At 44.9% G+C, this 72,089-nt stretch overlaps 2 protein-coding genes across 2 annotated transcripts; both read right to left on the bottom strand.

Moving 5' to 3' along the window:
* Window positions 1-12,726: 12,726 nt before the first annotated feature.
* lurap1l (leucine rich adaptor protein 1 like) lies at window positions 12,727-16,580 on the bottom strand. Its single transcript, XM_076035456.1, has 2 exons — window positions 16,226-16,580; window positions 12,727-14,120 (listed from the first exon to the last, which is right to left on the bottom strand). Exons 1-2 carry the CDS (start codon window positions 16,457-16,459, stop codon window positions 13,731-13,733), a joined length of 624 nt encoding a protein of 207 aa, XP_075891571.1. The 5' UTR covers window positions 16,460-16,580; the 3' UTR covers window positions 12,727-13,730.
* A 1,498-nt stretch (window positions 16,581-18,078) lies between these two features.
* LOC142894202 (5,6-dihydroxyindole-2-carboxylic acid oxidase-like) lies at window positions 18,079-20,806 on the bottom strand. The gene is made up of 7 exons (XM_076035454.1): window positions 20,452-20,806; window positions 19,729-20,051; window positions 19,137-19,341; window positions 18,872-19,039; window positions 18,569-18,748; window positions 18,342-18,488; window positions 18,079-18,263 (listed from the first exon to the last, which is right to left on the bottom strand). Exons 1-7 carry the CDS (start codon window positions 20,804-20,806, stop codon window positions 18,079-18,081), a joined length of 1,563 nt encoding a protein of 520 aa, XP_075891569.1.
* Between the last annotated feature and the right edge of the window lie 51,283 nt (window positions 20,807-72,089).

Below are 72,089 nucleotides of genomic sequence, written 5' to 3'. Positions count from 1 at the left end.
AAAGGCTGCTCCGAACTATTCTGTGTTCTTCAGTCAGCGGTGAGCGACGTGAGCAAAACGCAACACGTGACAACACAGGTGCTGACAGCCTTGGTGTCGTTTCAGCCTGGAGTCATTAGCTGCTCTGTGACGTCCATCATCTCCTAACAAACCAGCTGACAATGCAATTAGAAGAGAAATAAGCACATCACCAGAATGTTTAATAATGTATATATATATATATATATACATTTTTTTTTTTAATTCTAAATTCAATTGCATGGCTTTGGATGATAAACATTGGAACGTAAGGAATCTGATTTTGTGGAACAAATCCAAACCTGAAGAGGGCCCCTGCCAAAAGCGTTCCTGGTTATTTAAAAAAAAAGAAGAAAAAAAAAAGTTGTCCACGCCTCCTGTGTGTAGTCTATATTTGTTTAGGCCTCTCTGGTGTGTTGCCTCCAGGACAGAAAAAACAACAAGACATATAACTATCCCGCTTTTTTCGGATGGGAACAATTATATTTTTTGCAGTAAACAGCCAAAGATGCATACAAACACATACTTTCCCGTCTCTCCAGAACCACAAATTACGCCAGAGTCATACTTAGCCAGCGGCAGGCTGGATGCTGTCATGATTTACAGTGGGGGGGGGACTTTCTCATGTCAGAGCAGAGTGCAGCCGCTCTCACGCCGTCGGGCAGGTTCACGTGCGGAAGTTGAAACCTGAACTCTGGGGTGACATCACCCCGGCACCGGATGTCCGAACTCACCTTGTGTTTTCGCAAAGTGCAGGATTGAGCCGGGCAACGTTGTTTACACAGGCCACGTTGCATAGAGTAAACACTAACATTAGGTGTTTGGTGTGGTATCTTTAAGCGTAGTCGTTATATGTTAGCAACACAAACAGTCTCAGACTCAGCGCGAACCAAAGGCCCAGCACCGCACGGGACGCGGACAAATGACGGCCTTCCCCGCTCAGTAAACTACAGCCAGGAGGACACACGCCTTGTGTGTTTCTCCTGGGCATGTTTGCATTTCAGCGTCAGTCTCAGCTTACATCACCAGGGCCTGATATGCCAGGGAGTGTGTATTCACGCCTTTATGAGTTGAGAGCAAAGAAATGCAGTGACACAGCCGCTGGGAAATGTTTGCAGAGCTGAGGGTGGGAGTGCCTTTTGTTTGCCCATGTGAGGTGCACATGGTGTCTGACCACCGGGAGGACGTGTCCTCGGGTCGTTGAACCAGGAGTATCGTTCTCCTTGTCCTCATGCACATACCTGATTTACCTGGGCATAGCTAGGCTGCACAATCCTGATTCTCAAACAACTGAGCGACCATTTTCTGGTCTCGGATTATAATCTAATATGCCCACTGTCAGGATGGGGGATATACTTTGACATTTAGAGTCATTCCTATTCTATTCATGCTAAGTGTGGAAAACATTAAAAAAAAACACGCACACACATTCCCAACACCAAAAAGCATGTGAATAAGTAAACAAACCTCAATACTCATTCAACAATGTGCACACATTCACATAAATGGTTTTCATACTGTTGCTCTCAAACATCATAGATGTTTGCCAACTGAAAGGACCAACACAGTACAAGGCACTTTTGGGGGGGGGTAAATTTACTAGATTTCCAATGTAAAACTGTGAGTAAAGGCCCTAGAGCATGGTGGTGTAATACCACAGTTTGGTCACTATGTTGCCTCAAAATCAATAGAATTATGGGTAAAGCCTACAATCGCAGTTGAGCCAACTGCAAGCAGAGAGAGCTACAGGAAATGCTTATGTTTGCATCTCACCTTCATGTCCCTGAAAAGCTATCAGCACGATGATTCCATCTGCATCCGTAAGAAACATATTTTAAGCAAGAGGACGCCTTCATTAATGCGCACTCGCTAAAAAAAAAATGCATGTATATTCATAAAACAACAACTGATCCACTAACAAGCCTAAACTAACTGTTGAATTTGTTTTTTCAGCAGTCCTCTGAGTGCAAAAACATTTACTTCCAGTCATTTTAACTAGTCCATAAGTTGGTTGAGTTAAAAAAAAGAAAAAGAAAAAAAAAGAAAAAAACAACCTTAAAAAAAACCAAAACAAAAGGGAGCGATCTAGAAACAAAGAAAACCTCTTCAAATGGTTGCAGCTCGTGTCGCACCCTGAAGGACTCTATTTTTACTCCCAGGTGTTACCATTCCTTGGTACAATGACAGTCCTTGAAGTTTAGTGCCGACTAAAAGGTGTTGTGGTCTGTCAGCCAATGGAGCAGCCTGTCACTACTTTCAAGACCAATGTCACAATACGTTCAACGAATAATCACAAGTAGTAAAACCATCATAATTCAGTGTCCCTTCCAAGTGCCCTTAATCTTCATTCACTGAGCGGTCTTACCTGCCGTTGCGCAGATTTACAACCCTGCTTGAAGCGAAGGCCCACGATATCTGTTTTTCGTGCTAATTTTTTTCTGCCCTGTTTTTTTTTTTTTTTTTTGAAATCCTGCGAGAAAACAGTAGACAGGTGACTCTACGGCATGGATGTGCTCTACGCTGGTGACACATGTCACCACATAGCCAGTCTGAATGCACTTCAAATGCATCATTTTGCATCCATGGAGCCATGATGCCATATTTATCCAATTGATCCCGGAGAAACATTGCGATGTGGAGAATATCTGAGTGGTCTTTCCTTCCAAACAACCGCAAAGTCCTCAGGTGCCTACGTAAAGTTGATAAACTGATTGTAATGCCATCTATGTCACTTAAAGACAGGACTATTTCCCAGTGTCTTAAACCCATGGCAAAATAGAATTTGATTAAACTGAACAAGCTGGCCATGTTTGCTTTCATTATATCTAGCTCTCAATGAAGGAATGGATGGGATTGTTTCCGATGCTCTCTAAACTCAGGAAAATAGGACGGAAAAAAAATTGCACGAAAAACAGGGCGGAAAGAAATAGCAGGAAAAACAGAAATAATTACACTGAAAAACAGATTGTTTTTATTTGCCAAGTGAATGCAATACGCTTCCGTAATTGTAGAATGTATGAACTTATAATTTATGAACTCGCCGTGTTTTTCTCAGTTCATTGACAGCAACATGCGGGTGACCACATACAGCCTAGTGGTGTTCTTATAATACATCCATGTGGCGGACACGCGATTAACAGGCATGTAATCAAGCACTGTGAATTCGACAACACAACACAAATAAGCTATGTGTGTGTGGTGCGTGTATATATACATCATGTATATATATATATATATATATATACATATATATATATATATATATATATATATATATATATATATATATATATATATATATATATATATATATACATATATATATATATATACACACGTGAGAGTACAATTGTGTCTTTCTGGGTCACGCCAGTGGTATGAATGGGGTTAAATCTAACTCTCACATACCAAGCACAGCCAAAAATACCACTTTGTGGTTGTTCCACATTTGGGAATGATCCGTATCGACTGACATCTCTTTTTGCTGCTGTTTTATATTGATTTAAGGGCAGGATGGAAAAACCATCAGCCAGTGATGAAAAGCCATTTGGCCCAGCGGGGCTGAACCCATTTTCCATTATTGCCCATCTGCTCTGCTAAGCTGAAACAAAGTGTAACATTAAATGACGCATCAGAAAAACCCTTTTTGTCCCAAACCATTTGCCTTTTGGCTGTGACGCACACCATTGTGGTTTTGTTTCATGCCAGAATGCCTCCAATATTCAGAGGCTGACTTTTTTTTTTTTTTTTTTTTTTAGCATATTATATAAACATTATTAATATATATTAACAGTTTTGTTTGTTGGGTTTGCGTCTAACAAATGTAATACTAAAGGTCTCATTTAAAAACTTCTTTTGAATCAGACAGCAAAGAACCTCCACTTGTTTTTTTTTTAAACCCTGCATTCCATAGATTGTTTGAGACAATGTGTTTTCTAGTTTAACCAACAGCAGCAATAAATTTCGTGCTGGTGTGGTAAAAACACATGAGCGCTGCAACAGCACTTAAGGTGCATCTTGTCCCCTCCCAGCTCGCCGGCTCCTCTGCTTGATTTATAAGCTTTCCCTGTGCATGCAGGCCTCAGCAGTGTTTTCTTTTCTTCTTAAAAAAAAAAACAACTCACCCAGAATCAGATCGTCCACAAATGATTATTTGGCCGGGACTGCACTACAAGCATCAAATAGGTGTAACCTACAGTTGTAGTCAAAGACAGAACATTTTCTTTTTTTTATCAGTGCAGCTGCCATGAAGTCTTGTAAATGTGAAGCAGCAGCTACAGGTGGCCTCAACACGAGACCAACTGTGTGGCCCTCCTGTGGCAACGTTAGTGGCAATGAAAAATAAGCATGGCGGTCAGAAAAGCTCCTAGCACATTAATAAAAAAAAAGATTATTGAAAAAGTGCTGTATGCGTCTCTAAGGAATACTAACTATGAATGAATGAAGTGAATACATATTGACCTTAAGTGATTTTAGAGTCACATACATTATACATACATAGTTCCATTTTGCATTTTTTGCATTTCTTCACTGACACATTGCTAAATTCCAGGATGTTAGCGACAGTAGCTGGTACATGTTCAAATGTCAGCTCCCAAATGAATCACCTTCTAGCTTCCCCTCTTTGGTATGTTTCCTTCTTGCCAACAATCTTTCCATGGATACAGCCTTTCTTTAAAACAACAAATACCCCGCAGGCATTCATGAGGTAAAAGTTAATCTACCCTTGAAACAAGAAGCAGATTCATTTTCACTCACCACCACCCACATACCAAAAAAAAAAAAAAACCCTGCAAGTAAGCAAAGTGTGCACACAAGTGTGAGCATCCGTCACGTCAATCACACCTGAGCTGCAGGGTGTTCCAGGGTGAAATTACCATCAGGCCGGTATGAACCTGTTATTTGCAGGCTGCAGAGCTGATTTATGCTCTCCTGATGTGTTGTCACACTGGCTCAGTTTCTTGCAGGCAAATCAAGCGACAGAGACACACATTCGTCATCGCTCACTACAGCAGAAACACATTCATTTTGACTTAATTGCCACTTTCCACGGCAGACTCTCTGGCTTAATGGCCTCCACGTCAAAAGCAGGCGCCAGCACAGCGAGTGTTCTTGCAGATAAAGTTGTGCAGGCAGCATGGTTCTGTCAAGTATGGATGGTTTATTCTTCAGTATTTAGACAATTAGCAACATCTTTTCAAATGATTCCATGTCACGATTAGCCGAGACAAAAAAATCAAACACAAGACAAATATAATACCAGTTTGCATCGTTTTCACTGGTACCGCTGTTGTCAAAATGCTTCTTTATTTATACTGGTTGATAGTTGAGGTTTCATTTGACCATACCAGTCGTTATCACTAAATATTCAAGACTAGATGCACAATAGGAAATGAATTAAAATCCATACAATGCATTCACATAATATTTCTCAAAAACTTTAATCGCAAAAATTAGGTTTATTGCTATCAATTGAAAGTCCAATGCTATTGGAAAATATGCTTAAATATAAGTTGTATAAGCATTATGAAGAAATATATTTTTGTATTATTGACATTTAATATATTGTCACCTGCCACCTTAGTGGGTAAAATCTTTAGTTGCTGATCGCCAGATATTGTGGCAGCAACTCAATGCATGTAGTCAGGTAGATGGGGAGAGGACAACTTTGTTGAGTTCAAAGTTAGCATCAGAATGGGGGAAAGAAGGGGACTGAAGTGACTCTGAACGTAGTGAACATTTGCTGATGAGACTTCGGGTCTGAGTGTCTCGCAAGCTGCTGATCCACTGGGAATTTCCCCACAGCAACCGCCTTGAGGGTTCACAGGGAATGCTGCGAAAATGAGAAAATTATTCAGTGAGCGGCAACTGTGCAGAGGAAAATGCCTCGTTGATGTCAGGGGTCAGAGGTCAGGGTTCAGAATGGACAGACTGGTGGGAGACCAAAGAAAGGCACTTTGTGTGTGTGTGTGTGTGTGTGTGTGTGTATGCACGTCCAACAGCCACTTTATTAGGTACCTGAGGCGTACCTAATGAAGTGTTGAACGGAACAACAAAGAGCCGTGTCCGTTAGTTAAACACTTAATCCCAGGCCACAGCTCAACTGTAAGCAAACACAGACTTTTACAGTCTCCATAATCCAGGCCCACTTTGGCAAATATTTACAGTGACAAGAACTATCATAGCTTGGTGAAACGTCAGCGTCCCTTCTGCAACAAAGGAAGCTTTTCACAAAAGCCTGGCAGCCCTGCCTAACTCCGCCCACTGTGTGCAGAGGTGGGCTGCGGTGGAATCCCTGCTATGACGGCGCGCACGCCAAGACTTAGACATTCTTCAAAATAGAAGCTGTGGCTTCTAAAAGTCTGTTGGGCCATGACACACACACACACACACACACACACACACACACACACACACACACACACACACACACACATATGCAGTTGTAAATTGTTAAGGAAATGTTCCTGAGAGTCATTTGCCCCAAAATTCACAGCGATCAGATTGACAGAGACAGACTTGGAGGCCGGCTCATCTATCCACCAGGGCACATTCATTTTTTTTTTTAACCCTCACAGCAATCTGCACTGCCGTCTGTCTTTAGTCTCTTTTGCATGTACGACATCCTCACACGCCTCTGCACAACACCCAGGAGGGGAAAGAAAAGTAGGGGGTGGGGGTGGGGCAGAGCATTTAACCATGTGACGACACGAGCAGACAAGCTGTCAGAGAGTCTCGCACCATCGATTCCAGTCATGATCTGCACAGAGGCAATCATCAACCCAGAGCGCCAGCGGCCTGAGCGCTGTCAGCTCAGTCGTCCGTCTTCGCAGCTGCTGGTGTCACCTTGCTCGCTGCGTGTCCAGTTTTTAGCCGCATGCAACCTACTTCATTAAAAAGGAGAAGAAGAAAGAAGAGGGCCATGCGGCTTCACACCCCGCTCATGGCTGCTGCAGCATTCTGCCCAGTGCTATCAGTGACAGCCCGCCGTGAGGCTTTAATCCTACGGCGGCACAAAGAGCCGACTGTTTGGAGTCGGGATCCCAGGACTCGGAGGAGACAGGTGGCTGCCCCCGCAGGGAATCCATGGAAGCTGGGGAGAGGGCCTGGGGGGGGGGGGGAGCTGACGACCACAGTAATCAGAGACAAGTCTGGACAAAGGCTGGCGTTATTTCAGCGGTGTGGGTTACCAACTGTTGGACGTCTGGGTTAAATGGTTTGTCGGGGAGGAAAACAGCCAACAAAGAGGGAGGAACACAAGTAGAGCTGGGATTATTATGACATCAGCTGCTTTCAAATGATCCATTCGCACTACTTTTTAACCAACTCATTGATTTTTTTATTTAATATTCTTGAATATTCATGGACATAAGAAAATGAATTACTCTCCTGGGAAAAACAAAATATTCTGCATTGTCTATTTACGTTTAATTTATTTCATTTATACATTTCAACAAGCATCATATCAATCACACAATATCTGAATTCACTTGATTTAAAGGAAGAATGGTAGGCATAAATGTAAGAAGGGTAGCAAAATAAGCAAAGGTTTATTATTATAATTATTGTTTTGTTTAATGTATAATGCATATATAATTTAAAAAAAAAGACTGAAATAAACTCACTGAACTAAAACTAAACTGTACTAAACTAAACTAAGACATTCTCTAAATATGTATTTTAAAATAATTCTGATTCGGAATTTTATCGATCTACTGTATATCCAATTTTTTTTAAACAACTTCCTTGACTTTCCAAATTCAACATAGTTTTGATTCATCATGTGCTCTTTTACTGGGCGCATAAATGATATTACATATAACATTAAAATGAACCTTGAACATGTATTTGTTGAAGAGAGTGCAGTCAAAATAGAATATGCTTCCCAAATCCACTGCAGTAAAAGCCATCCGACCGTCCTTTCAACTTTACAACCTCACACTAAATCTTCCTTTCTTCTGCTAGTTAACCTTCCACTTGATGAGACTCGACGCTACTAAAACATTCCAGTAATTGCAGTGCCACAATTGGACAGTATCCAATCTGCACTTACGAAGGCACGATTGGAGGTCCTCACCTCGTAAACGTTATCCTCTGGTTCCTGTTCTACCAGTTCTTGAGTGAAGAGAGGATTTTAAGAAGCAGCGTTTCAACTTTGGAGGGACTGTGGCACTCTGCTTCACCTGTGCAATGGCAATAGGGGCATTTATTGTGGCAACTGAAAGGGGGACAAAAATCTAGTCACAATGTTTCACCTTGGGGCTGAAAGGATAGATTAGAACTGCTCTGTCTTGTTGTCAACAAACTGATTGTCACCATCAGGCAGGAATGTGTCCCTGATGAGCTGTGAAGAGCGACAAGTCGATTATCATGACTGGCACGCACAAAGAAGTGGTAATCAAGATTAATAACCAAGCAGTGAGTCTTAAATTACTCGACAAATTCCACAACTGCGTTGTCCAAAGGGAAGAGGGAGCACAATTTGTTCTTTCCCAAGAGGATCACGTATCTTCCTCTAGAATGATGACAGTTCAGCGGAGAGCGCAGACAGCATGATGGGAAAAAATGGGATCCCGCTGTGACAAGGCAGCTGAGCTCTCCTGTGAGGACAGAAAAGCAAATTCAAAGCGAGCCAACAAATTCACATGGCCAGATTTTGGGAGGAACAACAGTCACATTAAAGACAGTTAGTTATTGTTACTTAAGCAATCGCAGCACAAATGATCCCGGAGCCCCCACGGACAGGAAGTGAAATGCTCATTATCATCAGCATCCAAAGCGGTTGACAACAGAGTTGTCAGATCAATGTTCCGTGACCCCCGCAGGTCAATCAATTGTAATCCTTTCCTGTTGACCCCGAACTGCCCTTGTTTGACCTGAATGAGTGCTCAGGGAATTACAAAGCAGCCAAGGGCGAGGGAAACCTTTGGCTCGTCCATGTTTGCCAACCAAAGGGTTGCCCCAGCCGTGCTCCCTTTAACGGCAGCGGGTCAGCGTGTTGCCGAGGAACACTTGAAAAGGTTTTTGACCTTTTGCCTGAGTGCGGTCTGAGTGCTGGGAAGGTTCTTTATCTGTCTATCCACTCTCAAGCGTGGAGGGGAGATTGTAGTGGAGCAACTGAAGGAATCACCATCTCCAGACATCACTCCACTAATAAAGGGAGCTTGATGACATCGGTTTAGCTGCTTTTATGACTCAACTTTGCTGTCAACTGTGGATCAGCTCTTTCATTCCTAATATAGTCACTGAGAAAGACTTCCAGTGGGGAACTGGGAGACACAGAGAGAGAGACGGAGAGAGAGTGAGAATGACCAAACCGGATGAAGGTTTGTTTAGTTCTCACCTCTCGATCTGTTGAGGTGCTTCACGTCTTCGCGGCCTGCTGTTGAGTCTCAGCTGACTCGCCTACAGCAGGGCTGATGGCGGAACAACTGATGTTTACTTCACCTCCCATGGTTAATAACCTTCTCCGAGATTAACCTGGAAGGCTTTTGCAGACATCTTTATGATCAGTTTTATGGACCTTTAACCAACAGCTAGTTACCAGGTTTTAGTTGAAGGCAGAGGGGAATGTCAGGAGAAGACCACGAGTGACATAAGTGAAATGTGTTTGCATGTTTGACCTGTACCTCAGGTTACAACAGAGTAAAAGAAAATACCAAGAAACTAAACTAAAATTGTTTGAATATGTATTGTTAGGAGGTCATTTCCTGTTTTTCTTCATTTTTATGCTTCATTTTTCAAGAGTGCATCAACCAAGTGTCCTCTAGTCTGCATTTTTGTTTACATTTTTAAAAACAAACCCATCTATTTTTTTTTTTTCTATACTCATATGTCCTGCACTCAGCTGTCTTTGGATGAATGCAGGTTCAAGTCACTGTTATCAAAGGGCAACATAGAAACAAACAACCTTTCAAACACACGCTCACACCAACCTAACTTAAAGTTCCCAATTTGCTTCATGTTCTCGTGTTTTTGGACTGTGGGAGGAAGCTGGAGTACTCAGGGAGGACCCACGCTGACACAGGGACATCATGCAAACTCCACATAGAGAAGCCCAGGGGTGGAACCAGCAACCTTTTTGCTGTGAAATCTGTACCTGGCAACAATTTAGGACCATTTAACTTTTCCCAATAATGTACTGGAGAAGAAAGAAGTGGAGCTAAAAAGGAACTAAGCAAACCACCAAGGCCTGGAGAGCAGATATGATCTTACATCACAATGGGAAAATGTCCCCAAATAGGTCTGGTGGGGATTTGCAATGGTTTCCAACTGTAACTACATGATAACTCCCACTATATCCAGTACATGTACTGTGGCTCGAGTTCAGCTGCGGCAGCACGCATAGGTGATGTGTTCCCACTGCAGGCCTCCTCTGGCTTCTGTGCGAGGTTTACAGAAGCCTCAGACGGCCGCTGCCTTCTCTCACTCTCGGCTCAGGCGCTTTATGGAGGCGGCGACCATTGTTAGGGATACTTGCACAGACGGGAACAGTGCCGCCGCTGCGTTTGATAAATGTGGTTCCCAAGGATCTGAAACGCTCCTCAAGGAGCTCAAGGAGCTTTAACAGCCACGTGTTGGCATGGAGCCAGCTGAGAGCTCCTTCAGGTCTTTATTTCCCCCCAAACGGATGTTGTTTCTCCCACGAAATCAGACACATGACTTCCACTTATAATCTAATCATTGCGAAGTAGCAGGGGTAGAGAGAGAGAGAGAGAAAAGCCCATTCGGAGCACAATGTCAGGGTTGTGCATGACCTCAACATTTATTAGGCAGATAGCCACTATTCCTGGATGAAATGAGATCTTCATCGGAGGGGAGGAGAGGGCACATTAACTTTTCCACGTCTTCATAAATCTCCCGGCATGGAGCGCCTCATGTCTGGAAATGCAATAAGGCAGACACGGCTGATCTAATGTGGCAGCGTTAGCGTGACGGCATACGGGGGCCACCGTGCAAACTCAATACTTCTGCACAGCTCTCTCAAAGCAGCAAAGATCCTAATGGAGGGTTTTTTTTTTAACTCAAAAATTCAAAGTTGAGCAAAAACTCGTAGAACTTTTTTAACGACCGCAAGGTCAGAACAGCTAATTAAGCCTGAAGAAAGAGGCTTGCCAAGAGTCTGTATTTACATGATATCTGTGGCTTCCTTCCTGTTTTTGATCCAGCCTATCTCTTCCTAAAGGCCTCTCCAGTAACCCATATCCTGTATCCTCATTTAGTAGCACGGTGACAGTTTCCCAGATAGCTGGACGGTATTGGTTTCCCTTCATGCCGTGGCATCCACCCAACCCTGCTGCCTAATTTGCTAATGGATCCCTCGTACTGGAGGCGACTGTTCTCCACTCCTCTGCACAGTTGTAATTATTTGCATTCGGGTGAAGCAACCGAACGCTGCGGGAGAATGAATAAATAATCAGTTTGCACTCTGATCCCAGTGCCAGCAGACTGCACGTTTTTCTGAAACCCCTTTCAGCTTTCGGCAGATGTTCCACGTCATTCCTTGGGGGGGGGGGGGGAGTTAAATCTTGAAAAAAGTGATTTTTTTTTTCTCCTGATACAGTAATTATTACCTACTGAAGACAGTGTCCTGGCTGCACGGCTTTATTAGTTTAAGATGGCAGCTGAAGCGTGGCCCTGTTTTTCAAAAGTAAAAGCAGATGATTTGGCTGAAGACGGCACTTGTCCCCTCTGAACAGTGGCTTTGTCAAGCTGCTCTCCCCTTGAATGTGGCAAACAAACGACTATATGGCCTCATATAAAGGCTCCTTCTGTCCGTGTGTAGTGTACCATGACGGTCTGAGGAATTCCCAGTCATTATGACGTTAACTTGCTGAACCTGTCCTGTCTGTCTGATTACTTCGAGGCCACTGGCTGCAAACTTTGCGTTTTCCTCCAAGGTATGCGTACGGCCCACGGCTACACACGCGCCAAGATGCAGGTGGACGTCCAGAGCGCCCTCTCTTTGTGCGTCTAATTAAATTGCTGACACAGAGTTTGGGCCTCTCTCACTCTGGTCGGCAGCCCAGACAAGGGGCTTTAAGCCTGCCAAAGCCTCTGGGAGGCAGAGATAAGGAGAGACAGCATGAAACCCCAATTAAATCTGCTTTGCACTCGCAGTGAGACAAAGTTGCAACCAGGATTAATGTGGTTGGATAAAGTGATTACATGTGTCTGGAACTAACGCCGTACTGACAGCGCCGCTTCCATGGCCAGTCGTGCAGCCTTGGGCTTTTGACGTCGTGAAGATGAGGATATTTTGTCCGGAAGAGATCCATGCAACTTTTCAAAGACTGATTTTGAAACCCACGGCATAATAATCGTGAGACACGTTTTTTTTTTGTTTCGTTTTTTTTTAGCTCCGTCTCACTCTTTACATGCTGTATTTTTAGTCCATCACACTGCACCGACTTTTTGGAATTCCTCTATTATGATAACAATCAATGTGCTCAAATGAAGTGAATATAATTGCCCATAAACATTCCACATTTAATAGCTGTGGAATGTTCTCGAGCCACAACTGGGAAAATGACGAATTAAGAATGTTCTTCCTGTTTTTAAGGAGGGAAAAAGAAACAAAGTGAGTTCATGCTTTCTGGCCCATTGTGATTCTTCAACGGGTTCTGCAATACTGCAATACTGTCACTTTTTTTCTTTAATTTTCACAATTTGCATTTGAGAGGAAAAGAAAGACTCAAACACCGAATGTGCAAGAGGAGGAAAAACAATATATTAGTTCATTTCCACAGCAAATTTCAAAATCAGTAAAAAGTATTTTTTCTTCTCTCTCAACAAAGAGATTTTGGTTAAAAAACAAAACAAAAACAGAACTGTCAAAAAAGAAAACACATTAAGAATCCAAAGGTAAAACAGCATATTATTGTATATCCATTTCTTTTGTTGCAGACAGTTCAAACGTGACCACGGACAAAAAGAAAAATGTGTTTCACAGACTCCAAGTCTACCACCATCAAAGACTCCATCTGGTGTTAATGCGATCTGGTGGCCCCTAATTAGCCATCAGACGTGAAAAAGCTTTGGTTTTCAGTCAAACATCTGCGGTTCCAACCTGCTGCTCGTCTTGTGTGTGTTAAAAGAACATCTACAACGGCACTGTGCGGAGAAATAATTAAATAGCTTGGGGTTAACATGGTGGCGGGAGGGCAGGTGGCGCTCAGACTTTGGCATAGAGGAAAATTGCACTTGCTGTTACACTTCAACCTCATTGCCACTTGAAGTTGTTGAGGCCCTCGAGCCGTTCAGCATGAAATGTCCAATTTTCATAATTGTTGCTAAATCCTAAAAAACCTCCTCGCGGCTTACAGTGGTCGACCTCGGACAAAGGGGAATCTCTGAGAAAGAAGAGATTTCTTCTATCCTCTCGTTCTTCACAGACATGACCTCAGCTCCATTGGCAAGGCTTAATAATAAATACATATTTTTAAAAAAGATGAGGCAACATTTTGATTCAGTAAACAAAGACTGTTAGGATGTTTGTTTTTTTCCATTTAGTGGAGTTTCGAGAAGTCTCTCTCTTTGATCCCCAGGATGAGGAAGCTGGTTTCAGGGTAGAAAAGAACGAGTCACTTGTTAAGTTGGGCCAACACCTCGGTCGTTGCTATGATGAAAAAAAATGTACGGCATTCACAGAAAAAAAAAAAAAAAAAAAATCTTATCTGTCGGCGTGAAGGTTTCAAAACCGCGGCCTCTCACTATCCGAAGCAGTAATACTCATCCGACTCCACTCTGACCTTCAGCGGCGACTTGCTGAACGCCTCGCTGTCTATTACGGTTTTCTCCACAAAGCTGTCCAAATCGGTGGGTGAGGGGGCGACGGAAAGGTTCTCCTCCAGCGTGTCCAGGTAGCTGCCCACGGACAGGCTGTCCAGGCCGTCGCCGTTCACGTCGTTCAGGCTGGTGAAGCTCCCTCGCAGCGAGGCGCCCTCCTGGCTGTCCGACAGGCTGTACAAGCTGCCCGCCAGGCTGCCGTCTTGGCTCGCCGTGCCGCCCTTGTCCTCCATCATCCAGCGGATGGACTCGATGCCCTCGTTGATGGACATGAGCTGCTGCATCAGCTTCACGTCGATAGCTCGCAGGTGCGCCTGCAGGGGGGAAAGGGAGGGACGGTGACGATCGTGTTCAAAAAGAGGCGTCGACTGAGCTTCTGTGTGAACGTGGATCCAACAAGGGATGACGACCAAAGGCAATCGCGAAGTGAGAGGATTGGCTCAGCGTGATGACCGGCTCGCATTGTCACTGGGCCGCTGGCGTTTGCTCGGCAAACAAAACTTTGATAACGTCAAGGTTCAACACAATCTATATATGGTTTGGTAGGTTGATTTCTCAACAAAAACAAACAAACAAAAGGAGTTAAGATGCATGTCGATGACTGAAACACAGGGCAGTTTCAATGAAAGTGACGGAACGCACATTACGAAAAATGTCACAGCAGAAACTTTCTGTAGGCGGCATCAATTGAAACAGTTTGTCCAAATTCACAATGAGGTTAGCATGTTTGCAAAGAAAATCTTCAAAACTTTGCTCAAAACTTCGCTCACGTTTATACGGAAACATAGTAAATCCACTAAGTAGTTATTTCCAGCTTTGAGATCAGTCTCAGTGAGCTCATGCGACATAAAAACCCACAAAATAAATAAACGAGATGGATCAAAAAGTCTTCATTTCTGCACGTACAATCATCTAAAACCCCTCAGAGCCGACGTCTGCTGAACAATCTTCCAGACCGGCCTTGGAATGAACTTTTGTGCCGAGAGCCACCACTGCTGTCGTTTCCCCATGGAGACCAGAACACTGTGTGCCACCTTGTTTAGACTAGCGGCCTGCGCCGTGTGACCAAACTATGCGCCGCCAGAAAATAGAAAGGGGGGGGACTTGCGCCGCCTACTCACGTTGCTTCCGAGATCATGAACGTTACGACTCACAGTGTGACCATTGATGGAACTCTGGGCCACCACAATCTGTTGCATTGACAGGAGGGCCCCCGAGTGGACGACCCCCCCTCTTGAGCGATACCGAGGGAGAGCCCGATGTCTGCCGGGTGACTTAGCACCCGGAATGAAAATATATAAGCGGACAGCTGCTGCGGCCCTTTCCCGTTCAAACAAAACGCAGCCGTGCAGATGAAGGCACACGAGGCTGCACAACAGTGTTTCCAGACAGCTGGCTCCACACGTCAACCTCTGTTTGGGGGGGCACCTCCAGAAGCTCTGCTTCTTATTTCACACCCGTCGTTAGAAGGTGGCACCAGCAGATCGATGCGGGAAATAAATGAGTTTACAGCAGCTAGTACAGCAGCTAATCTTCTGGGGGAGAAAAGGAACGATTTAGAGTTGCTTTTCCGACAATCTATTTCAGCTTCTAAAGATATTCAAGGAAGCCAGAGTGTGTAAAGCGTGTACGTGTGTGTGTCTGGGCCCGCGCGGCACACTTGTGCAAACCAAAACAGAGCACTCTGATAGGATTAGGAGCTGAACTGTTCGGGGAGCTGCAAAAACCAAGGCAATCAAAGTGAATGAATGACTGAAGGAGACATCAGCTTGTTTTCCTCCTTCAGTCATTCACACAGAGGAGCAGTAGGGCATTTGCACCACAATAAAGCAAACTGTATACCCCCCACCAGCACCCATTAAAGCCATCACCTCGGACTGCTGACGACGATGCAGCCTGCACAAGGCCGGTGAGCGAGGCCATCTGTTCCCGGCTCCTAATACCTTCAGTGACCTTAGATTATTTTTCTTCCTTTACAACTCCCACCGAGTCTTTTTAAGACCGGGACATCGTTCAATGGAGAGAGCGAGAGCGACGTGTTGTCACTTTGGAGGTTCACATGCAGGGATGTGATCAACAGGGTTCCTCTCGGCCTGATTTGAATAACAAGGAGGAGGTCACGGAGGTCTCAGCCGGCTGGAGGTGCGAACGGACCGGCGGCCATCGACAGTTGGATGGCGCTCTGAGATGCAACGATGAGCCGAACAATCGGCTGACTTTGCATTAACAAGGGCCTCTTGATGTGGATTTTTTTTTCCTCTCCACATACAGCGCAGGAATGTCCCGCATGCTTCAACATGTGGCCATAGCTCAGAAACACCGGGGGGGCAAAACGAAATCTATCGCGCTTATTCAAACAGTGCCGCTAAAACACTGCGTTGAAACGAGGTGATAAATTGTGCTGAGGGTTCGTGCTTACCATTTCTTGTTTGAGGAAAAGCATTTTGCTCTCGAGCCTCCTCAGGTCCGTCGAATGACTTTGACTACTGTTCTGACGCTTGCAGCTCGTCAGGTGCGCGGCTTTGTCGTGCTCGTCGGGACGCTTCCCACCGGCGAGTGACCGGATGAGGCTGTCCGGGACCTTTCGGCCAACTTTACTCTCTATGTCCTTCAGGTCGGGCAGGGAGCCGGTGTCCGCCCTGTCCTCGTCCATGGTGAAGTCTGAAAGGTGTGTTAGCTTCCGTTTGTCGAGACACGCGAGCCCGGAGCATTAAAAACCAAGCAAAGTTCCGACGGACGGGACCGCCGTTCAGGAGGAGTTGGCTGAGCTCAGACCCACCCAGTGGCCGGAGCGGCACGCTGAGAGGAACGCTCCGTTTAAGCCAAGAGACCGCCCACTGCAGCGGCCGACCAGTGGGGAGACACCATGGAGACCACGTTTCCAGCGGACACGCCCACTGGAGGGCGCCTCGTCTTAGCACAGGTGAGGACAAAAACCTACAGGGTTCACGAACGCTGTGTCTGACTCTGTTTGAACAGGTGAGAGCTCGAAACATCCTCAGTAACACCACCGTCCTGTGTGTGTGTGTGTGTGTGTGTGTGTGTGTGTGTGTGTGTGTGTGTCTTTTGTCATCGGAAATTTTCTTGAGCATATGTTTTTAAAATGCGTTTATTTCCAATGTGTTACAACATGGTATTTACACGGAAGTCAGTGGGCCGTTGATGTTTCTGTATTCATGCCAAAGAAACTCCTGCTACGTGCTATTAAATTCAACCATTTAAATTACAAGGATGACAAACACGGCGGGCAAAAGAACAACAACAACAACAACAACAACAACAACAACAACAACAAAAGAAAACAGTATAACGGTTAAAGGAGCTCAAGACAGTTTCGCACACGTTAATAGAAAAGCAATTTGTGAGAAATTAGACATTTCTTGGAAAAGACACAGCTGCACTATGTGGGATCTCACACTGAAATGGGACCAAAGACCCCTACCCCTTTCATATATTTTTTCTCAATAAACTTCAAGTCTAGTTAATATACATTTCTATTCATGCACGATTTAAAAAACAAAACAAAAAAAACAACAAAAAACGATATGCGCATTTCCTCCCCGCGAGACGTTCCCATCGTTAACTATGGCCTCCCCGATCAGCATTTTGGTGTACTGGCAAACACCCACTCTTTACATTACACTTCAGCTCTTCATAATGCAGTTGAAACTCATCTAGTCAGTCATAGAAGTAACACGGAGACGTCATTGGATAATTTACACCTGTTATATGTTTATATAATAGCACAAGTTAATTATCCAGCCTGCTTGGCTCTTACCAAACATTTGCTTTGACTTTAACCATGCTCGAAACAGTCTCCAATCCTCCGAATCTTTTCATAAAATCTACATTCCTTCCACCTCGTCGTAAAGGGATCATATTTTAGGTCATCAGACAACAGCACCACCCCGTGGCCCTACCTTTGTACTGCCACTTGATATTGATCAAGCGCCGTCACCGTTGCCTTGCTTTGTGGTGTTTGCAATTGTGTGTAAACCGCTGATGCTCAGACTTGAAAGAAAGAAAGAAAGAAAGAAAGAAAGAAAGAAAACAACAATAACAATAACAACACAAAGTCAACTGGGAAGGCAGGGAAACAAATTCAAGCCACCTTGCAACATTGAAGAACACCAGATATCTGCTCCAAACAAAGAGATGAGAGGAGATTATGTGTGTGTGTGTGTGTGTGTGTGTGTGTGTGTGTGTGTGTGTGTGTGTGTGTGTGTGTGTGTGTGTGTGTGTTTGTATAATGTTCCCACAGCTACGGCTGGCTCAAACAACAGACTGGCTCTTGTCATCGCCATAGCGCTGGTACTGATCCACCAGCAGAGGGTGGCCCTCACTCTGGCGGGACTTGGCGCGCACGGCACAGGTAGTGGCAGCGAAAATCGCCGCGACCAGCACAAGGGCGGCCACAATCGCCATGGTGATGATTTCAGTCAGGGTGAACGCTTGACCTGGAGATAAACAGAAGGGCCTCGTCAGTCATACGCTTTTTTTTATCATGAGCAAAAGAGAGACGTGTGAAGAACTACCTGGCCATTCGGCCTCGTAGGAGTAGCCGAGATTGTCCGGTGCAGTCACAAACATTTCAGCGTTTGTGACGGGCGGCCAAAATGGAACCATGTTAAAGGCTCTATTGTGTCCGATAGGGGCGTTTTCTTCAGGGTACACGACAGCCTCTGTCGAGAAACACAAAGTTAGCCAGAAATCTGAACAATAGTGAATAGTTTGAAAAGACAACTTTTCAACCCCACGTCACCTGGACTATGTCTCCTCAGCCATTCGTCGAAAATAGCGTCGGTGTAAGTGTGCAGCAGGACAAAGATGGGGTCATTGGGCGAAAGGTGAGTCTGGCCCCCTGTGCCGTTCAAGAACAGGTGTGCAAGGTTGTGGAGGCTTCTCACCACGGGGTCATAGTTCCCCTGGGGAGCGCTGTAGCCTGCGTCAACAAAATAAAAATGCATGAGGAGAGAAGAAGCTGTTGGAAGAGAAATGCAGGCAGCGACAAAGAAAAAAAGGATTTTTCTTTAAAAGAAAGAAAGAAAGAAAGAAAGAAAATCACCTTCAATTGTATTTCTGAAGCTCTCTGAGGAGGTGGAGTAGAAGGGCGGTGTGTCGAAAGCGTTCACCTGTAGGCAGTCTGCCACATCCTGAGGCTCTGGGAGACGCTGGACCATCGGTCGGTTCACATTCCCTGCTGGGTTCCTTCTGATCGGAGACGTCTCAGTGCCTGGGCACAGACAGGAAGAAGAGTCAGCAATATGTAATGTTTTCACGCTGACAAAACAAAAACCAGACTATTGCAGGCTAATAATCTATAGTTTTACTGTTGCAGATGGTTCCAAGAGTGTCGTAGTCTTCCACGCTCTCACAGAGCACCCTCCACTCTGCGAAAATAGAATTGGGGCTCAGGGAGTTGATGTCGAAGCTGCTCCTGGCACCCATTAGGTCATCCATGCAGATGTCACATGTGCTTCCACCGATGGCAAAGTTCCAGTAGGGCAGAGCGAAGGTGGGATCCTGCAGCATGTCCTGGTAAAGGGGTTGGTTGCACAGGAACAAGAACAGAAAAAAAAAGTAAACTAAGGACCTCCCCTCAAAGGGCCAAGTGTTCAAACGATCCAGACACATGACTTCTAACACGATCTCCGACAAACCGTGCATCGGATCAAATCTTCCTCACTTATACCCTTGAAACATTGTTTTGCATGCTGCATTAAAGCGCGTCGTAGCATCTGAGGTTGTGATTTTCACGCCATGCGCAGTGGAGAAACGCACCACATAAAACAAACAGGCTGAAAGACATGACGGCTGTGTTTATTGGTGACGTGTTTCATTGTGATTTGTTGTGGAAGACAGCAGTTGAGAGGTGTGGAGCCAGCCAAGAGTCATAGTATCACCCAGTGATCACCATCTTACCTGCATGTCCCTCTCCAGCTGCAGCAGGTGGTACCTGTGCCAGGTGACAAAGCCCGGCCCCTCGTGCGAGAAGTCCACGCCCCCAAAACTGGCCTGGCCCGCGCCCAGGAACGTCTTGCTGACTGAGTAGTAGTGCGACCACACAAAGTAGTTGTATATGGTGATGTTCTCAAACTGCATGGTGTTGCCATCGGGCCCGAAGATCTCCGCGTAGCGCCGCGTGGCGATCACCAGGTCCGGGTGCACGGTGCGCTTGGCCTGATCCAATGCGCTCACGAAGGCGCGCCTCTCGTCTGGGCTGAGCAGCATCACGTTTCTCCTCACTGGCGGGGCAAGATGAGAGGGGATTAAACTGCTCAGGCATGCGTGAAAAAGTTTGGCTTGAAGAGGGAAAAAAACTCTGCAAATTAATACCACTGACTTGGGGCACCAATGGGTGGTTGGGAGGGGCTATTGTTATTAAACATGTCATAATAATAATTGTATATGTTGTATTTAAAAGTGTATATACTAGTGTAAAGAAAATTGTAAATTGTAAAAAACAACAACACACAATTAAAACAAAATATAAAACCTGATAAAAGAAGGCGTGGAGGATGCTCGTGCAAGCATCATCTCTTCAAACTCGTCAAACTTTTATTCCTTTCCCCACTCATAGCAACGATCTAAACTGGGGGAAAAAAAAAAAAAAAAAAGTCTAATACCACTAATAATACGACTTACCGACGTTCACTCGCTGGTCGCAATTGTCCCCGGTCCATCCGTGTCTGCAGCGGCCGCAGTCGAACCCGCTGAAGTTGCCGTTACACTGGCAGGTGCGGTTGAAGTAGCGGATGGGCCACCGCTCCCGATCGTCGCGGCCGTCGTGCGGGTACTGGGGGCCGTGCGGGCGCGAGTCCACCGCGATGTTGACGCACTGTCCGCGCCCCGTGCTGGAGCCACACGGGTCGTTGACGAGTCCTGCGGGCGACGGGCAGCACTGTCCGCTCCGCAGCCCCTCCGAGGTCACGCAAACCCGGGGGAACTGAGCGCTCACGAGCGCGGCGGCCGCCAGCAGCAATAAGCACCGCAGGATCATTATCTCCAGGAGGCGGCGGGGAAACTTGAGAGACGGTGCTGGTTGCGGCCGGAGTTAGGATCCCCGATCGAATATGAAGCCCTGGAATTTTGCAAAGGCTTTGTCCGAGATGTTAGGATTTCCCTTTTTTTCTTAAATCACGTTGGCACCACCTTCTCCTCCTGACTAGTGTGCACGCTCCCCCTCCCGTGGGTCCAGGCCCCTGCACCGAACCACTGATCCGTGTGCCTTAAATACCAAATTAGCGCATGACTACCCGGATTTCTTTCCCCTCGACTCCCGCGTGATGCCATCACATAACATCACAATTCCTTACAACCAGCGGGGTTCTGGTGTGACGCTGCTTTGTTCCGTGGTCTCCGTGGAGGCACTGCGACTGAAGGCCCAATATTTAGGAATCACTCCAGTTTCTGAATGAAACAAACTGTGAGCGAGCAGGTGTGATACTCAGCGTTCCATTTGTGAAATTGGATTTCATATGAATAATAATGTTCGGAAAATTGTTACATTATATTTTTCTTCCTGTCTTTTCCTTACTCTGTAATGTGGTACTCCAGCTCTGTCATTGCTGGAGATGATTACATTATCAGTGAATGTAACAATGAATGAATGAATGAAAGAAGGAAAAATGAATGAATTAAGTATACAAACAAAAAATATTTTTGTTAATTTTACATATACATCCTTTTTAACTATTCATCACAGTTGATGTCCGTGTATTCTGTACAATTCAATGCAATTAAATGCAATCTTGAACACAAATAGCTTCTTGTGTGGTGAAACCTAAACACAAAGGTTTTACGACTGTTTGTAAACTACTAACTAACTCGAAAAGAAACAAGATTACAATTCCTGCAACTTTCTATGAAAAAGGTTATTGTGCTTCCGTAAGAAATTATATTTCTGGTCACTTGACTCCCCCCCCCCTTCCACTCGTACCGTGAGCATGTGAGACATGTGAGGAAAAGATAACTGCTCACCATCTTCATGTCAGACAGTAAACCCTTCACAGGATTTATTTTTTTTTGAATTAACAATCAAAATATAAATCACATATATCACAATCACATATAAATCAAATCAATCTTATTTGTCATTTTGCTTGTAAAAGAGTCAAAATAAAACAAAAAGCCGTTTCTCCACAATCATTCATACAGCAGCTATAACTTCAACACAGTGGTAGCATTGAGTACATTTCAAATGTATGGGGACAACACACTTCAGTATTTCAGTATTCTGTCATACTGACACACCTGTGATACCTAAAGCATGAGTGGAGCATTGCATTGTCTTCTGTTGTCATGCAGGGCGGCTGCTGGTGCAGCAGCAATAACATTGTGGTTTTGATTATCACGTTCAGGGCCTTTTAATTTGGCGTTTACGTTTTCTCCTCGTGTCGCGGGACCTTTCCTGCTGCTCCAGTTTCCTACACAGTCAGAAGGCATGCACGTGAGGTTAACTAACTTCCCGAAAATGTTTGTAGGTCTCAGTGTGCGTTAAAGTATGCAACTCAAACTTCACCCAAGACAGCAGGGACAGACTCCAGCAGCCCACGGTCCAGAGTGCAGGACTAGCAGCGACAGATGATGGGTGGATTCAGTTGGGAAAACAAAGGGTGGAAACAAGGTTTTATGGTGGGCTCCTGCCAATGACTCACCGTCATCACGAGGAGAATTGCAAGTTTTACTGTCTGCGATCGTTGTTATTGGATTTTTTTCCCCACATCTTCTACAGCACGCTTGATTGCCAGGTCTAAAGCTCCTCTTAAGCTCTTCAGGTAGTCTTTGATGCATTCAATTGATTTACCTCAAACATCTGTGTGTGCCTCATCACAGTTCTGCACAATAAAAAAGGAAAAAAGGGAAATAATTTGATTAGTGCAAGCATGTCACTGATGGTGGCCGGTGGCACCAGCAATTGCTACTGCAGAAAGACAGGTGAGGTGGCTTTTTGTGCCATTTTAACTCTTGTTTTTGGTGGGGACTCCCTCTGCACTGTGCTCACGATCTTTGGTGTGGAACTATGGTGATAGAAAATTGCTCTTTCAAACCAGTATTCATGGTAAATAAATGAATACAAAGTTGTTGTTGTTCTCTTCCCTGACAAAGAAAAAGGCTGCAAGCTTCACAGTGATGAGCGATGACAGCAGATTTTGGGGTGAGTCATTTAACTTCAATGTAGGATGTGTTTTACGCTGTTTAAATGCAAGACATTTAGCTTTTGATCAAAAGTGCCACGACGTGCGCCGTGGGAGGACGTCACGAAACCAAGGCTGTCAGTATTCAAAGTGAGTGCGACATGCGGGACAATAAAGCCTTTTCCTGCATGGGAGTCGTTGCTTCCCTCCCTGCACAGTGTGTTATCTCTGCAGCTAAAGGACAAAAATTCTTCGCTCAGTCACATGTCTCTTTTGCCTGAACGTTTCGTCTCATACTCTGGGCAGGCCGGCGAGGATTATACAAAGCCGTGGCTCTAATCTCATTCTCATGAAGTACTGCGAAAAATACATCCACATTCCTTATGCATGTGCGGGTCCCGTGTTCCCCTTGGGGGATGACTAGCATTAGCACGTCAAGGTTGCCGCAACCATCGAAACATCATCCGTCTGGACTCTCCGTCTGGTCGACTTTGCCTTCATTTATGTCAAAAGTGGGGGATAGATGCTGTGATGGATGTGATGATGGACGATCTCAACCTTGGGGTCTCACACTGGCCTCAAATAATTTCACTTTAATACATCATTATCATCGCAGACGGCGGTGTAGTCAATCATTCACAGAGCCGTTGACCTGAACGACGCCCTCTGGAGTTGTCGGGGTGACCTCTGAGTGCAGGATGGAGCTCTCACAAACCTACGTTGGCAAACTTTGGCATTGCTGAGTTGCTGTAACTTGTACTTACACTGTAAGTCCACCGCTTGCTCTGCAGCTCAACATTGCTGCTACAGGAGTACACACTGAGTTTGTCCCGTGACCGGCGCTTAGCCATCATCCCTTTCTTCCCCCGCCACTTCCCCGGCTGTGCCTCCGCGTGCACTTGCCTCTGTGCATGTGTGTGAAAACACAACCTTGGGCATTATGGGGGATCATGTGAGAAGATGTGACTGAAGCCCAGTGTTAATATAGCCTTCGGTTAGAGGGGAAAAAATGGGCACAGTGGGAGTCATTAGGAGCCAGGGAGCTGTACGACTCGTTCATATGACCGCCTGCCGGCTCCTCAGTCTCGCCTTCTTGAAAGCTTGAATTAAACGGGCTTTTGCTGTCAACACAGCTAAAGCTAGTGTTTCTCTTTGAAGGATTTACAGATTCATAGATTTCTTTTTAAATGTCAACTTTGGTAAAGAAGCATTTGGTTAAAAACATCAGCCGCTCAAAAATATTTCTAAGAAAATGCGAAGCAAATAGAAAAGAAGTTTATGAAATGTCTGGAAAATATTAAAGTTTTGATGTGATGTCCACAGAAATGGAAATTCATCTACGGTTGTCAAAACCCAGTTGGTATATGTTAAAAAAAATATATATATATATATATATATATATATAAGCTTGTCAAAATTTTTACCTGTATTATTTTCTGCAAACCAATAAAGTTTGTGCTAAATGTTAAACCTGAAAAAAAGTGTCTTTCAACATAGCGATAGCTGCTCATGGTGGCCCTACATATGAAGGACAAGGGGAAATGGTCAGCCAAAATCATGACATTGATTTCTTTCAAGCTGAAATCGGTAAAGTCCCACACTGACCATGAATGTCCAACTGTGTCTCTTGATGTGCAACATCAGACAGGGAACAATGACATATATTTAAATGACAGTTAAATCCCTCTTCACAGAGGTGGAGACAAATCATCCTGCATGGATCTTTCGTAACTGCATTGCATACAGAGGGTTGCAGTAAACCATATTGATGCAATGCAGATTCAATTTGATCATCTTGTTTTAAATTATCTTCATGGAATTGTTGTTTTAGAAAAACATCCTGCTGACAACACAGTGTATTTAAAATCAATCTTTTTTCCTGCTGGTGGAGTTGGAGAATGAGTGGAGCTTTGCTTAGCAAGTCTGTCTGCTGGTGGAATGCAGCAGCTCTCGTGATCCTTGGGGTGGTTGTGAGTACCAGAGTAAGAGCTAGAGTGCTGGTTTATTTTTCTACTACATTCTGTATCCCCATAGCCTTATTGAATTTTTTTTAAGTGAACTTATTTGTGTTTATCAGTAGATGAAAAAAACAAAAACAAACTTTACTTGATTGTGTTGATGAAAATGCTTTTTCTTTTTTCTTCTGTGTGCAACAGGGTTAGTGGGACATTCCTGATGTACCTGGTTGAGCCTGTGTTCAGGATTAAATATGAGTTGAAATTCCACCGCACACTTGGTTGAGAACTGCGAAAACAAACACTTCCAGGATTAGGTAACTAGGAATCGTTAGAAATATGTAGCAGTAATATAATTAGCAAACAGCAGGGGGCAGTGACGTGTCGTGCAAAAGATTCGCACTTGGGCAAGAATCCAAGTGGTGTCACCAGAGACGCGATAGTTGGTTTATCCACTGCATTAAAAACAAACAAACAAACGATTATTCAAATCCCAAATCAACACATATTACGATGCGAGTAGCCTCAGTCTATTTCTCAGGATTGAAAACTGCCCTTATCTAAACCACAAGGTTCACTTTCAGTCAGCAGGGCACACTGAAATTAAACAGAGGATCTTAAAAAAAATAAAATACCTGGAGGAAATTGCATTAGCTTGTGCAGAAACAGAGGGAGGAAAAAAAAAAAAAAAAAAAAAAAAGCATTTGAGAACTTCATTTGTGCCAGCAGGAAATTTGTGGGAATGTTTCCCCTGTTTGGAGTGGACTGACACAGTGATGAATAGTGGGGATAACTCCTCCAAATGGAGGCCCTCTGTGAATATCGGGATACTGTCTACTTAGCGGATGTGGCGGCACCTTAATTCTGCTGCTTTTCCAATACCAAAGCACTTCAGGTGATTTACATAGCAATCGTTTTAACAGCAAAGGTGCTGAGACGGGGCGTTAGCAATATAACACAGAGATGGACTGTCCACACCGCTGCTACCACTTGATTGCTGTTTTGCGCTCATTAGTCTTACGGAAGATTTTTCTGTGAAGGGCGTAATTTGTCCATCAGACCACTTCCCCCGCCCCCCAAATATCCTCCACTGATGTCAGAAAAAGACAGGGGATACTGGCAGGTCATGCAAACAGCCGAAGGAAGGGTAATTCACTGAGAGCTGTTACAGATCATCTCAGACGGCAAGCGGTAATTAGTGCGAAACACTGATCTTGCTCCGGGATCCGGCAGGAAACACGTCTGGGGTGGAAGGTTGCCCCAGCCTCAGCCAATTAAAGTGCTGCAGAAGCAGAGGAGGATGATGAGGACGATGGGGGAGTGGTGGTCTGATGAATCCGGTTCATCAGTACTGGAGAGACACACACGTTTCAACCAGAATGTGTGGGCAAAGAGTCTATGTGAATCTCCAACATTGAGTCAATTCAGGACTGAGCAGACATGTATAGAAAATACCCTGCAAAAAACATCTAGCCACGTGGCTGGAATTTGTGCAATTTTGTATTAGAGTATGGAAAATACAGCGATGGCAAGTTTGCATGACACGTGATTTATCGCTGCATGGTTATGAAAGATCCTTAAACAAAAAAATCACTGGCCTTTACAGTTGAACGAGCAGAACACCATTAAATTGCAGAAATAATCTGTGTCGGAAAGAGCCGAAGCTGTTCTTGTAGCTTGTTGTGGACGACAGAGCCGTCAGGGTTGGTTGAACCCAGCTCCTGTTTCCCTCTTGTTTCCGACTGCAACAACTTGTTTTGGGCAGATTTGAACAAAGCAATTGTGCCGGTGTCAAGACCAGGAAACATGACCCCGTTAAGACCCTGCTGGTCAAATTTAGGGCCGCAGCTGAAGTTGTGCAGACATGTTGCGCTTGGCCTTCTCTTGAATATATAGGTCACAGCAAAACAAAAACAAAATGCCGGAGCCGTGTGAAAACATCCAGTGCACTCATTGGCTGAACACGTCTCGGCCACAAGTCAACAACGTCTTGTCAGGGCAAGTGAAAGCAAAAACACATGATTGGCTGAAACTCCACCTCCAATTTCACTCCCCAACTCCAAATTAAGCCTAAAAATAATTTCAGGGGCTGATAAAGATCTGTTCCACGTAATCGCCTCTGAGTTGTGCTGGTCCGCACCAAAGGACAATTGCTGTTTTCCAATTTGCCCGAGTGAATCCTTCTGTACGCAGGGAAAACAAATGCCAGTCAGAATCAATTGGACTCGATTGGAACTTGGTCGACCCTCAGACAAACTGTGGGCTCTGGGTGTTCACAAATTGGCCAACAGCCAAGTGTAGAAGTTGGAGATGTGGCCAGAGGAGCAGCGGACACAGACATGCACGCACAATGTGGCCCTTTTTGTTTTGTTCTTCCTTAGTTCACCGTTTCCAGCTCTTCGCCTTCTCTTCTGCAGGAAAGACATTCCACATTTGTTTCCCTGTTACCTGGGGACAGCAAGCGAGGAGAACGATGCGTCTAATTATTTCAGTTCCGACTTTCATTTCTGCACAAAAAAGAAAGAAAAAAGGGGAAGGTGCCGGTGGCAGCGCAAAGAACATAATGAAAGGCAGGCTAAGGCTTAGCTCGCAGGGTGTCATTTCTCCTCTGCCATGACGATGTGCAATGTACATTGACTTCAAAATGATAAGTTGAAGCACAGAAGCAAAAAGTTGTCTAGTCGCTAATTAAAGCCCAATGTGTCTGAGATGAGAACAACCCGACTTATGCTATAAAGAAGAAAGACTAAAGTCTCTCAGCTATTCCAGATGAAGCTAGAGGCCAAGGTCCATGTTTTAAATAAGGCCAGCACGGACACCTCGTGGACTCTTATAGCTGACAAACAAAGAGCAAAAATAGCAATTGTACGTGGTTATTTTTTCCTGAATATTGTATTCAGTGGGATACACACCATCATCTCTGCTCCTGGGTTCAGGCCCGACTCATACCCTCATTAGCCGTCCTGTACATGCTCTCTCGTTGGCTTCCTCAGGCCCAGACACATGGAACAAAGGGATTGGAAGAAAGAGACGGCGAGACCAAAAGCCTTGAAGGCGGTGCTGTGAAATTCCCAGATCTGGATTCCGCTCTTACGGACAGACGGCAAGATGGTGAGAATTTACGTTTTCCAACTTTGGTCAAAAACAAAAAAAGAAGATCACGTCTTCCAATGTGCAGGAGGTGCCGCATATGAGAGAGCTATTCAGAGTATGGAAAATATTCCGAGCGCTCTTCTGTGGGCGGATGAGAGTCAGGCACTGATGTGACAGGAGATGATGGAAGTGCGTTGCCCGCCTGTCAGGGCGAGGCGAGCGCCAACAATGCAACTCACCCAAAATGAGCTCCCCACTTCCTTTATAGCTTAATATAGTCATGGCGTAGGGCTGTGCATCCTGACAAAACCCCCCACAAAAAACAGTCTTAATGCGTCGCGTCAGCAGGGAGTGCGGTGGCGTGATGAAAGTTTTTGCAACAAACAAGTAACAAACTCACCCTGGATGAGCCGACAACATGTTTACGGGCTCCCACAGAGTGTCGGCTTCCTCTCTCAGGTATGTGCAGTGTTTTTTTTTTTTTCTTTTGGAGAGAACTTTAATTCGGTGGAACTTCTAAATATATCCGAGCACTGATTTGCAGCTGCGACACGTCCTCTGTTTTGGTGGGAAACCTTAATAATGCCGCAACCGTCTGAAAAGAACACAAAAGAGGAAGAAGGAGGGAAAAAAAAAGAACTCTTCCGAGTCTTAATGATATCTTGGTGAAAACATGGGAACGCGACATCCGCTGTGCTCTCAGGGGGTGATTTATACCAGTCAACTCAGACTTCTAATGAGTCACGAGGTGAAGACATGCATAGACTTTGGAGACTACAAAGCATATTGTTGGGCGGGGGGGCTGACGAGGGCGAAAACCATTGTCATTTGGGGTGCTACGTGATACGTGTGCTATCAAGCTAACTGGTTCTAATTTCAGGGGACACTTTCAGTGACGCGTGTCCCTCCGTGCGTCATGCGCGGGAAAACCATGCACTCCACCTGCAATGCCCGCCAGCACGGCGAGTCATTTATTAGCACTCCGTTGTGTCATGTAGCCAAATGTATTTCATTTGTTATGCGAGGTGGGGTGACAAAGGTGGAAATGTTCTTGCTAATTTAATGCGTATTGAGACAGAAAATTGGATCTACTTCAGGGAGCCGTGATGAGTGTTGCGATGCCCGGGCTGCCAATTCCTGACTAGGATTAATTAAAATGAAATTTTCATGGGACCCAGTGAACGTTGCCCGTCTCTTGTACGTATTTCGCCGTAATTGGAATCATTGGATTTTGCGGTGGGGGCCTGGAGGAGCAGCAGGAAGGGGAAGACGGGGCGGTGGGGTGTCATGGAGGGATCCAGCAGCGACTCAGCGAGGTGTTGCAACCCAGAGAGCCTAATTGTGTTTGGAAACTCACTGGAACTTCTGGAGATTTCCTGCAATGTGACACAAATGAGTGGTCAGGTGCAGCTGTGGAGCGATGAGGGACAATGAAGGGAGGGGCCTATTTCACAATCCAGCAGAGTGGGCTAAACCAATTAAGCATAAACGTGAAAACATGGTACTGGTAGCAGATGCTCCTCCCCCTGCCTATGAGGTGGAGCAAATAGGTTGGTCTGTTAAGCGTCGGGGTAATGTCTTCAAAACAGCATTGTAAGATGAGGACAGGTGATGTCTCAGTCCCCCCCTCTATTTCAAGAAAGTTGCTCTACGTTCACATAGACGGCCTCCTTGACTCCCCTTTCAAACCATCCATGCTCTCTGTCCACGATGTAGACATCTTTAAAACTGTGTTTTTCTTTTTGAATGAGGGTGTAGACTGCAGTCCTGATGAATTCTCCCTCCTGTGTTGCGACATGCGTTTGTTGAGCGGCTGTTAAGTCTCTAGAGCTCTTGGCACTCATTCATTCATTCATTCATTTTCCAGACCCGCTTAGTCCCGAGCTCAGGGTCACGGGGGTCTGCTGGAGCCTATCCCAGCTGTCTTAGGGCGAAGGCAGGGGACACCCTGGACAAGTCACCAGTTCATCGCAGGGCCTCTTGGCACTCCTCTGTGCATTTCACTGCATACACCAGGTCGATCTTTTGATGTTTGGGAATCTGATCCTTAGGCTGAACCAAACGCTGTCTCAAGGTGTTTTTTGGTTTGAAGTACACAGGGATGTTGTGCTTGCAAAAAAACCCTTCGGAACTTCTCAGACAGTCCGGCCACATATGGAACAACAACATTACTTCTTCTGGGCTTTGGAGTTCTGGTGTTTCCTGGTTTTGGATCGTTCTGCTGGTTCTTGTGTGTTTTGGTGAAAGCACACTCAGGATAGTGGCACTGTTTTAATGCTTGCTTTATCTATTGCTGTTGTTTGTCTTTCACCTCCGGGTTGGTGGGCACGGTCACTGCCCAGTGTTGTAGTGTGCTCCAGAGGATGGTGAGAATCAAACATCAGGTAATGGTCGGTGTGCGTGGGTTTTTTCCTTCCTCTTCCTAGACTTACACCACAGTCTAAGAAGGGGAGTTGACGTTTCCTCATCTCCTCTTTAGTGAATTGGATGTAATTATCCAGTGTAGTATTCTCTATCTTCTCCATAAAACTTTGTCAAAGGGAAAATAATAACTTTTTGAGTTAAACTAAGGCACCTTTGGGAAAGAATGACAATGATGATGAAGTCAAAGCAGGATGCACCTCCGAGAGGTATTTGAATGATGAAGATAAAAAGGCAGAAGAAGAAGGAGAAGAAGTGTCACGCTTGACATGACTGTCACTTCTGTACTTGCATATTTTTTTCTTTACTCTGAAAAAGACGGGGGGGAAAAACAGTACTAAACTCAATTAGATGTTTTGGACTTATGACTGTTGTTGGAAAAGTCTGAATTCAGAGTTACTTGGAGGTTTGTTTTTTTTCCACTCAGCAGCTGCTTTCTGCTGCTGTGAAAAGTGTGCGCTGTCGCCTTAGGTCACGCACACTTTTCCTCACTGTCAGATCTCATTTCTTTGATTGGGAACAACTAGCTGGAAAGCATCTCCAGAGTTCGGCTTTGGCTGTGAAGATGGGGGCCGGAGGTGCGCTGGACTCCGAGTGGCCAGCAGGAGGAGTGACCTAGCATCAAATCCAAAAAGCCAACCCCGTCTGTCCTTACCGTATTATCAATTTCTCAATATTTATTGAGCCCCGACTCTTGGAAAGTTCCAAAGGCTTTCTGCTTTGGAGTAATGCAATTATTTTTCGAGGGCACCAATGTGAAACTGGGACCTGGAGTGAACTCAAGGTCTCGCCTGAGCACAGCGCCCAAGGATACGAGACAATTTAGCTTCCCTTCTTTTACTCCTGCTTCAAGTTTTTCTCGGTAGTGCTATGTTCTCTTGCTTGCACACTGAAATTTTTACCATGCCATTGCCCGTTTCTGACTCCCTACATCCTTTGAGTGAGGGGGTAAAATTTCTTTCTTTCTTTCTTTTTTTTTAAATCAAGCATAAGACATAAGTGAATAAATCATCTACTCTAAACAATGTCAGAACTGCTGTTGACGGCCCCTCATTTGGGAAAAGGTGGAGGGAGGAGCCGGTGAGAGGCAGATAGGAGTGGCGGGGTAGCCTCGGGACTCTCTCTGTCTTTCCTGCCTCTGAGGGGGATACTGTAAATTACTCAACCATTCAGACAGCAGACAGCCTTCAAGCTGAAGTGAAGCTGGAAGGAAAGAGAAGATCTTCTGGGAGGGCAGCAGACTAAATGCATCTCGACACCGCTTCTCCTCGGAGTTCTGTACACAGCCTTCACCTCAACCCACGCATCCCTTCTAGAGACAAAAAAAAAACATAAATACATAAATAAACGTGTTTATTAGTTTCCCAACACAACATTTAGATGTTGGTTATAATAACAATAATAGAAAAAACAACAACAACAACAGACAAATCCTCTGCCATTTGAGTCAGAGCTCTGAGTCTCTACTTTATCTGGGCCACTTACATAACCAACCACTGTGCATTATGCAATGCCTTATTATCAATTTTTTATCAGATCTCTCTTTGAAGCAACCATAATTGGGCATTTATATGTTTTATGGCTTGACTTCAAGGTATTGCATCTCTGACTTACATCTCCAATGGCGGAGGTCTTTTTAGCCTCATTGCAAAACTACAAGCCGCATCTCCCAGATTAAAATGGCAGAATATTCTTGCCGTTAGGGGCTCAAAAAGTGTCGTGTCACTTTTTTTTTTTTTAGCGCTGAGAAAAAGTTTCAAAGAAGAATCTTGCAGTAGCGGAGGCAGACTAAAGAGTGTTGACTCGGTGACAGCTGTCACCGAGCCTTGACAGCTGTTGTTGAGCTCTGTGTGTTTAGATAGTGCTACATCGAGGCCTGCAGAGAAGGTATGCTAATTTCCACAAAAGTTAGGTTAAGTCAAAAATGTCTTTTCGATGAGCCTCTCATCAGATTGAGGCTAAATTATATTTTGTTTTCAAAATCAGAAAACTCCCAACGCCAAACCATCTTCTATCTCCATAGCAGTGAGGTGCTCTGACATCGTTTGACAATGTCTGCTGAAAAGAATCAGGCGTTAGGCAAGACACGAAGATGCACACAGAAACTGTTGGTAATGCCACTGTTGGTAAGGGCCAAACTAGATAAACTATCAACCGCCAAACAACAGCTTGATTTAGCTAGACAGATTGCAATATACTGTATTGATGTATTGATATGATTAGTATTTACAAATGAAGAGAATTGAAAAATATATAAATGAAATGTACAACCAAAATATCCTTAATGACCTAAGAAACAAAATATATGTACAACAACAACAATGTGCAAGAGCGCAAAAAAAAAACAAAACAGTCTTTGCATTGTCCAGAGAGGAGCTGAGGAGATTTGTGATGGAGTGGGTGGACAAATGTGTCAAGCAGCACTTTTCTGCTAAGTGTCTGACAGGGAGATTCGAAATGACAATCTGTGAGTGTCTGCAAACTGCTTTCAGACTTATATTAAAAGTGATCAGCACCACGTGACCCCTGATTTCCACGACCTCTGTGGTCTGGGTTGTCACATCCTCGTGGCTTAAGACCAAAAGACAGAAGTCTTTAAAAGAAAAAAAACAAAACACCCTGCTGCTCCAAGGCTAATCTCACAGTGAGATCTGATAGACGTCATTAAAGTTTCATCACTGTTGGCAGAAAGAGAGGCCCGGATGCATTTTTCATCGTCGCTCACCATTCATCACCGGCGGCAATCATCCTGGGATCACGTCCGGAGTCCCTGGGAGGACCCCATAAATAACTGCAGATGAACCCGCATTTAACGGAGGCTCCACTCGCACCAATGGTGAGGGAATACTCCTCCGCCGATCACAAACCTGCCACATTATTACCACACTCACTAATTAAATATTAAAGCCCGCCACTGGCTCCCACTGAGGTATTTGTAAATACATTTGACGCCAGGAGAAGGTATCAAAGGTTCGAAATCCCCCCGTCATGACGCAAAGGTGCGGTTATTGCCGCTCAACTGCAAACCCACCCACCATCCGACCAAACCAGTTAGCCGCATTTAGAGTGATGAAAGAGGAAGAAAATCGCAGGCGAAGGCTTTCCGGGGGGAATGTTTGGTAGATATATATATATATACATCGCAATCCAACTCGGAGGAATTATATGTTGGCCAACTTCTACAGGGTTATTAAATTGAGTTATAAAGCAATTGTATTTATTGTCTTTTCCCACCCTTAGCCGTGATTCTGATAATCCCATAAAAAGCAGAGGTAAATGTTTGCAGAGGGCTTGGGAACGGACGCTGTTCGGGATGATTTACACTGGCTACCCGAGTCACGTGTGGCGACAGGCGGACTGGTGGGCAGCTTCACAGAGATCAGGTGACTTCAGCTTCAGTATGTACAACTTAACTCATGCTCCTGCTTGACTCCAATGGATAAATCAGGAAGTATATTAGCTATAAAGCCACCAGCTATCAAGTCATAAACCCAGTGGAAATAAATGGAAGAGAGCCTCGTATTAGCATATAGCGGCCTTCACTTGCTTTGGTGTATTCATAATTCACAAGCATAAATTACACTGCTGTAGCCTCACTGCTCAGCATGCTGGTCCCACAGTCGTATAGTGACTTGGAAAGAGACCAATAATAGTGCGTGTATGTATGTTCAGTGCACGGTGTGAAGTGTGCCCATTGGAGCAGTAGATGGCGCCACTCGCTTTGGGTTCGTTTCCCCTTCCGCAGTGGGAGCAGCTGCTCACAGGAAACATTACATAAGTGATTTACTCTTCCCTCAGGCTCCGAATCATCACCATTACACGCCATTTATGTCATTGAGCTTGGAGTGTGTGTGTGTGTGTGTGTGTGTGTGTGTGTGTGTGTGTTCCTGCAAGCATGTTTGTAAAGACAAACACACTCATAAAGGATGGGCACAAGGGTGCCAAAAGAAGAGCTTCTCTCTCTCTCTGTCACACACACACACACACACACACACACACACACACACACACACACACACACACACACACACACACACACACACAGGAGTTAAAAGATTTGGAGCACTAGAAGAAATGTAGGTCATGTTGGGGTTACATGTCAATTAGTTGTATTTGTCAACCTCAATTTTTAAAATTCTATATTTGTACGTTAGACTCCTTTGGGTCAGTTCAACTTTGGGCTGCTGACCCCATTTTTCTGTATCACTCGTAGGCACATGTTGTCAGAGGCCCCCCCACTGTTGACATATTATACAACAACTCAAGTTTGTTTCTTCATTTTTCTAATGCACCAGGGATTTCTAAAAAGATTTGGTCGAGCACTGCGCTGAAAACCTAGAACCGCGCGCGCTGCTGACCTTTTGCCCTGAGAGCAATTCATTTCCATTCCTGAATTCTGCTGCCGTCTCTGCCTTGTGCATTTCATCATAAGGCGGAGCACTGCCCTGAGAGGACACAGACGCACATTCTTTTTTTTTTTTTTTATCCACGCTCGGAAGTCTGCACACAGTGTCTTCTATCAACTATCAATCCTCAGCCTTATTATTTCCCTGCACAAATTGATCCATGCTGTTCTGCAGCGTAGTCGCCGCTGTCTGACTGGCTTGCTAGCTGGCTGGTGTTTGTCAGCCTGAGGAGGACCGTGGCAGATGAATGAGATGAGAGATGACATTTAAGAGAAGACAGAAAGGGAGGGGTGGGGGCTGGGGTAGCGGGAAGAGAAGAAGAAGCTTCCGGCCCGTGTGCCGAGGCAAGGACGACACTTCTCGGCGCTGATTACTGCCACGGCTGAAGGAAAACCTGTGGGTGGGGACGGGAACCCGTTGGCATTTTCAGATCCCGTTTACAAAGCCTGGGTGGAGTGGGCTCGCAGCCTGTCACTCGCTCAGAGGAATGTTGGGCGACAAACAAGCAAGTGGGAGCTGAAGCTGCTGGACTCCTATGGCTGCCGCGCACAACAGCGACGTCCGTCTTGAAATCTCCCGATAGGCTGCTGCGCGACAGTTAGCAATTGCTCCGCCCCCCCGCCACACGCAGGCCGGGCGTGGAGATGTCATGGCCGAAGAGCTGGTAGTGGTGGAATCGTCAATCACTGGAAGTCTCCCTCAGGTCAAGATCAAGTTTGTCCTGATTGGAGGAGATCAGCACAGCAGCCGAGTGAAGACGTCCAATCGAGTGGAAGAGGACGAGGACCAGGCCGACTGGGTCCTGGTCCCGCTGGGGACACATCTGTCTATTTCGCGGGTCCGTCCTCCGGCGCGAGAGGAACAGCTGGGAGGGACGGAGAGCTGTATAGTTCAGAACCACTGTGTCTACTCCATACGAACGGCGTCTCTGAAGGAAGCCATCCGATTGCAGCGGCATCCTTGATGCCATGGCCTGATGATAAAAGCAACCGTGGGGCAGCTTTGAAATTTAAGAAAAATATTTACCAGTTTGAAGTTCTGGAAGTGGAATCATGTACCCGGCCCTTGGAACAGACTTATTAAAAAATATGAGCTCCGTCTTACATAAAACAGTTAAAAAAAAAAAGACTAAAGCCTTTAATCCCCTTGAGAATATCTCAGAGGCTATTTCCAAGGAATCCACACTCACATTCAAGTCCCGGGCAACAATGTTGACCTGCATTCTGCTGAAATTACAGACCGGCGCTCCTCGGTGAAAAGCGGAGCCTTGCCGAGAAGATGCAGGCCTCTCACGCTGCATTCATGTTACCAAACCTCTCTCTGCACTGCACTTGGCCATTTGTCAAGGTCAACTTTTTTTCCATCACGGACGGAGAAGAATTCTGGGCTCTTGCCACATTTGAGCGCCTGGATTTGAGGTTGCGGGGGGGGGCGGCGGGGGACTGGTTCACGAAGCTGAGGAGCTGCTCACAAATGTAATTGGTCTCTTGGCATCTTCACATGGGGCTTGATTAACATGCCTTTGAAGCATTCCAGGCATATTTGCCCCACAGAACAAAGACAGAGGCAGATAATGATGATCAGAACCTTTTTTTTCCTCCTCTGGATTTCTACCAGCAGTTGACGGACAAGGTATTGGGATGTCTTGGATGTCTGACTTTGATGTGAATTGATAAAGCGCTCCTTTCCTGCTATCTTCAAAAGGCCAGACAGGATTAAAACAGAGACGGTAGTATTAGGGCTAGCCAAGGGCGCCATTAAAATTTAGGATCTGTCCAACAAAGATGGCCGGCCTTTGAAGGCATAGATATTTCGCCAATATATTGCTCAACGCCTGGACCATTTTGCAATTTTGGAGACAGACGGAATTCCGTGCAGGTGATGACAAAACAGGAAAACATACACATGTCCAGTTTGTCTCGAATTGGCAACACTGATGCCGCGTTGACCTACTCCCCTTCTCCTGCCGGGAACAAGACCATGTGGTGTAGTGCTTCCCCATTCTGTAATTTCATATGCACTGTTGTGTTCATGGCTTTTAGCTGGAAGTCTCTCGGCCAAGACCATGTAAACATGGCCAACTGCGTTACGTCCCGCTGATCCCGAGCACACGCTGTACACACAGTATAAATTTTGGGTAAAAACATTGTGTTGCTGTTTCTAGACAAAACGCGGCCGCTGCATCTTCCAAACAATGACAGACGCAGTACGGAGACTTTGTCCGATTTTCTTCTGCCGAAGGCACTATTTTGGCTGGATTTCTTCCAGTCTGTGGAACCTGAGAAAAGCAATACCCAGATTCAGAGACTTGTCAGTGGCCAGTCAATGTAATATTATTTTTAGGTGTACTGTCCCTTCAACATTTGATGTGTTTTCAACCAGTTTTAGTCAGTGACGCCATGCATATAAATGAATGTTGATGTTTTTATTTAGTCTTATATGTACTCAACAAGTGTTCGACTCCTAAAAATTGGATGTGAGTTTGCTCAGCTTTTCGACAAGCAAAAGACTTCCTAATGATTTTAGTCACAAATCAGACATAAGCACGTAATGTCTTATTTTATTTCTAGTACAACTAATCAAATAAATGGGTTCATGTTAAATCCTCGATGGTCCACCTGCCCTGGTAAACGATATCAGACAGGAACAGAATATGAAGATTGTGATGAGTTACACATGTTTTTTTTTGGATGAAGAGCCAAAACAGCCCCATAATGCACTGATGATGTCATCGCACATGACATCAAAGAAAACTTTTTTGAGTTTCCTTTTCCTTTTTTTTTTTGAAGACAGCGGGAACAAATTCCTCCTTTGTGGCACGGAAACTAAAGATCAATCATCTCCCCTCTCACCATCTCCTCCCTCGTTTACTACATGGGTCTATATATTATTCAAAAAAGCGCAGACTAAACTTTGAACGCCTGGCGGATGTGGAAAATGGGCTGTGCCTCTGCGACACTCTGCAGGTGGAAGTGGATGGCATCATTAAAGCCGCCCCGCACTGTATGCTGAAGTTTCTCAAATCCTCGCTGTCTTTCGAAAACACTTCAAATCAGATCAAGTCAGGGAAATACGGTTGACGGCTCTTTGTGCATCATCCAGTTTCATCCAGTTTTGTTTTGATCCTGCTCCCTGTATCTCTCTCTGCACACATCCTTGGGAGTACGAGTACTCTGCATGCATATTCAAAGAGAATGAAGAAGAAAGAGGGTAAACAATTAAAGAGGCACTGCGCACTTGTGAATCTGGAGCACTACAATGTTGATAAAGCAAAAGTGATGTAATATGGTAGAATACACTGGTGTAGTACACGACACACAGCTGAGTGCCGTTTTAGCTCATGTACTGGGATGTATACTGTACTGCCATTTGATGAAACAGTAGTATATATATATAAATATAAATATATATATATGTTAATCATTGTAACATCTATACTGTTTATTGCATTGTATATATCACATTATACTACATATTAGCATTGTATATATCGCATTATTCTACATATTATCATACGCCAAATTCTTTTTTACACAGTTTAATATATGTAATAAAATCAAACACAACAATATTTGATTGACTAATTTCCTTTCCCTGCTTCCCCTGCACTCAGGGCTCAGGGTTGTGGTAGGGTGTTGGGGTGGTGGGGTGGTGGCGGGAGTGTTGGTGTGTAGCCTACCCCAGCTGTCTAAATGCAGGGTTACATCCTGACCACCAGTCTATCGCAGGGCTATTTTAATCTTTTAATGTTGCATTATATTATCTAATAATATATCACACTATACTGGACGACACGGTGGCACAGTGGGTGGCGCTGCCTGGGTTCGATTCGGGGCCTGGGACCTTTCTGTGCGGAGTTTGCATGCTCTCCCTGTATCTTTGTGGGTTCGCTCTGGCTTTTTCAGTTTCCTCACACAAGAGCATGCATGCGATGTGAATTGGCAACTCTAAATTGTGTTGAGTGTGAGTGCCATTGGTTGTTTGTCTTTCTATGTGTCCCTGCGATGAACTAGTGTCTTGTCCAGGGTGTAAGCCTGCCTTCACCTTGTGACAGCTGGGAGAGGCTCCAGCAGACCCCTGCAAGCCAGAGTTCAGAAAGATGCGAGTTTAGTAAATAGATGGATGGATATAATTACACAGATTATACATATTATAATATTATGCTACTATGTAGTTATTATCATATACACTATACTTTTCATGCATTATATCCACTAAACCTTTTCATGTATGTTTTTACCTCACCTTTTACCTTGACCTCGTTGCATTGATGCTCTTACTGCACAGCTGCTTGTGTTTTACTCTCTTACTTTCTTGTGTTCCCATTTCAACTTAAAACTGTTCTGCATGTTGTTTAATTGTCTCCTGGGGACAAACAAAATTTATTGAGTTGAAGTTAAGCATTTGCTGTCACACATGTGCTGTGGGAAATCTCTTGTTTTTCACCCAAAAGTTCACTACCCGATAGTATAGAATAATACGTTATTATTAATCCTAAGCGGGAGCAGCAGCAACATGGCTTTTGTTCAGAAAACACTTAACAGCAAATCACTTCTGTCGCCAGTTGATGGGCATATTGTTTAGACGTGCACTTGGCAACGAAAAACAAAAAACAAACATAGGTTCACACTGTGCTTTATTCCCTTTTGCGTCCATTGTTTGAGGTCAAGATAAATCACCAAGAATACATAAATTAGAGTCAAAAACGGTTTTCTTCCCTCTCAATGTCTTTGTTAACAACTTATAACACCTGTCGTAATGCTTTATTTCCACTGAAAAAAACACTTGGCTGCCCTCTAGTGGCTCGGAGAAGTCTGACATAAAAACATAAATGATGGCTCCTACAAACTCATTTATTGCTTCGGAGGGAACATTATCTAGATAATGCCATCATCAAAGAGCAATACACTGACCAAATCCAAATTAGGTGAAAAAGACGAGGAATGGCAGCAGCAACACCTTGAGCAGCAGTCGCCTCTAGAATCAGACAATAACGCTGTGACATTCTCTGCACTGCTGCATTGATTTTGGTTCACGGCTGGCATTGGTTGTTTTTCCTCCTCGCGGCACGGTTCCATGCTGACAGCGGATGAAACCATGTTAATTGAGTTCCGCATATAGCAGACTTGATTATCAACACCTGCGTGACCTATGTGGAGTCGGGAGGAGCAAACTTGTGATGAGCAAGATAAAAGGTTGTGTTCACTGACAAATGTGAGGACTAATATGAAGAGGACTCTGTCTGTGTCTGTGGAGCCTGTCTGTTCGGGTGCCATGCATCTGTGTGACGTGTCCATATTTTGATGGCCATATGGCGGTACAGAGAGGGGAGGGAGGAGGGAGACAGGGGGCTCTGCTGATCACCCAAAATGCGTCTAAAAAAGCATTAAAAAAAAAAGAAAAGGGGGCCATCGAGGGAAGCAAGTGAGTCATTGCATGCTGTTATTTATTGGTGCAAATGAAGGCGCCTCCTTTTGACGGCACTTAAGATTTTGACACTCCAAAAATGAAGGCTTGCTTGTGATTGAGTCACGAGTAAAAGCGAGAAAATGCAATCAAGATGGGACAAACTATTGGTAAACTTAACATTGAAAACATTCAGAGGATCCTTACAGGATTAAGTTAAATGTAGTAAAATAGTAAAATATGCCAACCATTAAAAAAGCCTGGCTGAACATTTTCAGGCTACATTTTTGACATCTCACTACATCAGGGGTGGGCAGACTTTTTTAGCAACGGGCCACATGACAGACCTGCGTCGCGCTACACTAACTCGGCAAAGTTACGTGCCGACAAAGTTTCGTTGGGGTTGGGGGGGTATGACTGGCTTCACGTGGGCCTAACAGAGACACGCAGCGGGCCGGATGTGGCCTGCGGGCCGTGGTTTGCCCATGTCTGCACCACACACTCTGTTGATCTCCGTTAATAATGAATGAGGTCAATACTGGGCTTTTTGTTCCAATCTCCATAATGCATCAAAGTATCAAAGAACATTTCAGTTCAATGTGGCCCATGATGCCGTTTCCAAATTTTTGAAACGTCGTCAGTTCGCCGCAAAGCTCTTTATATGGCAGATCAAAACGCGTTGCCAGGCTTCTGTTTTTACTCCGCTGCATAAAAGATCAAGGCACGTAATGAAGCAACCTGAGAGGTGATAGTTCAGGAGATGAAAGGGTGGGCTGTTTTGGAAATGTCAAAGAATTATTTTGCGTTTCTGAAGCTCAGCCGTCGCATATTTGCTCTCTCAGAGCAATCATGCCTTTAAATTAATTTCTATGATGTGCACTTGGTCCCTGCTCGAGCTATTAATGGGTAATGTCTTCATTTGATGTCCAATGTGGAACATCTCTCCACTGCTCCACGGACGTGTTCCACCTCGGCGAAGGAGCTCACTCTCTCAAAAGCCACAATCAAAATGGGTGTGCAGCAACTCGCTGCACACCCATTTTGGCCGGTTTGGCCATCAGATGCTGGCCAAACCGGAAACAAAGACAAATGGATTCTTCAGTCTGAATCAATTTTCAGTTGGCCAGAAGTATATGACGGCACCAATCAGCATCCCAGGGCCAGTTGGCCAGGACAGGAGCAAGAAGCTGCTGCTAGGTCAGCAGCAGTGAGGGCAGTCTCATCAGAACTGGACATCATTTCCATTTCCTTGTTAAAAAAAAGAGGAGAAATGAACAGACCTTGGGGCTCTTCTCCACCCTTGACTGGCTTTGGATAGAGTTTAATTAACACCTTGTTTCACATGACCCTCCGAGAGGTAGCAACATGTGTTAAGCCTTTCCTCTTTCCTCCGGGTGGATCAGATCATTTAGCAAAATTCCTCGACAAAACAGAAAGAATGTTGAAAGTCTTGTACCTATGATTAAAATACACTATAACTCGCTGCACAAGACAGATTTGTGCCTGAGCAAATCACTTTCTCACAGATTAGATTAGATTAGTGTCACACCGTGGTAAGGTTTTGTCTCGTCATTTCCTGTTTTATCTTGACAAAATTCCTCTCGTTTCAGATCACAACCTCTCCTCATGTTCCACCTGTTCGTCTGACCCAATTACCCATTGTTTCCAGCTGTGCCTTGTTATCTTGTGCGTTCAAATAGTCTGCGTTCCCCTTGTTTTGTGCCAGAGTGTCTTCGTCTGTCACGTCTAGACCTGAACCCAGCCCCGGCCCCAGCCCCGGCCCCAGCCCCAGCCCCGGCCCCAGCCCCAGCCCCGGCCCCAGCCCCCGCCCGCCCCGGCCCCAGCCCCGGCCCCAGCCCCAGCCCCAGCCCCAGCCCCAGCCCCGGCCCCAGCCCCGGCCCCGGCCCCGGCCCTTAAGATTCCACAGTAAGACGGTTGTTCCTCAAGGTCGAGTGATTTTCTGTTAATGCTAAATTTTGTTATTAGAATAGGATTTTGTTTACTAGTTAGTCATTTTCCTCTTCGTGAGTGATTTTTTGTTAAAACCTAGATTTGTCATTAGAGTATACTTTTGTTAGTTAGTCAGTCCTGTTTCCTCCATGCAAGTGATTTTGATTTTGTTGTCAGCTCAGTGAGAATAGGATTCTTATAGCCTGTTTATTTGATCTCTCTGATCTGAGGACAATTGCCTGTGCAATAAATGTACTTGTTTTCTGTTAAACCTCTGCGTCTGAGTCCTGCCTCAAGTCCCGGCCTGACAATTAGTACTTTATTAATCCCGTAGGAAATTCAGCGCTGGGGCATCAACTGGGGCCGTGGTGTGTGTTTCATGCTGTTTGCATTATCGAATGTTTTATACATTTTACATGTCTTTCATGGAGAAAAAAAAACAAAACAAAAACTTTTTACATCTTACAACTAACATTCACTGGAGTCATGAAGGTCTGTAACAAGGAATTCAAGGATGGACCCAGCCAGACGCCGACCACTCTAGTTATTATCATTGACCGAACTGAAAGGGCATTGTAATCATGCCGGCACCACGCAGGGATTTCATTCCGGTGGAGAAGAGCTGAGAAGAATCTATTGGTCATATTGTCAGTCACGCAGCAAGACAGCTGGAGCCTGGTGGGGGCATATTAGCACTTAATTTCCACGTATCGTGCTGTGACGAGGCTCTGGAAGAGTTTAACCACACACAATTGTTTTCCAAAGCGCTATAAACCTGTCAGTCATATGTCAGATCCTGAAAGCTGTGCAAAATGTCTTGTTAGCGACTGACAGCCGCATAAATCCCATACGTGTCCGTCAAAATCACGCAAACTGACGTCTTCGCTGCTCTTGCAGCATTTTTTTTTTATATTAAGCATCTGTATCATCTGGAGATTTGGTTTAATGTCAAAAGGATTAGTCCTTCTTTTTTTTATGTCAGTCGACAATAAAAATGTAGTGATCACAATGCCATTAGGTCATAGGATAAAATTAGAGGGCGGTGTGCGTCCAACTTGACCTTTCCTATTGTGTTTGTGTGTGACGATTAAAAAATCCTCAGTGATTCATGTTGCTCTCTAAACGCAATGGGGTTCTTTTTCGACTCCGATAATGCTCGCATCCCTGTGACTAATAGTGTGAAGGGCGCAACCACACTCTGGAAATATATATCCAACGCACCCACACACTCCTTTCTTCGGGTTGCTGGAGATGGAAAAAAGAACGAGAGAAAGCGGCTTGATCGAAAGGAGCCATCTGGAGGAGGCATCGCTGCTAAGACCACACAAACAGGAAAACCCATACCGAGTGCCAGTGATGTGGGAGTCCGTCTGCCACAAACACCAACAGACATCGGGCTTCACTCTTCAGCCTTTTCTTATTAGACAAAAGCCGAGGCACCTGTATATAGTGTTTACCTTTCACTATTACCAGTGTTGCGTAAACATGAAGAATGCCTGTTAAATCAACGACTGTAATTGGCTACTAATTATAGCAAATTGGGTCCATGACATCTCAAAAACATGAATTACCAGATGCTATAAATGACAAAACAAAACGGTATGATTCGGTACAAATCATCAGAAGAGAAAACAATTTTTTTTTTTTTTTTTGTCATCTTAATAATTTACTTTCAGTGCATTTGTAATTTCAATAATGAAATTAATTTGAAAGAATGCAAAATGAAAAAGGGAGATTTTTTGTGGAGGACCTTGTTAATTTCTGTTTTGTGTTGACATAATTCAGTGGGCTGTTCTCTAATCTATGCAGCGCTACAGTGGTCTTGGATTCTTCTCAAACTGCAACAGCTTGTTTAAAATGTATTTTACTTATATAGCAACTCCAAAGGAAACAGTCTTGACACCAATGTGCTTGACATGCAAAACCTCAGATTGCTTTTTGGACAAAAGCTCTTTGTCCTAAAGTGATGCTCTCTATACTCTATCTTCCACTTCTTGCTGGCTTTTCACTGGCCTGCCGTTGGGACTGCCATGATTCGCAGAGGTCCAAATTCAGCCAGATGTGATTTTGTTCACACTGACCTGTCAGCGTCACGCAGTTGCTGAAGATTTGTCACTCGCACATCCATGATGCCGCCACATTCCAGAGGTGGTCCTTTGACTTCACTGAACTCACTGTTCTATATGTCGCAATCTTCTGGAAAGCAATTTGAGCTTGTTGACACGTTGCGCTATCCTGCTGCAAGAAGCCGCCACGAGACTAATGTCTTTGTATGGCAGCCACAAAGGTGTACACGTGCTCAACAACAGCATTCAGGGAGGCTTTGGCAGCGCAGGGTCTCAATTGATAAGCCCAAAGTGTGGCGAGATAATCACAGCCATGGCGTCTCACCAGCAGAAGCAGCTTGTACCCTGATGGCAGGCAGGGCGGATCCATGTTTTCATGTTGTTTACGCCACATTCTGACCCCGCTGCATATTGACATGACAGCAGCGTGCAGCATTGGGATGGGGCTTTCATTTCCAATGTGAAGCAAAAATATCTCCTAGAAATCCCTCTCGTTTCCCATTGAATTTATTCCAAGGCGCCTCTCAAGGCAAAAGTGGGTCCAACCCAGATAAAGAGGATGGTGAGTGTAGATCAAAGTTTTACTGAACTAAGCAGTGAGACTAATTTCTTACAGCAGTGATGGGAGGCAGTAAAAATTAGGCCGTGCCGGCAGTCTTTGAGAAAACTTTTCCACCTTTTGCAGAACAGGTTAATCGGGAAGTGAAACAGACAGTAAACGCTCCGCTCACTCGTGAGCGGTTCTCGTTTGTTGCAAGACGGATCGCCGCTTCAAGTGGTTCTACTCCAAATGAGCAATGGCACCATGAGAGCGAGAGGCATAGAAGAATGACAACAACAAGCCGAACGCCCCAGTGTGACTCATGCGGCTTTGCTGTCATCTATTTTTGCTCCGTGTCTGCCATGTAAAGTGAAAACACAACACACAAAAAAGATTGCTCAGACATGACAGCGTTTCCCTCTTCAGTGTGGAGAACCACTCAGGAAACACATCGTGCTTCACCGTGCAGCTTTAAAGATTTGCCTCCGCATCGCAAATTGAGCCCAAATTTTGTTGGTATTGAGGGAGGAATGGCAATTTAAGGAACACTTTCTTTTCCCCAGGTGGCAATGGAAATGCAGGCAAGAAACAAATATGTCATGAGAATGTGCAAACTGAGTAATGCAGATGATCATGATAGGACAGCAATGGAAAGGGGCAATAATAGGATTCTCTATCCAAATTTCTTACTATTGTATTAAAATTGCTTACTATTGTATTAAAATTGCTTACTATTGTACAAATAAATTTAAGAAGCCGGTGTTGCTACAAAGGCTGTCGCCGGCTCAACTTTTATCCTGACTTCCTGAGTATCTTCGCTGCTGCTGCTGCTGCTGCTGGCATTTGGAAACCTGGGTGCCACGGCGGCTCCAAGGCAGTTTCAAGAGCAGAGAGCTTTTTTTTCACCCTAGAGTGCCAGCGTCTTGATTAGCGCAAAGAGGCATCTTAACCACTTGTCAGTCAGCTGGTGTGGTGGTGGGAGCAGAAAAACAGGCGGGTGGACCAAACAGACAACGGCCCTGCGGCCAGCCTTTATCTTAGGGAATAAACAGCCCCCAAAAAAATAAATAAATACAAAAACACTGCGAGGGACCTGTTGGGCCAGCCGCGCGTGCCTCCCGGGAGCCGGAAAAGCCCAAATGACATCGCGCTCGGGGAGTTGGGTTTGGGATGAATTGTAAATAAGCATTTCCATGCAATGCATCGCGCGCTAAACATTGTGTCAGGCGGCTGCGGTGAATACGGAGAGACAGAGGGGAGCAATCAGCCAGGCTTCACTTTGCAGAGACGGAGGGCCGCCGCCGCCGCTGCACTCGCAAAACAACCAATCATGGCGGGATGGAGATTGATGTCGCACCCGGCATCCAAATCTATCATCCCAAACAAGTGGCTGCCAGGACCATGCCTGACAGGTTGTTAAACAAAGCTTAATATGCATCACTCTGGCAAATAGACCATTAATTCTTTATAAGGTGGGCTTGAGGTATGATATCCGTCGTCGTTGCTGTGGCGGATCTAATGCTACATTCTGTTAGAAAAAAAAAGAAAAAAATCATTAAAACAACAAGCAGTGAACCAAACGGCCACTGTCTGGAGACAAAAACACAGTGTGGAGAAGTCGGGGCGAGGCAGACGGGTTGTGCTGACGTACTCCAGGCGTTCTGGCCTCAACACTTCATTAGCGACAATCGGAGTTGAGGCGTGCCGAGGCAACACGTTGGTTTATTCTGGAACGTGCGAAATCGCAGGCTGCCTCACCGCCACTGTCGCCTGCGCTTCTTCCCCACACCCTCTGAAGTTGAAGTTGAGTTAGACAAACTGTGCCTGCCACTGTTTCTTTCACTTCCAACCCTGTGGTTGACTTTTGACCTGGTTTACCGCAAGGCAACACAGGGGTTAAAATGACCCGTTTCCAGTAGACAGTTCTTTTCCCAGAGCAGCACATTTGCAGAGCACATGGCATAGAATCAGGCTTGGCCAAAGGAAAATAATGGTTGGTCTGGATGATGAATGCCAAGGCAACATGGATGCCGGCCACCCGAGGGCCAAATGCTGTCTTTTTTTGAGAGTTGGGTTCACCATCCAATATCTTGACAAGTTTTTCCTACCCCTGCACCTCTCCGCCCTCCTCCGAAAGATCCCTCCTTCAATTGGCCGAGGAGGTGAACAAAAGAGAAAAAACCCCAGAGTTGCTCGTATGGCGTGGCTTATTTTTCATCACCGGCTTCTCCCTGAGAAGCGCGTTGGCTCTTTTTTTTTTTCCCGGGGTCGCTCTTAATCAAGAAGCGGTGGGAGGCAAGAAAAGATTTGGAGGGCCTCCCTGACAGAGCTTCTGTTCACGGTAACAATCATCCAGGCTGTATGAATTGCAGATATAATGGGTTTACTGCAATGACTGAGTACTGAGCGCTGAAATTATTCCATTGTCTTCGCTGCGCAAATGTTCGCCATTTTTTGGGGGGAGGGAATGAAGCTCGTTAACTCGGTGACACTGTCATACACGCGCTGCTTTGCCAGTCTGCACAATTTCCCTGGTCGCGTACCGGAGATAATTGGCCTGAACCGTTCGGTCATATAATGGACACACGAAATGGGATATACGGTTGATATGCAAGTAAAATGGAGCAAATTGCGAATCATCCTGCTGTAAGCTACAGTATCTGTGACAGGCGGGGAGCAGACACTAATTTAGCATTTCAAAGCCTCACCGCTGTTCACATCCCACTTTCATACCTGTAATCACCCCTCACAAATATATTTTTAGCCCCTTGGATTCTGCTGTCCCTACTGGCTGCCTCCCCGAGGAAATAACCATTCCCGAGGCTGACATCCGTGTTGTGTTCTCCACAGATCAAACAGGCCGGCTGTGGAATTGCCAGGTCCTTGAGGGTGGATGCAGCCAAACATGTGGACTGTCTTTAATGCGTCCTGGTCAACAATTAGTAAAACCACTTTTTCTTTTATCATTAATATTATTAGTGGGTGGACTTACCTGTCAGCGGGGCGTCTTAATTTGATAGAAAGCAGTCAAGAGGAAATTGGAGGTTAAGTTTCGGATTCTCTCCTAAATACTGAAGCTTCTTCTTGCCCACTCTCATCTCTCACACCCTCATCCAATTAAATTAGAAGTATCTGGGACTCATCAAGGATCACAGCCTTGTAGTGGAGAGGAAAAAAAATTCTCATCAAAAAATTCATAAATGAAAACAGAGAACTTGGCAGAAGGGTAAAGCACTGGCCTGAATTCTGAGGAAAAGTTTGCTCTACTTTCTCTCCACTTTCCTGTGTTTTGTGTTTGTTGCTCCAAAACTAGAGTTCAGCACATGTTGTTTAATGTGGAAATTAACTTTCATCAATGTCACGCTAAATTTATCTCACCACAAAGCGACTCTCTCGTCCACTTGTTTCCAGGAACCTTTGCAAAGATTGAACGATGAAAAGGACGGGCTGAGATATCTTCCATCCATTCGTTGAGCTGTTTTTTTTATGGTTAATTATCATCCATCAATGAAATACTCAGACATTCAATTTTATATACTGTAGGGTTCATATTAGCACAACATGGGGTAAACCACTGTGAAATATTGATGCACGTGTGTTATTAATCCCGCAAAAAGTATTTGTAAGAATCAATACAAAAAGGAAATCTTGATGAGATCAAAACATAGCAATTATCTGGGCTAATGAGTATTTTCTATTGATTCTGGCGGCAAGACTTTGTTTAGAGGTCAGCATTTCCTGTGGTGCTTCGCAATTAAGACAACAATGAAATAAAATCAAAGAGCTGTGCCTAACCTTTAGTAATAGTGGACATGTATCTAGTGTCTCTTCACGGTGTTGACGGCTTTTGATGAGGAGAATGCCTCCCTCATTCTGGAAAACGGCAGCGTGTGATTAAGACGTTCTGCCGTCAATTTTTGTTTCAGTTTAACAAAGCAGAGGAGAAAAAAGAGGAACATATTAAAAAATGGCCCTTTTTGGTAAATAATCCTGGTTCTTGCACAGCAGATTCACAATCTTTCCCTGAGGGGTTAATTACACGTCTGTAGATGCTGTGAATTGCAGAAAGGGGGCAGTCTTGATGCTTTCAAACCAGTGTGAACGCAAGTGCCAATTCGGCAGGCATAAAAGAGCCAAGGATGTAATGGGATGGGGGACGCATTAAAGTTCTCCTGCGTCTTTTCTCGCACTGGTAATCAAAAGGAAAATTCTTCTTGGATGATTCGGGAGGCTTGTTGGATGTCATTTAGAAATCCAGTCTGTTGTTTACATAACAGAGCAAGGCAGGGAGAAAAAGTGCGCTTTTGCCTCTCATCAATATTCACAGGCGCAAATTGTCAGCGTGCCCTTAATGCATTTGTTCACGTAGTCTTTTTTTTTAATAGTGTTCCCTGAGAGCATCAGGAGAGATTGCCATAATAACGGTAACAGTGTTTATATAACAACACCTTATTATTCATATGTTTCATTTTGAAGTGGCCCCCTCATTAATCTAGGCTAATTATGGCCGCAACACTTTAGAGAGTGGATAGCGGAAACGCGTTGGAGAGAGAAACCAGTTCTCAAAGACGCTCCAAAACAACCACTGAGGCAACGCAATTCACAGCAGGCTGCCCCAGAAAACAGGGGCTTGTTTGTGCTCATGTGTGCGTCTCACATACATCGTTAACTTTTCTTCTCAACGTTCAACATTTCAACCAGAAACGATGTTCTTTTGACTACGCTCTCCACGCCCATGTCTCTGTTGCAGCATCACAAAGTGTTGGGGAAACCAAAATTAAAATCTCAAACAAACGCAAGACACAAATTAAATGAACAATAACAATGATAAAAAAAAAAATATATGGCAGAAGCTTTGGCTCTTTGTTAGGATGGGTTAATTAGATCCCTGAACCATGACGAGAGAGAAGATTATTGACTATGTCACTAAGTGCATCGATACTACTATAAAATAGAAGATCCTTAAAATACATTAAAACAGCTGTCTCCTTCGGTGCTTTACTATATGGCATTGATTTCCGATGAGGACTCTGCAACTGCCAGAAGGTGAAAATGAAAAAAGAGCTCAACTCATATAATAAAAAAAAAAAAAAAAAATAGACACAACTTGAGCCAAGACCTGAACACTGTTTATTTGTGATTGCAAGCCTATAAAAAGAAAAAGGAAGAAAAAAAAGCTAGTCTACTAAAACTGGGCAGCATGGGATGGCTGGATGTCAGTGCCTAAAGATAGCGTTAGCTTGGCTGCACATACTTTCGTTCTTATCTGCGTTTGAAACGAATTCAACGCAATAACAGAAGGATCCTGCCATGTAAAGAGAGAACATAGGAGGCTCCAAATTGACTGCCGCCCTCTGGTTGTGAGATGCAGCATCACAGTGGAGCTTCCCTTTGTGGCGGTGACGACCGCCCACTCTGGCTGTCAAGGACAAGGCAGTTCTCAAAAGAAGCATATTTTCATTCAATCATGCAAAGGTTAGTCATTTAAATTGACAAATGTGAAGTGACTGAACATGCCGGCTGGTTCAGTTCTGAAAACACAAAAACTCCTCAAGTCTTGAACCATTTCTCCAAACGCAACTGCACACATTCACCCATGACAGCAGTACAACCTTGAACGATCAGTTTTCTTTAGGTTAAACACACTTGATAGGAGACCCTCACTATCCTCGCCATTCCTATAGTCGGCTGAGTCGTAATTTATGCCCGCAGAGACAATATATACTCCACTAACTTCACTAAAAACATTTTATTTCCTGAGAGACCAGCTGGCAGACTGCTAACAGCTCTTTGAAAGTAAGTAAAAAAATTAATCAGGTTGTTCCAGTTTGCATATTATTTATTGATATGCCAGGCCTTGTACGGTTACATGACATGGTAAGACTAATTACATCATATTATAATACTAATTACATTCCTGTGGTTTGCATGAAATTGTTGGCTGTCATTTCCATATCAAACTAACATCCAAGGGGCAAAGTGTGCATAATTAACCCCCATAATGAGATGTGTGTGTATCGGATTTAAACTGTGCTTCTTTTTTGCATCCGCTTTGACTGCAGTTATGTCAGCTGACGCCTTTATGCATAAGCAAGCGTCTCGTAAGGGAGGATACTGCGTTGGTACGTTAATCTGTGGTGCATAAACGAGGGTACAGTTTGGTTTCTGTGGAGCTGGGCCTTATTATTCTGGTTCTGCTGCATGACACTTCTGGGTTGAGTCCCCGAAGAGAACCTTGTTGAAAGTGGGTCGAATGTTAAATCAGCTGCTGAATCAAGAACAGAGCAGGAAAACCTCAAAAGAGTGCTTGATGCTCGCTTATACAGGGGAAAAAGGTATGACAGTTACCAGCCTCTCTCCTCGTTTCATGATAAGTCTCATCATGGTGAGTGATTTGACATTCAGAAATAGATTTGTAAATGTGCGCCGGCACATAATACTGCTTGTTAGTCAAACGCTAAATAATGAATGACATATTTTGCTGTGCGACTCACTTGGTATGCCCTTTGAGCTCCATGTGGCTACAGACAAACATAATACGGAATGCGCTGGCGTTGCTGGATGGAGATATCATCATTTCAAGCAAGCTATTGCCACACTGAGTGCCACAAATCTTTGTCTACACTTTAGTTGAGTGATTTGCATGTTCCCGCGGATTCTTCCTGAGGGCCGTGAGGAAATGAACTTGATAATAATATTCAGATCTATGTGCACATGGATTGAGAATGCTCAGTACAAGTCACCTCCAGATGTAACACCTCCGAGGCTCCATCTTGATGGTGTCATGATGTAAAATGGTCCTTGACGGAGTGTCTCCGTTGCCTGCTGCTCGCGATTCTCAGCTCTGATGTAGAGCCAAAGTTCAAACGGTGAATGGTTTCAACCGAAGCATATGAAATAATTCTACTGAGGTGCAGCAAGAACACAGAGTGAAGGAGTGATTGTCTGAGGAAGATGAGGAATGTCGTCCCAGGTTAGAATGTGTGAACTGTCAGCCACTTGTTCAATCAACTTTTTTTTTTTTGTGGTTGTAGTTTCGTCTACCCATCCATCCATCCATCCATCCATCCATCCTTTTATCAACTTACCCATCCATCCATCCATCCATCCATCCATGACTGTTACTCCTACTCTCCAGGGTGTGCTGGAGGCTATCCTAGCCCTGGACAGGTTGCCAGTTCATTGGGCGCAACACACTATTGCCAATTAGGGTCAGGTTTGGTTTCTTTATTTGTGCAATTTTTGCACAACTGCTTGTCTGGGAATATCTGCCTGTGTCTCATTACTAGTTTGTCACTAGTTTGAGGGTGGTTGTGTGCTGCAACACGTAGATGCATTTTTAACCCTTGAACTACAAAGGCTTTTTAAATTTTGTATCTGAAGAGTGCCAAGTTCTTTTGTTGCAACAATTTATCACCGCTGTAATAGAGAGGACCTCGATCGATTTTTAACTCATACTCCATTATTACTCTCTCTTCTTTCTAGCCTAATGTTCATGTCTCCTGACAGTGAGAGGGAGCCCAAAGTTTCAAGAAAAATCACTCAAAACTGCATACGCCTATTTTGGCATAACAAAGAAATCTTGAAGCGCTTTTGGATTAACTTGGCTTCATCGATATCCTACCCAGCAGTTTATCCAGACAAATTTGGGCCAATGTGTTGCACAGGTGATTATTTATTCAGTGAAAAAAAATGGGCACCATGTGGATGCATACAGAACCAAAGTTGAATTACTTCAGGAGGCAACACAATAAATGTATTTTCCAACCTTTATTTCCACATGGGGAACTGCATGTGGAGTGCCGGCTCAGTCTGGAAATAATCAGCAGAATCTGCAGCATGGCTGACACTGCACTCAAACCAAAAACCAAAGATGTGAGGTTGCACGCACCCAGTAGTCGACATTCGCACGCAATAGCGTGCCACAACTGTACAAATGCGGCGATGCCTGTATACGTTTCCCCAAAGTTTCTCAAACTGTGATGGAAAGACGTCCTCTTCTTCTTGACGTCATCGGCTCGAGTTCTGTGTCGCAATTCAAAGAATCCTTGTGCTAACGCTGTACCACAAATTTGGCAAGTTCAGCTGGAATGCATAATGCAGTTTCCCTCTGTCGGAGTTTAGGAAACAAATTCATCCGTGGCATCGTTCCCCACTTTGAATGAGTCTCAGAAAACAGCAACAATTCTTTCAGAAGAAGAGCAATTAGGGTGTACACCTCGAAACTCAGAGTGGGAAAATAATTGAATAATGGGCAAATTCGGCTGAGGAATCCATCCGCTTTCCTGTGTTGAGCGACGCACACGGTTGCCACATTCCCACTTCAAAGAAGAGAGTTGACTCCCAGGACCAAGCACATGCACAATTCTGCATTCTCTCATGAAAGTAAGAGAGCACTATATTTTTTATATACTTTCACTTTAATCACTTTCTTTTGGAGCCTTGAGTACTTTTTGACGCTTGCCTTCTCGTAAACAACAGTTTGGGGTAAAAAAAATAAAAAGCAAAAAAAGCATTTCCCCCTGCATATCACACAGGCTGATGCTCACAAAAAGAAAATACGTCTTCAGCTGTCAGCCTTCTTTGTGCGCCTTCCAAAGGGGCTGGAGACAAATATACTTCACACCAGGAAGAGAAAGTGACATTGGGCTTTCATGCACTCTTTCTCTCTCACTCTCATAAACTCTGAGCCCTAGCATGTATGTATATATTTTTATGTATATATGTATATATATATATATATATATATATATATATATATATATATATATATATATATATATATATATATATATATATATATATATATATATATATAGAGAGAGAGAGAGAGAGAGAGAGAGAGAGAGAGAGAGAGAGAGAGTATGTACAATGGCAGCAGACAGCGTGCAACAGAGTGCCATCCCTAAATCACCAACTGGCAAACAGATGGAGCACTTGCATCATTACTGTGGGTTAATGGACTAGTACTTGAAATCTTGCATATATGCAGACTCTTAGACTTCCCCTGTCAAAATTGTTTTAGGCGTTGCATCCTGCATAGTAAGCACACACGCGGCAGTACATGGAAATGGAAATGTTTTCTCCGAAGTGGCTTCGAGAGGAAATTTATCGTCAAGAGGACGTGTAACAGAGCAAGGAGTCCGAAAACGCGGCGGGTTGGATTATCTTGGATAAGGCCACGAGCTGTTGCCACTCTCAACTTTAACAATGCATCAGCCCGATGGCAATTTGCACTCTGTTGTGACGTTCTCTTCTCCAAAACGCGCCACCAGGCTATTTGATATTTATTGCGGAGTTGGCAAGAGCTGCTAGCTTCTGTTCTAAGGACTTGCAGCAGCCAAAGCCCCGCATTACTCATGCACCCACAGTATGGTAGACTTTGGCCTATTAATTTTGTTCCAGGATATGAGTAATGGCTCTGCCATTCTTTATGGGGGCCACGGGGGTATTTACATTTGATTCTTTTAATCATGAAGGAAGCCCAGAGTTCAAATCATGCAGGTCTGTGCTAACTTTGATTGAAATATGGACAGATATAAAAGTACAATGAGGTTAAAACTGATACAGTCGCAGAACCTTCACAAAAGATTTTTTTTTTCTGGTTGCTGGACGAAAGGCTTGCATGCTGACGTCAGTTTCAGTGATCAATCTGAGGCTTAACTTCACCGTAGGGCCGAGTAGTTTTCAGCACATTAGTGGTGACCCTCGACTCCATTTCAACCTCGTCCCTTGTGTGTTGCGTGAAGGCATAGGGCAGTAATTAATCAACATACCTCGGTTTGAGCTCTAGCTGAAGGTGTCACTCGGAACAATGGCGGCACTCCCCAAAGCATGGATTTAGAACGCTCACAATGAATGTGCTAATTGTGAGGCCTCGCACCATAAGCTGACCCTACGTGATCCTGTTTTCGCTGCCTGTCACACTTCCCCCCTCTGGAGTCAGAGTCCTCGCTCGCTCTCCCTCTGGACTGTCCCCTAATCAATGCAGACTTACAGCTACAGTCTTCCACGGATCAGGCAACAAATGATTAGCGATCATTCTGTTGAGGCTGATGCCAATAGAGAGCTCACTGTCTTGTTTAATGTTGTGTATGACACGTGCCAAAGCTGGGGAAGTTGGGGAGGAGGGTAGGAAGAAGAGGAGGAGGAGGAGGAGGAGGAAGAGTAGATGGACGGATCTCCCTGCTTATCTGTTGCTCAGCACTTTGCTTCACTGTCCTCCTCCTGACTGATGCTGTTCAAAGGTGCTGCCGAAGTGCGAGGTTCCTCCCCTAATTGCGGTCAGCCATTTTTCAAGAAGAAACTTCTCCCATCCCCCAGACGCATAACAATGAATGCTCCATCTTATCAATCGCCGCAGCTAGGGAGCCAAATCCACTCAGGTTTGTTCCATCAGCTTCCGTGCCATCAAAGGTAGCCCCTCTCAGCGAGTGCAGTGCCCCATTTCTCAGGATGGCAGAGCAGAAAACGGCACTTCGTCAGTGCCAATTTGAAAATGGAATTCCGCTCCAAGTGGCTGGCTGGAATTATTAAAACCAAATAGGTTGCAGGAGGTCTACTAAAAATTAATCAAGCACCCTCACATGGTTGCTTTCCACTGATGGCCGCAATGTTTTCCCACCGACTGTTGTAATTGTACGGAAACTGGAACAAAGCAATCTGCTCATGTGAATGCGGTTCTCTTCTCTCGAAATGGACCGGGTCGCGTCGTTTCGCTTTTGTAAAGAAAGAGCTGCCGGTGCTCGGTCCGAAGATGGTGTTTAGCTCCACCACTGCGGAAACAAACAGCAAATCAAGCACCTTGACAGAGTAATGTTGGGTCTCACAGTGATGCTGACAGCCTCACGCGTTAAAGTGATCTAGGTTGAGGGGTAAACTGCACTTCGCTCATTAACTTTCCCCGTCGGTAGTTGATAAATGTTGTGTTATCTCTGCCCCGAGAGCGGTGGGAGAGCTGCCACATGTCACATCCCCTCTTTTATGAACCTGTCTTTTTCTAACGTGTAAAATACCTTGATGATTTATTTAGATTTTTTTTATGTGTTCACATTGAAACTGTGACTCTGCTTCGAGCCTCACCGTTGCCGGGATGAGCCCCAACTAATCTGCCAACGCAAGGAACAACCAGCATCGTCCACTGGTGTGCTTTAAATGACCCGCATAACTGATACCTTTCAATTAGCGCTCGTGTGTGTATAGAGGCCTTCAGCAGAGAATCTCTGAACACAAATCTGTCCCAAAGTAAACGCAGATGTGACGTTTCTTGCCACAATTTGGAGCTCCTTGACCAAACACATCCCCGTGATGAATTAAAGTGAAAACAACAACTAGCCCATATAAGACGAGGGGGGGAAACATCAATATTTGTAATGGAAAGCCCCCTGAGAGACAAATTATAATAGGTGTGATTTCCCTTCCGGCCACCCCAGTGCACGGAGCTTGATAGATTGTTATTCCATGTGGAAACAGCCACACATCAAGCATGACCGGGAATGTTTTTCTTTTCCAAGGAAGAGATACAGCACCTTACTGCCTTTTTATACGAATCCCGGTGAGCTTCAACTTGGGTTATTATCTCACAGCCCCTTCACAGGTTTTCAATTCAGAAACTTATCCTCAAACTGCGACGACTCCTGACCGGGCACAACTGGTTAAAACCCAAGACAGATGAATGCAATTAAGGCCCATGTGTTTGTCCAGCAGACAGTGCTGCTCACACTCCACACTGACAGTAATGGGCCTTTCTAATAAACAACAACCCCTGCGACTACAGAGTGAAAAGTAAGGGGAGTGGGAACTTCTGCAAAAGGTTAGCTTAAGATCTTCTCCATGCTTTATCTCAGCCCCGAACACTGAGCACCCCTTATTTCCTTTTTCTTATTCTTCAATGCAACGCAGAAAAGAAAAATATAAATAAAAATGAAACACACATGTCAGCAAGAAAAGGACCAATTCCGTAGAGTCCAGGTGGACGCGACAGAGAGGAGGGGGCAGATGCTAAGAAAAGCGACGGTGCTGGAAACTGTTAATGAATGGCTATTGGAAACTCGGGGCAGACACTGCGTTGAAATGCTTACTCGTCTGTGATTAATGACTACTAGGCTGCCGTAATAGGTACCACTGGGACCTGGGGACACAGGCACCTTTTTATAGAATAGGCCCCGAAGATAGAAAGAAAAAAGAAAAAAAAAGATGAAGTCCCTATAACTGTGTTTCTTTATGGCTAAAAAAAACAAAAAACAACCTGAGTCTTGGTGTGGCTCAGACAGCTGCAGACATGTCACATTGTGGCTTTTTTTACACCATGAAAAGCGGAAAAGGGGGTTTGTCAAACAGCACCTGGCTTCTGCTAACATAGCACAGCTCCACCTTTTGCTGGTTTAATAGTAAAATCAAAATTAAAAGAAGAAACAAGACACAAAAAAGTGGCCATTATTTTACATTGTTGAAGTGACGTTGGAGGAACTGAAAACATTAGCTCAAATTTAGCAGACAGGAGCACAACCTGCTTTTTGCAAAATTGAGTTTCGTGTGTCTGCTGTAGAAAAGATGAGTAAAAATAGAAAACGTGATTTGATGTGGGCATTGTGCATCTGTTGAACAAATTCATTTGAGCAAGTGTCAAAAATAATCACGGAATTCATTTCATTTATTCATTTATGTGGCACATAACAAACATAAACAGCTACATTGTTAGTTTCTCTGACAAGTCAGAAATGAATCAAGCATGAACAAAAGAAAAAAAAAGACTTTTTTCTAGCTCAAGTAAAGACAATTTTTAATTTTTAATGGAATTTGAAATTTCAGTCAAGACCTCAAATGCTTAACATGTTTTTCCATTTTATTTTATAAAAAGTCAGATTTGAAAATTTCTCCAGTTCAAGAGCTTGTGAATATTGGTGTCTTAACCGCGATAGATTTAGGTAATTACCAATCATTTTTAGGACAGCTGGGTTATGACTCTTACATTATGCGACGCTCTGATAAATGTGTTGAGCACTGTAGCATTATTGCCATGGGTAGGCACGTTTGATGTCTGGAGGACTGACTGGTAACCTGGCGGCAGACAGAAGCTGCGTTTCCAATTTAGTTTTCGCAAAATAAAAGCGATATTTCTAAAATTTCGACAAAGCACAATTACGATTTGCAGGTGTTTCCATTGAATGGTGTGAATCGCATAAGCCGTAAAATTCTTGTCAAATCTCGTTGCGGGACGTAATTCTTGTCAAATCTCATCTCGATTTACGAGAATACGTTTGCGTAGGTTTGTTTTGTTTGCTGTCAGGAATGGTTGTTATATTTGTATTTGGATAAAAAATATTCAGTCTCCTCCTCAGTCCAATCATAACGCGCCGTTTTTACTCGGAAGTGCGCTGGTCACATGACCGACGTACGTCACGTCCGGTGACGTGTAAATGCGAAAAAGTGTTTCCATGACACTTTTGCAATATGCCTCAATATCGATGCGTCTGAAGAACCGCCTCATGAGAGCGTAAAAACCTTTTTGCCACTTTTGAGTGGTTTTTCGAAGTTGAGGTCTTTCCATTACCAGTTTTTCATTGCAATATTTAGGTTTTGCACAATTCTAGGGGTGGTGGAAACTCTAACGCTAAAGTCTGAACGCTAGTGGGACATCTGAGAAAGCAGTTCAAGCAGTTTAACCCTGCGTGACCCCGGCAGACGACCTTGCCATTTCTGCAGAAGCATGTTTAGAGTTCCCCGCGCACTGATGACACTTGTCTGTCATGCAGCTACCAATGAATTATTCATGTCTATTTTGTTTTACACATTACCGAATCCTAAGAGAGAGGAACAGAGTGCATCTCGGCTCCTGTTACAATTTATTTGACTTTCAAACAACTTTGGCTGCGGACGTGTGCGCGTGTGAGTTTGTGTGTGTGCATATGTTGCGGCGGCAGATACAACGAGAGCCACGGAACAACGTTTACGTCTGGATTGCTTTTTTTTTCCCCGCCCCAAACACACAACAAAAGCACTTTTTGGTGTGGAACACATAAATTTACAAAATGAAGCTGACTGTGCTCCGCATGCAGCAGGCACATGCAAATGAGAAATAAATTAATCACCCCAGCATGACTGCCTTGTTTGCATTTTCCAAGGTTATTTTGCACTGATTGCATGTAAGCAAGGTTGGTGTAAAAGAGAAAAATAAATGTTCTTAGTAACCAAAAATACAACGGCGACAACAACAAAGCGGCTCGTTTTGGTGTGTTTGCTTTTCCAAGACGCTGCCAGGTGACTGGTTTATTTTTAAGGATATCTTTTGAAAACAGCCGCTAACTGGCAACAACCTGCAGCCTGATCACATACAGTTAGTGACGGCAGCAGGCGGCAAGTGGGAGCAAATCTCTCAGCACCATCTAATGAAAAGGAGCTCAGATTGTAAAAATGCAAATGGAATGCAGTGCTTGCAAATGTGAGTAAGTGAGGTGGGGACAAGAAAAACAAATGCAACCACCTTTTTAACAGTCCAGGGGAGTTGGGGTTGGGGGGTGGGCGGTAAGAGGAAAGAAGGAGTATTTACTGTCAGACACTGACTTTCTATTGCTTTTCACTTCAACACAATGCAACGGGGCAGCGCTTGAGTGAAAATACAATGGCAAATTCATCTTTAACTTTTTGCCACAAGTACTAATGAATGCAAAAGCAAGTAAAGCCTCGAAATGAGCGCATTGTGTATTGTTGCGGGTACCTGTGCACTTTTTCACCTTCTGATCGTCTCATGTCAATCTGACTATTTTACACAACTTTCTCACCCGTCGCGATGCTGTAAAAATGAAACAGACACAGTTCTGAGCAGCTGGACTGAGCTAGCCAGGCCTCATGCCAATAATGATACAATTCAGCAGATTTGAACATTCCTATGGCAAACCTGCGGCTGCTGCTCTTACACCTGCAGGGCTGAGGTCCCGGTGGCTCGTTGAAGGTGTTTTCCTGCTCCGGGGGTGTTTCAATGCACCCGGAACAGTCATCACAATCAATTATATTTCATCACTTCTATTTCATTGTGTGGCAAGGGGTATCCCTTCGGCCGAATGGTTCAGTGCACATGGCTATTACCCGGGAGTGTGGGGTTCGAAGCCCGCCCGGGCCCTCTGCGCCTTGCCGCATTCGCAAGCTTGGGTGTCTTCAGTACGTTCACTGTAGTGTGAAGAAGAGGTTGGTCGAGTCAAAGGTACGTGTTTTTTTTATTGGGCGGGTTGGGTGTGCGGGAGGGGGCGTCTCTCTTCTCCCTGAAAGGCTGCACGCGAACGGCCGAGGGTTTTCTGGCTGTGATTCAACTTGTGGACGAGCGCTTCCCATCGAAGTCACGTTTACAACTTTAATAACGCCGCGCTGCCTTAAACTCCACACGCTGACCGAGGCCGAGTTCACACAGCTCACGTGGAAGCTCGCCCCACTGGCGAAGAGACCGACCCTCAGGTGTGTTTTGATGGCAAAACGGGCTGCAGCCAATCAATAACTGAACACGCGGCCGGTCGCTGGATGTTTGCTTTCTCTCTCAGGGACGGCTGTCTCTCTCGGCCCAGACGACACGGCATGATGCGAAATGTTTTGAAGACAAAGCTCTGACACCCCCTCCCCTGCTCCTTCCTCCCCTCTTCCCTCTCAGTGTTTACTGTCTGTGACTGAATCCGCCCTCTTTTGTTCTCTTTCAGCACCGAGATCCAACCTGTTGAGAGGAGCCTGCCCGTCTTTTCACTGCGTCCGCACAAGAGAGCAGAAAGAAGATTTGGCTCCGACACGAATTGAAGAGGGACCTTTGCAAGGAGTGAGAGCGGGACGGTGTGATTGTGCGTCCGAACCTGGGGCCAGATAGCGGCGGCGGGGGTTCCGCCCGGAGGCGCCTGTAAGCCGGCCGACAATGCAGGAAAAATAACCTTGCGGCGCCCCGCTGCAGATTGGTAGCATTGTGCCGCACAAGGCCATCTTAATTAGTTTGGAACGTCAGCGAGCTGCTGATTGTGTTGATGCCGACATCGGATTTATCTCGGCAGATCCCAATTTGTGAAGGGAAACTGGCGCTTTGAGGATTTTTCCAACCGTGACCGAGCCGCTCTAATTTTTTTTTTGTTGCGGCCGGTCGACGACTCAACCAAAAAAAAAAAGAAAGAAATGAGGCAAGGATGAAAGTCCCTTTTCTAATGAAAGGTCAAAATAAAACGTGAAATCTTAACGAGCTCGGCGACACGGATTGGGCTGACAAGGTGTTCGGCTGGTGTTCAGGAGGGGGAACCCGCACGGCTGTCAGATTCCACGTGAACCTGCCTGGCTTCTCACCGTCAACTCTAATAAGCGGCGACCACAAAGTCGCTCTCAATTTCACTTTGCTGTGCCGGCGCCTGCGTTCACGGCAGACGGGGGCCCATTTTTGACGATCATGGAGACCTGAGTGGTTTAAGCAGCGGCATCAGCAAGCAGTTTGTGTCTGGCCTGTCGCCGATCGGGGCGAATAAGCAGCAAAACTGCTGGCAAAACATCCTATGACAAAATTAGATTCAGCCGCAACCAGACCTGAAAAGGTGTAGTAGTGCGAGAACAGAATGAAAAATGATATCAATTAAGAAGAAATAATAAAGATAAAATAAAAATAAAATATTTGTAGAGTAAAAAGGAAAACCAAGATACTTACATGTTATGAACAGTTTGATTATTTAGAGTTATCTACATAATGCTGATATCAATAAGATAACAGCATTTGCTGAAACCACACACACCTCAAAAAAGCACAAACAAACAAACAAACAAACAAACAAACAAACAAACAAACCACCTGAGTTTGCACATCACAAACCCATTGACGTCAGCATTCCCAGCATTCTATCTGGTCCCTGTAGCACCACCTTGGTCATGCACCCCCAGCAGCGGCCGCCTGGCTAGCAGCAGCTGTACAGTAATCGTCTCTTCTGAATCAGCAGGCGCAGCCCAGATCAGGACCGGCTGCTACAGCCTCACACCCAAGAAGCAGGTGGAGGCAAGTGAAGACGCTCCTGCAGCAGAGCGGACGGCACACGCGGATGTTAATTAATTAATTAATGGCTGAATTGGCATGTTGGCATGACTTTAATGCTACATACAGTAAATGAATAAATAAGCCAAGATAAACAACAATCAACAATCTATTTGTTGTGTGTATTGCATCGTCAGAATTTTCTCCTTCTTTCAAATTTCAAAGTTAAAGTCCTACTAATTGTCACATCCACAAGGATGTGAGATTTATCCTGCACATTTTACCCATGCGCTGAGGGAACGGTGAGCAGCGCACTCAGGAATTACTGTTGTGATCTGACCCCCCTAATACTAAGTGCCAAACAGGGAGGCAATGGGGATCATTTCAATAGTCTGTGATATGACCCGCCCGGGGCTCAAACCCAGAACCTCCCAGTCTCATGGCGGACACTCTTCCACTGCACCAATGAGCTGAGCTAGCACACAATATTTAATAAAAGAAAAACACAACTTAAGAATAAGAGCACGAGAGGCTCCCGTCAACCAGGCGTCCTGTGCACAAGCTCTCGAACGAATCGACAAAGCAATGGGCTTGTTTTTTTTTTTAATTTCTTGAAAAAAACAACAACAACCTGGCAGCTGCTGAGATAATAAATGACTCGTTATTCATGGCCGCGGCCCACTTGTGCACATTACGTGGTGAAATAGACGCCGGCGCGGCGGAGGGAGAGCTGGAGTGGCTCTCACACACTGAAGCGCCGCGTATGGAGCTCACTGTACTCGGCCAGCGAGAGCCTCCTTTTCTATGAGTCGGACACCCACCTCTTTCTCTCACAACGTCTGAGAGCCTCGTGCACGCGGGTAAAAAGAAAAAAAAAGACCGAGCGCACAGACAAGCCCAGCTGCTGCGCCTCTCTTCCTTTGCACACATCGCCACGCAGCGGCGGCGAATCTACGAAGGCGAGGTGGAGCAATTTTTGGCAAGCGGGGCCTGTTAATATGCTCCCTGCAAACACGGTTTATCTGCCCCTCTGCACATCTGTGTGGTAAACGCATTTACATGTAAGCAAATGCCCACATGTGCACTTGCGATATGAAAATGTAGACAGATGCTCTCGCATAATATTTGCAAAATTAATAAGCGGCATGAAAAAGCTGCTTCGGTGACCCCCGCGCGCAGACGCAGGTGTTGCGACGAAGCGCAAAAAGAGAGGTGATGGTGGTGGTGGGGGGTGGGGTGGGGCCAGGGGGGGGGGGGTTGGCGTCTGATCTTTGTCTTCAAAACATTTCGGATCATGTTGCTATTAAAAAACCCAACGATCCGCAGGCTCCTGACAGCCAATCCGACCCGTGAGTTTGACACTGTGTCAGTCAAGAGATGGGTGAGAAATTTACCATACAACCCCCCCCCCCACACACACAATACCTCCTAACCCCCGCACATCACCTCCCAACTCCCCACTCCCCCCACCGCACAACCTCCCAATCCTCCCACCCTACAACCCTCGGAACCCGTCTCCACAAAGTGCTGCAAGCAATTCTGAACTGTCTCCGGCAGCTGAGCACTTTCCCGGCGTTGCCAACTTGGCGAGCACTCGAACTTTAGCGAATATTCAGACTTCTCGAGCAATTTTTTTATTCTCAGTAAGGAGACGGACGACAAATCTGCCGACTTTTTTTCTACTGCTCTTGGACACTTTTGGGGACTCGGATGTGAAACCACTTGCCCTTTTTTTCTTACCTGCCCATAAATGGTGCTGCCACGCTCCCTTCACCCCCCTCCAACCCACAGTGAGTCCAGTCCTCCTATAGCAGCCGCCGTCTCTTCCTTTCCCCACCCCCCTCGAAGCTTGTCAGCGCAGATGTTTATAGTCCTGTGTCCAGTCTGGAAATTCATTTTGCAAAGACGGGGGGGGAAGTAGAGCGCTTTTATGTTTCAAATACTATGGTAAAAATGGTTAGTTTGTTCTAATTTTCCAAAGGCTCCTGGTTACTGAAATTTTACTTTCACCTGTCACTTGTTGTAGGCTTCTACGTGGGAGCATGAAGTAAATTTAAAAACTAAATCAAATTTCAGAAAAAATTGTAAATGTCAGTGTCTCTTTTCATGTCAAAAGCAAGGTAATTTGTCGCGATAACTCGTTTAGTGACTTCTAGCGGCTTCTCGGACAGCCAATAGCTGCTTTTCCTACTGGGCACTTCACAACACTGCATTTTTCTTCTCGTATCTATTTTTTGTTTTTTTTGCAAAAAAAAAAAGAAAAAGAAAAAGTTCCTCATGCATCAACGCTGAATCATGAACGATGACTGGAAATATTTTGCTCAGCGTGGCAAACAAACTGACACGCTATTGGCAGCGGCGTCTCGCTCGGAGAACGCAGCCACAGCGACACAGCTGGGGAGCCTCGGTGGCTTCGGCCTGTTGGCTGCTGTCTCAGCAGCGCCGGCAACACGGGTCTTTAAATAAAAGATTTACTCTGCGCCGTTTTGATGTGTGAATAAACCGATTAGTTGTGCAGAGATAATGTCATTGTTATCGATCTCCTTCATGTTTATGCTAATTACGACGCCATAAATCTTTGCAAATGGATTTAGCCAGTGATAGAATTAATTGCGAAGCGCTCCTCCGGCATCTCCCCAGCAGCCTCGCCTCGGTCGGCCGACGTCTTATGGATTTAACGTTGCTAATGATGGATTTGGTTGGCAGCGGTTGCCAAATGCAGAAAAGAACTTTTGGGGCCGGGCGCTTAAAAGTATCCATTTTTTATGCCCTGCAGTTGTTTTTATGTGTGAAAAAGCACATTATTCAATCATGAGGCAGCTAAATATAAACATATTAAATTTTGAATATTTGGTAGAGGCTGCTCCGTGGAGAGAGGCATCAGCCCAGTTTTACGTGTTCACATTGTGAAACCATTTCATCTGATTACACGATAGGACTATGACAAAAAAGGGCGAGGGATCTGCTCTACATCCGCTTTCTCTCTGCTTTTTGGGATCATCTCATCTTGACAGTTTGGTTTTCAACGCGTAATAAGGAAATTAACCTGTCACTGCGCCTGCAGATTGAGAGTAGAGAGGGAGAAAGAGAGAGACACGGCTTCAGTGTGTTGCATTGCAGTGAAAGTTGAGGCTTTGAGATAATGGCCAAGTGTTGGAAGCGTTTATGAACGACCTCAGCTGTTCATTAAATATCCGTGTACTGTTTGTTATTTGCTGTGTCTTATTTCCCTTTGAAGACTTGCCGGGATCACGCTTTTAATCCTTCTTTGTGCTCTCCAATACAGACAGACGTGCTTATCCATAATTATTACGAGTTCGTCTCTGGTTCAAATCCCCTGCAGGCCTGTTCGGTGCTATTATGCTCTTGTTCTAAAGGAAAAGTTGTCGTTGAGGTTCGTTGAGGTTCTTCAGAAAAAACAAAACGGAAAAATAATATATAAAAAAACCCATACACCTAACCTCTGAAGACACAGCTGGCTGCTGTTCATTTGGGAGTGGAAAGATTTTCTTAATTTGCCATCCTGCCTGTATATGCTACCGTCTTGATAAATTCAATTGTTTTTTTTTTTAAAACAATTTGGTCTCTTTCTGACAGAAGGGAACCCCGTGATGTCATCATGACATCACTACAATACGACCAGGTGAGCAGCAGGTTTGTTTGCTGTTGTCCTAACTTTGGTGCATCACAGGAATCTCTTCCTCTTTAGTTTCCCATTTGATAACCTTCCTCTGCTTCCTCTCAAACGACACATCTTCAAGTTCCTAAGATTTTTCCGTTAGTTCATTGAGGCCACATCACTTCCTGCTTTTTATTCTGCCATGGCCGCCGTGGCTATGGCAGTGCTATGAATCATTCTATATCATAATGAGGCTCTGACGGCCTGTTTTCCGTGCCCCCCGCCCACTGCATTTGGTGTAATGTTTTTTTAAAGACTTGCTTATTTCGAAACCCCGACACATCGGCACATCAAGAGGTTTATGGTTGGATTTTTAAACGTTCCTAAATCATCTTTCATCCAAGCGACTCTGACGCTCTGTGAAAAGGTCCATTTGTGCTTAAAAGGATTATATTTTACAGCAATAACCAGCTTTCTAATTTCCATTTGCTCCATCCACTCTGCCATGAATGCAAATTGCGAATGCGTTTATCCAGTACTGCAAAACACAGTGAGGTCTGCCGGCCTCATCTCCGCCAAACATGAGGGGTGGAGGACAAACACGCTCTGACATGTATGAGTGCAGACTGTGGAAGACAAATGAGAGCTGGTTGGTGGGTGGATGTTGGTTTTACTCTGTGAGATATGTCACTTCTGTGACAGGAAATGCTCATTATGATGTGTTCCAGTGTGTACACGGCTAAAAAGGAAAATCAGCAACATGTCTTTTTTTATTTTTTTATTTAAAAGCCCTCTTTAAGGCCTTTTGGGTTGTTGGAACAAACCATTAAAGACACGTTGTGCCGTGCACACCATCATAATCCAGAGCCTCAAGTGTTCATGCTGTGCAAGACCAGTTTAACAATTAGTCATGTCAAACAATTACTCGCACACATCACTTTTTCCTCCCCTCTCTTTCTCTCAACAATTTCGCTCTGGGGTAGAGGCCTATTATTGAATTAACTCCATTTAAGCATGCTTAATTCTACCTATCTTCCTCTGCGGCGGTGAACATGACAGTCGGACAGAATAATACCCCAAAGTCCTCCGATCCTCTGGCGACGAGCACTCCCTGTGCCTGGCGGTACGCGCGCGCGCTAACGAGCGAGCATGTGCCGTCTTCTCGTGGCAGCGCTGCTTTTACAAGCCACGTCGCCGCTGTGTCGTTCATTAGCAGGGCAGATGGGGGTGTGTGGTGGGAGTGGGAGGGGTTGGACTGGCACCATGAGCACATTGCTTCAACGCAAATGTTTCGCAACGCATTGGAATTAGTGCGCTCGTGTCTCACGTCGCCAACATCAATCTGGAGCGAGATGTGAGTTCACCTTCGTGTCTTCTCATCAAAAGGATTCTTTAAATACTTTATAACGTCCCTCCATCAAGCTGAAGTCGCCGACAAAACCTCCCTTTGTTGCATTTGTCCTTGCCAAACGGGCCTGATTAGAGCTGCGCCTCCCACACGCAGATGTCCTACGTTGTTTCAGATGGTATAGATACACCGTCAATATTCACCGACCGACCTGGTGGAGGCGGCTGCAAAGCAGCGGGCGGGGCGGCAGCGACTTGCAAATTCAGCAGATATGGCGTCTTGTTTAATCAAGGAGACATTAGGGTCAGAGCATGTTGGACTGCACATGATTCACTACAGGGGAGGCGATAGGGGGAAAGGCAAGGGAGGAGACAGGAGAGGGTGGGCCGCCACACTATACCAATCAGAGATGGTCTTGCTGATTAGGTGGGAGTTATTTATCTGGCCAGGCTCAAATCTATTTATCTCACAGGAACCGAGTGAGACGTCCGGGTTTATATGCTAATTCATGTCTGCAGCCTCCGCGCAGGGAAAACAGAGGGTGACATCTCTGTCGGGGAAGACGTGGTGCCTCCCATTAGCGTCGGGTCCCACGGTCAGTGAAGACCCCACGACCGGGATTGGAAAAGCAATAAACCGTCCATTAAAAACATCCTCCCCATAAATAGTCCTGTTTTTTTTATTGCGCGGGCAGAAGATTTGCACGCCGCAATCAATGGTGCAACAAAATTACGGCAAACTGATGTATGCGCGCCGCCTATTAGGTTCCATTTTATTTCACGATAAAACCCTTTGACAGTGTTTGCCAGCATTTATCTGGCATCCCCGTGACATCCGCACCCAAGATTCACATTGCCGGTGTCACGCAAAAGAATTGTGTTTTTTTAAATTTAAGTTTCAGCAATGTTTCTGCCTCTCGTCGTGTTTCAAACTCTGTCCACCTCTCCGACCTCTCGCGAGCAAGTACAGTAGGCCACCGGCAGAGGGGAATTTGTCATAATCATCAGCCGTCTGCGACAGTGAGACTGGATGCATGAGTGCAGCGCACGGCGAAGGAGAAAAAACAGCCACGAGCCCAAGTGTTGCTGCGCATTAAGATGGATTGTCGAGTGACAGCAGATGCAAAAAGTCACATCTATCTCTTTTCCAACAGCCTTGCCTCCTTCCAAATTGGTGCACGCTCAGGGGACCCATTGGTTGTGTGAGCTCGAACACTCAAACACACCTGTGTTCAGCCACGACCTTCATCTTGTCCAGCCGTTCTTTTTCCATGAAGAGGTGAAAACGGAACAGACGCAATAAATAAAAAGATTCTGGGCTTCCCAAATTTAAAGGAGGAGTTGGAGGAGGGACCAGTTGATGAATGCTGTGAACTTACATATATTTTTTTAGAAAGCTAATAAAAATTCTTTATAGCTTAATCTTAAACCCCCATCAACAACTGTTATGGAGTCTTTTAATAAAAAGCCTCAGTGGATACCTGTAAATCTCTCTGGTATTTGTGGCGCACTGACGTGGCCTCGATTTGCACGGTCACTCTGGTGGCCGCTATGTGCAGCTGCAGCTGGAACAGCTTTGTCCAATCACCTGCTTCCTTCATAAGCCATCATCGACACTGTGATTAAAGTGGAAGGCTATGACCAAACAGAGCGTCTGCTGGGACCATGCGCATCATGTTTGACTCAGTGTTTGCTCGTCCACTGATGGAATCTGGACGCATCGAGCAGAGCCGGTCCCCCGGGGTTTACCTGAGAAGATCGCCGAGGTTAAGCTCTTAATTACTCTGAGGGACAGTTCAGTGGCAGTATAAGCACTGTAAACAGACAGACAAACACACACACACACACTGCAGCACGGCAAGGCATCCTGAACTCGACGGAGAGTGTCAACACCAGATGATAAACATCTTGGAGGGAGAGCAGTTGCTGGTTTCTCCCTGCTCAAATGGCCAATTCATTAGGTGCACCTGGCACCTAATGAAGTAGCCGATGGGATGAGGTTGTGCAAACCCCTTGATTTTGATAATAACAGATCCTATTACCTGTTCATTCTGACCTCTGACCCCTGACGTCGAGAGGGCATTTTCTTCCATTCTCTGTAAACCCTGGAGATGGTTCCTATGCTGTGAAAATCCCAGCAGATCAGCAGTTTGTGAGACAACACAGTAAACATGAGAAATATACTGTATATGTATAAATAAATATGTGTATATATATGTATATATATATATATATATATATATATATATATATATATATATATATATATATATATATATATATATATTCATTTTCCATACCCGCTTAGTCCCGAGCTCAGGGTCACGGGGGTCTGCTGGAGCCTATCCCAGCTGTCTTAGGGCGAAGGCAGGGGACACCCTGGACAAGTCGCCAGTTCATCGCAGGGCCACAGTATGTATATATATATATATATATATATATATGTATATATATATATATATACATACATATATATTTTGGACGGGTATTTTGCACTCTGCATGTTCATCACGTTGGCAGTAACTTCAATCACCTTCCTTCCCCATTCTGATGTTTGTCGCTTTCACCACGTCCACATGCCTGAATGCTTGAGCTGCTGCAATTTGACTGGCTGACCAACTATTTGTGTCAGCAAGCATTGTTACCTTGCAAAGTGGCAGCCGTCTGCACAGTTTGAATAAACAAATATCTCATACTGCAAGATTTGTGTCATTCTTCTCTTTCAAACACACTCAAAGCTGCGACATACTTCACTCCAGACGCCGAAGCAGCTAAATGATCATCAAACGAGGCGGGCATGAGTGCGACGGCCACTCAAGGTTAAGACACTTCAGGACAGAGTTCCTCAGGGGGAATTCCACACTGCCGCCCCCCCTCCCTGCTTGATCAACAAAGATGAGGAGCCGTGTTGGTGGCCTTCACTCGCCACTGCCCTCCAACATCTCCCACTTACCAGGCTGCATGGAAGAACAACCGTAAAATCAATAATGCACTTTTGTTAAAACCTTGAGAGAGGAAGGGACAGTAAAATCTATCTTGTGTTGGAGCCCCTGTATTTTTTTCATTCATTTTTTTTTAACCATTATGTTTTGCAAAAAGGGCTTTCAAAGTACCCCGTGCATGAGTTGAAACCAAAATTATGTTTTTATAAAAATAAGGAAAAGAAAAAGTGATGATACTCGAAACAGGTAATGCTTCGTATTAAAGTCCTTGTAATAAGCACTAGTTAATAGGTAATAAGCACCCTATAAGATATTTAATTAGTTTGTAGATTCTTCTTAAAAAGTGATTTTCTTTCTTCACTTGATCCAATTTCCTTGTCCTGATTCCCTCTTTTCATTATTCTTTAACAGGGGCAAGCCTTTATTGTTTATTTTTCTGACATATAGTAAAGAAATGACTGGGCTCCTCCTTTATTTTCTGCGATAATCAGATTTTTTTTTTTTTTGCTTGTTTCAGACCTGCAGACCATTTGCCATGCACCGTCACTCTTTGAACACGTTCCCCCTACTCATTTCTCGCTTTGCTTGATTTTAACAAATGCTCTAATTACATCTGCTTGTGTAATGCACTTATGAGATGCCCGTTCACAGCCCAGGGGGTAGAAAATGAGGCTGACAGGTAGACAGTGGGATGCTCGGCGCAGGATGTCCCCCCAGCGGGAGCGAATGCAGGGAAGTGGCATCGATGTGACACGTCGCCGTATCCTGACTGTGTCCTGTTTTAACGCCACGTCGTTGCTGAAAATGTTCCCTTCCCGAGGTTTGTAAGTGAGCTATGTCATAGTGTGTGTGTGCTTGTGCAAAGCCTGCCTGCTTGCCTGCCTCGGAAACATATTTCTAGACCCTTGACGCTGAAGATGTGTGGGAGAAGAAGAGAGGGAAGATTGAAACGGAGGCGCCTTGGTGATCTGAGAGGAGCCAGAGAGACACCTGTCATGGCGGGTCGGGGGGGGGGGGGGGTAGTGGGAGAGGGAGGGGAACGGGGAGGCGAAGGGGTGACGGGGGGGGTGGCGTGTGATGTCGTCGCGTCGCCTCTCTGCAAAGACTTGACGATCCACTCAAGTCAAACTCCTCAGACGAGGAGCTCCATAGCCACGTTCGCACACCCACACACACACACACACGCATGCACGTGTGCGTTTGTGTGCTCGAGAGGGGTGAGGGGCGGGGGTGTGGGAAACGCACGCGGATCTGTTTTTGTGCGAGTTTGCATGTGAGTTTTTGCTCTGCCTGCATCAGTGCACGTCTGCGCTTTGTAGGAGTCGACTTTAATTTGGGAATAATCCAAGAAGGTTTTCGCCTGCAGCAACAGCGGCTGGGTTGAAAGGCACATCGACCCAATTAGGACACAAAAATGGAATTCTCATTTAGGACCCATGGGTGCGAGCGGTCGCGAGCCACAGTCGCAGAATTATAATACCAGAGCGCATTATTTTTCATTTCCTTTTGCACCGGTTGACGCAGAAAGACCGTCCCATTGTAGCTGAAACAGGAATGTCAGACTTTGTCCTGCATTTGGTTTTGGATGGAAGGTCGTGATGCATGTGGGAACAGTGAGTATTGGCTAAATATCAATTCACTGCGGTTTAAGATAAATGGGCCATTCACTGCAGATTTCGTTCACACCCGTCAACTCAGAATCTATTGTGCACTCAAAACGTCCGGTTTGTTTGGGGAGGAGTGAATGTACAGTACAACTCTGCTGCGCCTAAGAAAACAGTAAGTCTTGGTGCAGGGCCACCGCAGGTGGAGAGGGGAACAGTCATTTAAAAGGTTTTGGTTCCTTTGACAAACTGGAGCCAGCCGATTGACGAGACCCCCTTCGTACCGAGTCTATTGGAATGTTGCGTGTTAAAACAATATCAGACTGTGATTGTTATCATCACTGTCACTGATTAAGCTGAATATTTAATCATAAGTTGCGGTTGCCTTGACTTTTTCTCCAAGTTTTTTTTTTTTTTTATAGAAATAACTGAATTATTTTGTGCACAACCAATTTTACAATTTGTTATTTAACATCCGACTCGTTCATTCTGAGATAGTATTTGCTCATTCCGAACACAATGTCTTACCGATGCAGAGATACCCCTCCAGTAACTTCTGAACTGTCTGTTCCTCAGTGTTCACTGATTCACTCTTGATTTGTGGTTTGGTCTGCGGCTCGCCAACTCTCAGCCAATCTCGCCATTACTGCTAAATCAATAGGTGCACTGACAAATGTTCAGAAGTAACTGAGTGCATGAAAAAAAAAAAAAATCATCTTCAACACTTGTCAGATGCCCATTCAACGATATTGGAAGTATAAGGAGATGCTATCAGGGCCCAGGAGGGAAAACACTCACTGATTTAATTAAAAGCTCCAAGG

Source organism: Nelusetta ayraudi, unplaced genomic scaffold (genome assembly GCF_046127955.1).
Source record: "Nelusetta ayraudi isolate G7.1 ecotype Tasmania unplaced genomic scaffold, CSIRO-AGI_Nayr_v1 ptg000042l, whole genome shotgun sequence".
Taxonomy (NCBI): Eukaryota; Metazoa; Chordata; class Actinopteri; order Tetraodontiformes; family Monacanthidae; genus Nelusetta; species Nelusetta ayraudi.
This window is presented reverse-complemented; position numbering and strand designations above follow the sequence as displayed.

Bases quoted from the DNA above. Each gene is read 5' to 3' on its own strand.
- lurap1l (XM_076035456.1), bottom strand. From the start codon at position 16,459: ATGGACGAGGACAGGGCGGACACCGGCTCCCTGCCCGACCTGAAGGAC. The intron at 14,121-16,225 runs GTAAGCACGAAC...TCCCCCCTGCAG, and splicing joins TTTTCCTCAAACAAGAAATG to GCGCACCTGCGAGCTATCGA.
- LOC142894202 (XM_076035454.1), bottom strand. From the start codon at position 20,806: ATGATCCTGCGGTGCTTATTGCTGCTGGCGGCCGCCGCGCTCGTGAGC. The intron at 19,040-19,136 runs GTAAAACTATAG...GTCTGTGCCCAG, and splicing joins TCTTGGAACCATCTGCAACA to GCACTGAGACGTCTCCGATC. The intron at 18,489-18,568 runs GTGACGTGGGGT...GTTTCTCGACAG, and splicing joins GCTGAGGAGACATAGTCCAG to AGGCTGTCGTGTACCCTGAA.